Source organism: Carassius gibelio, chromosome A25 (genome assembly GCF_023724105.1).
Source record: "Carassius gibelio isolate Cgi1373 ecotype wild population from Czech Republic chromosome A25, carGib1.2-hapl.c, whole genome shotgun sequence".
Classification (NCBI taxonomy): Eukaryota; Metazoa; Chordata; class Actinopteri; order Cypriniformes; family Cyprinidae; genus Carassius; species Carassius gibelio.
The window spans coordinates 3,951,226-4,023,314 of NC_068395.1; the positions used below are offsets into that span (position 1 = coordinate 3,951,226).

General features: G+C 36.3%; 5 protein-coding genes across 6 annotated transcripts in view; 1 reads left to right on the plus strand and 4 right to left on the minus strand.

The window, feature by feature from the left end:
• The window catches only part of LOC127946974 (muscarinic acetylcholine receptor M4-like), a 3,558-nt gene extending 2,142 nt beyond the window's left edge, over positions 1-1,416 (minus strand). Inside the window, exon 1 of the mRNA XM_052543835.1 lies at positions 1-1,416. This exon is cut by the window's left edge and continues 133 nt beyond it. The gene's annotated coding sequence lies outside the window, so the exon portion shown is untranslated.
• A 294-nt stretch (positions 1,417-1,710) lies between these two features.
• LOC127946973 (activating molecule in BECN1-regulated autophagy protein 1B) lies at positions 1,711-16,355 on the minus strand. The gene is made up of 19 exons (XM_052543834.1): positions 16,038-16,355; positions 15,000-15,216; positions 14,089-14,147; positions 13,810-13,993; positions 13,414-13,586; positions 13,234-13,300; positions 11,662-13,127; positions 11,448-11,534; positions 11,168-11,350; positions 10,942-11,022; positions 10,176-10,276; positions 9,892-10,002; positions 9,550-9,738; positions 9,264-9,418; positions 8,921-9,060; positions 7,259-7,357; positions 6,978-7,177; positions 6,008-6,142; positions 1,711-4,991 (listed from the first exon to the last, which is right to left on the minus strand). The coding sequence occupies exons 2-19, from the start codon at positions 15,129-15,131 to the stop codon at positions 4,465-4,467; spliced, it is 4,089 nt and encodes a 1,362-aa protein (XP_052399794.1). The 5' UTR covers positions 15,132-15,216; positions 16,038-16,355; the 3' UTR covers positions 1,711-4,464.
• Positions 16,356-19,865: 3,510 nt separating this feature from the next.
• On the minus strand, positions 19,866-28,064 carry LOC127947432 (NADPH oxidase 5-like). The gene is made up of 16 exons (XM_052544545.1): positions 27,945-28,064; positions 27,712-27,862; positions 26,691-26,901; positions 25,477-25,714; positions 25,257-25,410; positions 24,426-24,601; positions 23,977-24,159; positions 23,732-23,864; positions 22,734-22,876; positions 21,847-22,017; positions 21,713-21,757; positions 21,467-21,591; positions 21,292-21,376; positions 20,885-20,984; positions 20,640-20,806; positions 19,866-20,541 (listed from the first exon to the last, which is right to left on the minus strand). Exons 1-16 carry the CDS (start codon positions 28,062-28,064, stop codon positions 20,410-20,412), a joined length of 2,334 nt encoding a protein of 777 aa, XP_052400505.1. The 3' UTR covers positions 19,866-20,409.
• Positions 28,065-36,533: 8,469 nt separating this feature from the next.
• On the plus strand, positions 36,534-40,019 carry LOC127946693 (unique cartilage matrix-associated protein-like). The gene is made up of 5 exons (XM_052543408.1): positions 36,534-36,681; positions 36,814-36,870; positions 36,951-37,046; positions 38,102-38,200; positions 39,537-40,019. Exons 1-5 carry the CDS (start codon positions 36,624-36,626, stop codon positions 39,632-39,634), a joined length of 408 nt encoding a protein of 135 aa, XP_052399368.1. The 5' UTR covers positions 36,534-36,623; the 3' UTR covers positions 39,635-40,019.
• LOC127946692 (calcium/calmodulin-dependent protein kinase type 1D) lies at positions 40,004-56,406 on the minus strand. Of its 2 annotated transcripts, none has more exons than XM_052543407.1 (11): positions 55,327-56,406; positions 46,520-46,651; positions 45,793-45,867; positions 44,768-44,906; positions 44,454-44,583; positions 43,580-43,655; positions 43,346-43,458; positions 42,700-42,778; positions 41,644-41,731; positions 41,405-41,555; positions 40,004-41,304 (listed from the first exon to the last, which is right to left on the minus strand). In XM_052543407.1, the coding sequence occupies exons 1-11, from the start codon at positions 55,419-55,421 to the stop codon at positions 41,276-41,278; spliced, it is 1,107 nt and encodes a 368-aa protein (XP_052399367.1). In that variant the 5' UTR covers positions 55,422-56,406; the 3' UTR covers positions 40,004-41,275. The 2 variants fall into 2 exon arrangements, with proteins under 2 accessions (XP_052399367.1, XP_052399366.1); XM_052543406.1 differs by having other exon boundaries at positions 40,004-41,275; positions 55,327-56,405.
• Between the last annotated feature and the right edge of the window lie 15,683 nt (positions 56,407-72,089).

The following is a 72,089-nucleotide window of genomic DNA, read 5'->3' on the forward strand; positions in this document are numbered from 1 at the left end:
CCGAATACAGGTCATCCTTCCTCTTAGGGCTGCATCAATACACTAAATTTACTGGAAGATGATCCAAGTAGTGTGGAACGATCATATTACTGCTGAATTCCTCCTAGATCTGTGCTGCTTTTTTAAGCATGTATGCTTAATGCAGTTCCTGTCATCTAAAGAGGAAGGCAGCAGTTACATAACGGATGGAATCTAATTACCTGACCTGTAATGAAGCTCCACAGCTTTTTCACATCTTTTTCATTTTATTCCGAGTCTATTTTAACATTTTAAATATCACACATACTACAATCACAGATATTTACACAGGTAGAAGTCGTAATGAGGACGCAGGGACCTGAGTAAGCTTCATGAAAACACTGCAATATATGACAATGAGAAGAAACTTCATTATGAATGAAGACAAAAACTTTGACAAATAAGCACATTTTCCTCAAATTTTTATGACCAGATTTTGTTACAGAAGTTTTATTTATTTATTTTAAATTGCGACCATTTTCAGGAGAATTTGGGAAAAGTGTGATTAAAGGGTTAATTCACCCAAAAATGAAAATGAGCTTGTGTTTTACTCACCCTAGAGGCATCCTAGGTGTATAGTAGGTGTATACTGCGTGACTTTATTTTAGACAAATCCAGTCAGTTATATTAAAAATTGTCCTGGCTATTCCAAGCTCTATCATTTTAGTCAGCGGGGGTTGCAGTTGAACAGTCCACAAGTCGTAAAATAAAGTGCGTGCATTCATAATAAAAAAAGTACCTCACACGGCTCCGGGGGATGAATAAATGCCTCTTGTAGAGAATTAATTTGTTTTTGCATGAAAAATATCCATATTTTCTCTCACTACCGGTATCTGTCATATGCGGAAGCCATTCCGGCGGATGACATAGGATGTTGGTGTTGCGTGATTAGTGACGAATGTGGAGAGAGAACAAAACAAAACGCAGGTCACGAATTAGAAGTACTAACTGAGGATTTGTAAAGACAAATGTTGGGAGGATTTCGATATGAACCAAGATGAGACTGGTTTTCCTTTGCTAGGGTAAGGAAACTGCTTCCTTTGCTCCTATAAACAAACTCGCGAGACTAGCACATCTCAGAAGCTCGCGCTGCATATACGTGCTGCGTCATCCACCGGAACGTCTACACCATATGACAGATACCAAAAGTAAGAGAAAAGTGTTTATTACATTTGAAATATGGATATTTTTCTTACAAAAACCCATGGATTCACTACAGGAGGACTTTATTCACCCACTGGATCCATGTGAGGCAGGTTTTATTATGAATGCACGCTATTTATTTGACGACTTGTGGACTGTTCAACTGCAACACCCGCTGACTACTATAATAGAGCTATATGACGAGTCATATACACATAGGTTCTTCATGTATTTCACTAGTAAAACAGTCTAATTTTCATTTTTGGGTGAACTAACCCTTTAACAGTCATAAAAAATTATGACAAAACATTTTTTTTTTTACAATTTTGATTATTTTATCTTTTTCAAAATATTCAAAATAATAATACAAATTTGTGGAAAATGTATCCGGTATTAGTCCACCTAATTTTTTTTTTTTTTTAAATGTCCACGTTTTTAATCTTTCTTTTTTTTGTAATTCCTATTATTCTAAATCATGTTTGTCAGCATATCTTTAAAGGAATAAAATACTTAAATGATTACAAATAAATAATATAAAAAACAACCGAATTTATTTCCATATTCCCATTTTATTAAAACTCTCATAATCGTCATTACCACAGGATCTTTGGTGTCCCACAAAATTCTTTAACACCACCTGATCCTAATTATCACTAAATAAAGATCCAACTGCACATTTATGGTAAGTCTTAACACACACCCCTTGTCTGGTCAGGAGAGAAAGTAGAATTCTGGTCTTTTCCACCATCATGACTTCAGCTACGGTACTGATCCAGCAGTGAGAGCATATACATAACCACACATCCAACGAGAACACAATTACAGTTTTAAAATGTCACACTTTCTGTCACTGTCAGCTATTCCCATCTGAGAAGCCTAAAAATCTAAAATAAACCCTGCATGAAATGACTTCATAAAAATAAGGTGTGCATATGGTCAGAAACTAATAAAATCAGGAAAAGATGAGTCATTGATGGAGTATAACATAAAAAGGTCCTTCTCTCTTATCATAGAAGAATTTTTTTTAAATCAGGATTGCATTTGTCATTCACACAAAGGGTAAAATAAATAATCGAAATAACAGCCAACACAACCTGACTTCAGTGTTACCAATATTTCTACCAATAACTAAAACACTCAACGGTCAAAAGGCTTATTGTAGAAGCTATTCTGGTTTTGTCGCACCTCAGAACGGCTTTTGTGGTTCAGTAAGGAGGGGATTCCCCAAGGCACTGAACTCATGGAAAAATGCCAAAGGGTATGTGGTTTCTGAGAGGTTCCTCAGCTGCCATTGTTTGTGATGAGAACACAATCCATCAGAATCTTACATCCAAAACCTTCAAAACACAAACCATTGTTTGTTTGTCAAAACCTATTGGGGACTGCTTTTCTTTTTTCATTTTCTTTTTTTTTTTCAAAAAGATACTAATTCAAGCCAAGCAGCTAAAATAAAATCTTTTACACAAATAAAAGCTGAGGGAGATAATTACATAAATGCTTGTTAACGAAAGGCCTGTGCATATGCAAATGCATTGACAACTCAAATCGTTAGAGTTGACCAATCATACACGAGAATCTAATCAAGCAAAATAGCGCACACAAGGCAAGTATGTCATAAAAGAACAAACCCCACCCTGAAATATGGATTTAAGTGTTTTTTTTCCCTCGATTTATTATCTCTACATTTACAATGCTACATTTATTTATGATTAAACACTCTAGGTTTAGTGGCACACGCTCACAGACATACACATCCACACATAAACACATTCAGACAGTGTCCGTCTTTAGTGACTCTCAGCAGTGTGCGTGCATATAGGGGCGTTTTTCTCCCAAGTGTCCAGTGTCTAAAAAATACTCTATTATGGGATATTCAAGTGTGATTCTCAACCATAATCCAGATTTATGATAGAGATACCTCTAGTTTTATTGTCTGTAACGCTGATGTCGGGGCAGTTTGGAAAGACAAAAGGGTTCTTAAGTGCAATCAGTTTTTGCCAGTTGTTGCTTTCGCGTCATAAAAGGCTTGTTGTGATTGACAGAATGGAACAGTCGGCCAATCAGATGATTTGAGGTGAATTAATGTCGAATTGGCTAAATTGAGCAAAAAGTGTTGAGTCTGAAGCACGAAAATGATCTGGCACAATAATTTTAATGGTTTAAGGTATTTTTGGGGAAATCGCATCAGTAGGATTAGTAAAAATGCATTGTGTTTAATCGCAACAATGAACGTGAATCGACTCATACCCACAAGTTAACAGTCACAAATGTATAAAAGCCCAATAGAAACTGCTCAGCGTACCAAAATTTCACTTGATATGCATGTGCGTTCTAAAGCCTACATGCTAATTTGCTTAAGCTCCGCCTTCTGCATTCGGCCCGCCTCCTTGTTTAAAAGCTCTGGAATTGGACACACGTGCAGCGATGAGAGATCTGAACCAACTTGAGGCTTCCTGAACTGCTTTTTTTTATCCGACAGACAATTACAGACGACATGCTTTCAGAACTGTATTTTTCCAAACGACGGATAAATAAATTCAAATTAAAAACCATCATAAAATTCGCCATCTGGAAGTTTAGTGGGACTTTCCAGTCTGAGAACTTCCTAGCAGACGTTGTTCTAGATACTGCTCAACCGAAAGACTTGACCACTGAAAGTCCATTTATCGCAAACCAAAAACAATCACGTCAAGCATAATCTCTGAATTTGAACGCAAAAACCGTTAGAGGATGTTGTTAGAGTTAGTGTTAAGCCGTGAAGAGTCTGTACTGTTTTACAATTCCTCAACCGAAATGTCCTGCAGACAACGGACCCCATGGGATCCAAAGGAATTCCAGCCTCATCTGGCACCCTCGATTGGCTGATCATTTTTTCTGGAGCTTGAAACGGTGGTTAACTACAACCATTTAATTCCGTACTGCAGTAGCGGAAGGATTCAAGTATGTTGCCCTTTCTCGCATGGAATGATGAAAAGTCTGAGACTCAACCTTGAAAGGAAGAAAAATTATAACTTAAGTGCAAAGCGCAAGTGCAATAATGATACTTCCCCAAAGCGAGAATCTGTCGTTTTGAAAGAAAGGGTGAGGATGACGTCTCCCTGTTAGGGAGATGCCATGAAAAACTTGGCACTCTTTCAATCCTAAATAAGGCCAGAGTGGGAGGAGTCAGAACTGAGGCGGGAAGTTCAGTGGCTCCGCCCTAAATGCTATGTCATGTATGTAACAAAGGTTCCACCATGAAATGTTCCAGCACCATGCAGACCAGTTTTGAGATGTCCATCTCTGTGAAAACCAGACTTAGGACTATCTGCCGTACAGGTCATCAGGGTAATCTCGGCTCCGACTGTCACTGTAGCTATGGTCATTGTTATTGTTGTTGCTATGGTTGGACATATTCAAACCGCTCGGGGATGGGTGGTGCTGCACATCATCAACTTGACGATCGCCATACAAGTCCATCTCAACAATAGGAGATGCCCTCGGAAACTCAGAACGAGATGTATACCGTGATGGAAGTGGGACACCACGCGACCCTGAAGGCCCAGGAGCTTCTATTGAGTCTACCAAGGGTTCAGTGTGAAAAAGAGTGGAAATACCGAGTCCAGCAGGCATTTCGGAGGTTGGGTTTCCCACCGGAGTCGTCCTGACCGAGGTCTGTGAGCCACGGTGAATCCGATGACTGACCACGATGTTGTTTCCAAAGCCACCCATGGAGGCCATAGTAGTGCTGCGTTCCCGCTGGACCACGGCCGTCATTCCTCCTTCTGCCATTAGGCGGCGAATCCGAGAGAGCGCATCTTCTCCCAAGCCGGGCTCGGATGCTGACTCCACTAGAAAAAAACAGACAGAACAATGAGATGCTCATATCAGATAACAGTAAAACAAACATTTTCAAGATTCAGATTGCGTAAAAAAAATCCTTCCTAGCACAAACCGACTAGCTAGCAACGGCAATGTTATGGGATCGATTTACAGGGAGAGCGATTTGTATAAAATAGTCTGCCAAATGTATGCATGCACTTAGATGAAAATTTTTTGTTTTGTTTTACGAAAATTAGAAATGTTGCTAAACGATCCCATTTCACTGGCTGCTATAACTTTTTGAAACAAATGTTGCTATATTGCTGCAAAAATTTGCACAAACATTAGCAGGCAGGATTGCTTTACATTATTTATATATATATATATTTTATTTATTTTGTTGTTGCTTGCTGACAAACCCTGGAACAATGCAAAAGCAGAATTACGACAAGGAAGAACTTATTTACTGAGTTTTCAACTCAGATGCTTTAAGTAATGTGAAGCTATAATATTATTATTTTATAAATAATATTTTTTGGGGGTCGCATCCATCAAGTTAAAAAAAGAAGAAGAAAAATAATCACTTGAGATGAAGCACCTTTTGTTTTTTTTCTGTATTAAATTCACTAGATTATCCAAAAACACCCAGGTTATTTAAAACTAAAATATATACAATAATATTTAAATTAAAAATATCATTGCATTGAATTATCAGCAAAATTAATTGTGTTTCGATCATGATATGAAATTAAATATACAGTGAAATAAGTATTTTTTGTTAATGATAAAAAAAACAACAACATCGTGTAAGAGAGTTATCTATTAACTCTCCATGTGTGCACACTGGGTCCAATTAAATCAAGGGCGCAGATTTAATTAGATCAGCTAACAGCAGGTAATAAAGCACTTGAAACAGTAATAACAGTGTAAAGCCCTCAGCAGGACACAACACAGACCTCAGAGAGATCAATCTATTTCACAACATTAGCTATGTCCGACGAGAGAGGAAAAGACAGGATGAGAAAGAGTGAGTCAAAGAACTTACCTTGATATGTGGTGGGCAAGCTGGTCCGGTTCAGCGGTCCCTCTGAAACCGATGCCTGAACCGGTGTGTGTGACTGTGTGCGTGTCATCTCGGAGTGTGCGTGTCTCTCAGTGCTGGTGCTGGCTGTCTGAACCGCTGCAAGAGTAACACATTTTGCAACTGAGTGAACATAATCAATATTACTTAACATGGTTTCAGAGAAATGAACTGGAGAGTTATAGATATCCGTTAGAATCCCTGTGGCCTTGAGCAAGACACTACACTGTTTTTTTTTTTTTTTTTAGCATTAGTGTCATTAAATCTGGGCCATATATTTATTGAATATTCAATATGAATTCAATATATTAAAATCTTAATATATTGATCATGTGGCTATTATGTATCCTAAAACTGTTAATTAGTTCAATTTATTACATTAAAACAGTTAAAACGGTTCAGAAAAACTGTGAAAATCAAACATTTCCTTGTACAATTTAAAATAATTTTATTTCAGTAAAATATATAGAAGATCTGGAGTTTAAGATCACATTTCATATGGTAAATACAAGAAAAAAAAATTGTCAGGGTTTTAAAAATAAAACTAAAACAAAAATGAATTGGTACATATGTCAAGAAAGCAAAAAGGGGTCCAACAAAATAAGACATGTCAGTGTTTAGTTCATTTCTCACTAAAATTTTAATTCTAAAAGTATCATTTTGTTTTAAATATATTTTATAATAATATGATGTGTAGCAAAAAAATAGTTTTTTGGACGCTGCTGAATATGTAGGGAAATACTGCTTTTTAGCTTGTATGCATGTTATATTGGTGCATATAAATGAAAATTATTTCATATTCTGATTTTATTAGTTTATAATCTAGTTTATATACGATTATTTTTACCTAGGTTTTTTTTTTTTTTTTTTACTGTATATTCTTGTTTTTAAATAAGTGGATTTTATGCAAATTACATTTATACAAATGTCTTACTGTGTCTGGATGTGTGTGTGCTCTGGAAGGGGCTGGCTGAAGGAAGTTCTCTCTCTGTCTGCGTCTCGGCATTCTGCAGTCGCACTACTGGTGTCTGCGTCCCCTGCGAGGTCACAGAAGGGGCGGCCTGACGCGGCTGCAGGCCAATAGCGTTCATAAGGCCCATGTCTCGGTCAACTCGCCAGCTGGACCTGCTGGTGCTGGAAGAAATAAAAACAGATGAGCATTTCTGGATCTATGACTATGACAAGCTGTGACTTCAGATTCAGCTCATTTCTGACCCTGGGCGCTCCAAACCGCGGGTTCGGCTGCTGCTGCTCACGGTAAACAAAGAATCCGAGTTCAGATCCGACGGACTGTCTCCATCACTGCGGAAATCACTGACAACAAAACAGATATTTTAGATTTTATTCATCATCTTGTTTACACACCTATGCAAACGTATGCTTCATGTCAGGGATTCATTTGACGATGGCTGATTATACATTATCCCACTTATTACACGGCAAACATATAAATAAACTAATGGACGTTAAATATCATAGTTTATCTCGTGAGAAGTAGGAAACTGATGTTGCAATCCATCAATCTCTCAGCCCAATGTAGGGCATTCGTTGAATCAGATCACGGTCGATTGTACAGTTTAGCATCATCAAACAAAAACAGTTGATTGTAGAATGGCCAATCAGAATCAAGTATTCCGAAGTACCATGCAGCTCTCGGAATGAGCGTTTAAGACTAAGAATACACCCAGACTTGACCAAATTACAAAACTGAACAACTGAATTGCAAAGAAGAAATGGAATTATTGTGACATCCTCCATCTGTCTGCGTGGGGCGTGATCTGATTATAAAGCCATCAGATTGGAGGAGAATTCCTTGAAAGCGATGAGCTGCAAAATTCATGGGGCGCAGGGGTAATGTGGCCTATAACCTTGTTAAAAAAAAACAATAATTGCTTCTTTCCAGTCGAACACCAGAGTTTCCTGCCACTAATGAAGAAGGTAATCTAATGAAAGGCGGCTTCAGGTAACACGGTGGTTTATCAAAAGTCCTCGTATCTGAAAACCGACACTGATCTGGGATCAGGAACTCGCTTGACTATTCAATTGTTGAAAATGAACTGCTGACAGACAGATAATAAATCAACTCTGAGTCTTTGGCATGTTTAACTCAGCAAGTCTATATTGACACAGGCTCTGGAACACGTCTAGGGAAATTACTGGTCGTAAAAATGCGTTTGTTTTTTTTCATTGCGCTGATAAACTGTGTTTGGTTTATCTGTAATTTCCATAGCTACTGTGCTTCACGGTGGCACTTGTTTTGTTCGTCTTGCTGGGTGGTGTGGCGTACTGGTAAAACATCTGGGCTGGAAGCCATAAAGTTACTGGTACCATCCAATAATATCAACAAACTATCATTATCACTTCCTCTGTAGAAAAAAAACTAGAAGCTAGCTAGAGAAAATATGTTAAGGCATAATAGTCATGTTAAATATGAGAGAAATGGTGAATATTTAATGTTAATTAATCAAAAATAAATGACAAACCACTGTTTAAAAGTACGGGGACAGTACTGTGATTTGGAAAGCAATTACTGCTTTTATTCAGAGGGATGCATTAACTGGATCAAAAGTATTCAAGTAGTTTATAATGTTACAAAATACTTCTATTTCAAAGACATGCTGTTCATTTGAACTTTAGATTTATGGGAAAAATCCAGAGTTTGAGTGCCAGTTCGCAGACATTTCCCGATCCCACTCCCCTCTTTCTCACCCACTTCACTTCCTTTTGACCTACTGTCCTATCTAAATTAAAAAAGGCATAAAACCCCTAAAATAAATCTAAAAAAACAATTACGATTTGATAAAGACATTCAAATTTGCGATGGATTAAAGATGCATGTGGATCAGATGTTCTGCTTGGTGACTGTTGTTTACTTACACTGGCCTGCAGATGACCAGGTCACCTTTATTGGTTCCGTAGGCTAATCCCATGCCTGGCTCTGGAAGCCACCGGGCTGAGTTAATACTGACGTGTCTCCTCTGATCTGGAGCCATTGGGTATACTACATTAAACATCATCTGCAGGAGGCCAAGAGAAAGCAGACAATCAAACACACAGAAAAACTAAGTTTTAGTCACAATACAGTCTCATTTTTTACGGCTTATTAGCTTTGGTGAGTCTAGGGGGAAACAAAAACTCACCTTTAAATATCAGTTTATGATATAAAATAAATACATTTTTACATGACTGCAGACATCTTTAGTTTATCAAAAACTCTTACTCTAATGGAGGTCTCTCCTCCGTGTGGCTGCTGTAGACGAAACACTTGTGCCACCATGTGGTCGGTGGAGGGATGGAGCAGGATCCGTCTGGAGGCCAGTCCCACCATCACATAGCAGCCCATGGGTGAAAGACTCACAGAGATTGCGTTTGGACCTGAAATGCAGGTTACAAACAAATCTCAAAGAGGAAATTTCTTGCTAAAAAGTAAAAAAAATAAAATAACATCAATGGTCAGAGTGTTACTGCTAAAATGAGCTGCTGAGGTACTGTTCGACAACACTGACCAAATCTCTTGGTGTACAGCATTTCTCCCAGGTTATGGGGAGCGAGGGAGTAGACGGCTAGGATGCCCTCATCTGCAAAACCCCGCTGGCTGCTGGGAATGAACACGGCCAGCAGCTGGCCGTCTGCTGAAATATCACAGCTGGCATCGTTGTAGATCTTACAGTGAGGAACGAGCACATTCACAGTGGCTAAGATGAAAACAAGAAAAAAAAATGTTTGTAGCTTCTGAAGAAGTGAAACAAGCTACCTATATTCTGATAATGTCATGCCGATTATATGTGCAAAAACACGAGGAAGGAAAACAAACAAAAAAAGCAATAGTACTCAGAAGAATGTAGTACCATTACTGATCTCTGGAAGGTCAAACTTGGTGAAATCCCACCACTGCAGCCTGTAGGTGGTATTGGCAATGTTACTGGCCACAGCTGACTGCCCATCACCTATAGATGCACCTGCAACAGAGCATTATGGGTAGATCTATTTAATTATCTTCACTTAGTTCAAATTCACTATTCCAGTGTTTCTGACATTATGGGATTAAAATGATTGAAAGTGATTTGTAAATTAAACAAAATGAGAAAGATGGGAAACAAATGGCAAGAAATAGAAAAACTGCTTGTTGTACCTGCTAATACTCTGTTAATGGAGGAGTGAGTGGCCAGGCCTGACTGACCCCTCTCATGGAAGAGTCCAGCGTAGGGCAAGTACTCTGGCAACAGGAACCTCCTTCACACAAAAATAACAAGAACGTATACATTAATAAGACATAACAGATACATTATTAGCATAAACATATTAACTCGTATATCTGAATTAATTTATAAATTTATCTAAAGAAAAAAACCACCAAAAATATCATCACAGAATGATATTTCATATACCACTAATATTCAAATTTTAAAAGTCAGTAATTATTATTAGTTTTTTTAAGATATTAATACTTTTCTTTAGCAGGAATGCATTAAGTTGATTAGAAGTAACAGTAAAGACATTTATAATGTTACAACAGATTTCTATGTCAAATAAATGCTGCTCTTTTGAACTTTTTATTCATCAAAGATGAATGTTTTACAGTTTCCAACTGTTTTCAACATTGATGATAATAAGAACATGTTTCTTCAGCACCAAAACGGCATATTAGAATGATTTCTGGAGGATCATGTGACACTGAAGACTGAAGTACTGATGCTGGAAATTCAGCTTTGCATCCCAGGAATAAAATACATTTTAGAATATATTCAAATAGAAAACAGTTATTTTAAATAGTAATAATATTTCACATATTTGATCAAATAAATGGAGCCTTGATGAGCCTAAGACTTCTCACAAAATACATTTTAAACAATAAACCTTTGCATAGTAGTTGACAGGCTATGTTAAACGTCACTAACCGTGGGACAAAGCGCCCAAGAGAGGGGGCTGACATTCGGGCGTTGCGAGGCATACGATGTCTTGTCCTGTCTCCAGGCTCCCTGTGACCGAAAGCGAAACTAAATATTGAATACTTACTCAAAATCCGGGATCAACACAGGATTTCTTAAACTGTAATTGCAATTGTACAGTAATACAGAGGAAAGCATGCATGAGTGAGGACTCAATGAGTTTGATCAGACTCACTCGATGTCCTCATAGTCTCCATCACTGGCCTCTGGTGGCATGGAGGAGGGGTTGTTTGACTGGCTGTCGGCTTGAGAGTTTGACAGCGTCCGTAGGCGATTCTGAAGGGAACGCTGGCGTATGCTTTCTCTCCGAGACAGATACTGGATCATTCTCTGAGCATAGTACGCAGCTGGGGACAGCCTGAGGAAATGTGGAAGAGGAACAGAAAGGTCAAACTCTGAATTTAAAGTCCAATAATCAGCTTTGATTTTGTACATTTAGGCTTTCAAACAGGTACCTGGCAGGATCTGGGTATATGGGATGATCTCTGGAGCCAGACATATCATATCGAGAGAATGGAAACAGTGACGATTCCAACAACCTCCTGAAGAGGAAACAATTAAGTAACATGAAAGGCAAATGTAAACGTGCAGTACAGTGAAATATTTTACTGAAATTTTGCTAATGTGACCACTCCTTAAAAACCAAATTTAGTTTTTGTTCTTTCCCACCTCCTGAGTGAGTCCTCATCCGGATTATCAACAGGCACCTCTGGGTTTAAGGCGTCTTGTGTTGCCTCAGAAGCAGCGCTTGCTGTTGGTTGCCGGTACACGCTTTCCCACTGCCCCGTCTCCTGATTGTACACCAGACCCATAGGCTGCTGGCCCTGTAGACCAGAGGAGGCCTCGCCCAACTCCATGGGCCTCATCTCAGGGGCCTGGGCCTCCACTCGTGCACCCTGACCAGGGTCCTCAAACGGAGGCATTGAAAGCGGCCATGATGGTACATCTTGTGAGGAAGAGGAAGACGAGGTCTGACCGGAACGTTCCCAGCGTTGGGTGTCGTGGTTGAAGGTGAGGAGGTTGTGGCACGAACGGCAACGATTAGGGTGGTTTTGGGAGGGGCCGGCGACCGTGCCTCCGTTTCCAGTGTGGGAAGAGCCGCTGTGCGAAGGCCCAGGACGTTCTGTGTCCATACCACGGTTGAGGAGTTCCTGCATGGGTCCCGGTCCACCCGTCACCTCTCGGCCACCGCCGGGTCGCTCCAATTCCTGCATTCGCTCGTATTCCATAAAGTAACGGCTCAGGTTGCATTGCAAGACGTTGCGTATGGAGGCGGGGTTGTTGCGCTGGGTGTTGTCATAGAATGGGTGATGGCCACTACTGGTGCCGTCATTGCCTCGTCCCCGGTTGGGCTCCGTCCCAGGCAGCACCAGGCCTCGCCCTTCTGTAGCAGACGTGTATATGGGTGATGAAGAGGAACCATCGGGGAACCTGTGCAGGGAGAGGAGATCCATAGAAGAGGAGCTCGTCCTAGGAGGGGGCACAACACCCCTTCCGGTGATGCTTTCCACCCCAATCGCACCTAACCCATGTTCATGTCCCGTGCTCAGCAGACTGCCAGACCAATCAGCCCCAGGGAGACGCCCAGGGGCCTCAAGAGGACGGGGTGTTTGTGACCCTAAGGGATCTATAGTCCTAAGAGGCAAGAGTCCCGGATGCGCAGAGTTCCCTGCAGCCCCGCTGAACACGCTGCTAAAAGCAGAAGGTCGGTCCGTGGAGGTGCGGGTCTGGCTAGGGGTGGGCAAGAAGGCAGAGGGGCCCGACTGAGTTTGCGGTTGAGGCAAATCCGAAGGCTGGAGGCCTGTCGGATTCTGTGTGAATAAGTTCCGCGATGCAGCGCAGCGACTGCACAGACAGCCCAGACCCAAATGCTGCGTGCAGCCCTGTGAGGCAGAGCGGTCACCTGGTTCCGTCCGCACCGGGTACTGGAACCGAGGTATGCTGGGAGGCTCTCTGGGCTCTGGAGCGGGGCGGGACTGATCACCAGCTTGTGATCCAGAAGAGCGAGAGGACAAGATGTGCAGGAAATTGTGCAGGATTGGTGTCCGACGTACAGGTGGAGAGCGTAAGAGAGAACGTTGGCGGAACAAAGCCATCTCCATGCTGTCCATGGGGACCTCGGAGTCATCATCATTCTACAGAAACACAGTAAAACACTCAGAAAATGACGTTTGTAAAAGGGAAATGCACGCAGGAAAAAACAGAATAGCTATTTTGGCAGGAAAAAAGGTTGTTTCTAACCTGCTGGTTGGATGGGTTCACAATAGCTGTTAAAAGATTATGACCCAGAGGATCAAATCTCACCAACCTGGTCAAAAAAAGACAAATTTAGGATTAAGTGTTTTAAAGATTACTAGAAGTATAATGGGTACATTTTTATTTCTCAATGGCCACTATAAAATAACAGGATTGGTTCCACACCGGACACGTTCGGTCTCGCTGGCAGTCTTGACCACAGCAAAAGGTTCTGGCCGGCTCCAGTCCCAGAAGTGAAGTTCGTTGTTGCTGGCGATGAGCAGGAGCTGAGCTGTGGGGTGGAACGCTAGAGAAGCGATGGCAACATTACTCTCTGTGAACCAGCTCTCACTTCCACCCTGGGGAAAGGTGAAAAACATCCACAACATTCATTTAAACAGCAAACGTTTGGGTTTCTAATGCTTAGTATATAATGCAATATAATCAGACCAGAAAAATAGACTTGAGCTGCTACTGAACGGTATGGAAATCAAACACAAAGTAACTAGCACACAAGATAACAATGTTTGCAAAAGGGGAAGCTCCGCACATATTAAAACATTAAACTAAACTGACACTTACATGCAGGTCCCAAATTCGGACTTCTCCATCAAGGCACCCAGAGGCAACTAGGCCTGGGATGGTGGGGTGAAAGGTCACACACCAAGGTGTGCGTCGATGGCCCACTAAAGAGTGCAGGCACTTTCCTGTTTTCACATCTGTGATGTAGATGTTATGGTTGACGTGGGTTGAGGCCACAAGGTTCCTAGAAAAGGAAGAAATGTAAATACAATCTCTGGAAGCAAGGGAAACAGAAGTTTTTTTTAATTATTTTTTTCTCTCTTAAAATATAAATGTTACCTATCTGGACTGAAGGCCAGCAGGAAGGTTGATCGTGGATTTTCCGGCAACTCTACTTTCTGTAGAAATAATTGACAAAAAGAATATAATTTGCAGGCTTAGTGAAGTTTCAGGGTCAATCAAAGACTAAATAAACTAAAATTATCTAACAATCTAACAATTAAGTTATATTAATTACATTAATATTAACTGTTATTTTAAAATAAATTAATCTAACCATAAAAATTCTAAATCTGCTAAAACTGCATTCAATCTGTATAAATCATAATCTTGATGTGACAATTGTTTTATTGTACTGTGCTACACATTTTGAATTCAGCCTCTCAATAACTGTCAAAGAATCTAATTTGTATATTTTATAACGCACACAATGACCAAATTATTGCATTATTATTCTACATTAAAACAAGAACATTAATATTAATATAACTGTTATAAGATACACCACCATCCCTGAAAACTAAATTAATTAATTGTAAAATATTCCATAACAAAAAAAAAAAAAAAAAAAGGCTGCCCACTGCTCCTGGTGTGTGTTCACGGAGCGTGTGTGTGTGTGTTCACTGCTGTGTGTGTGCACTCAGGATAGGATAACCGCAGAGCACTAATTCCGAGGGTGGGTCACCATACTTGGCTACACATGTCACGTCACTTTCATGCACATTAAATACAAAACACTCTTAAGAATAATAACGATTGATTAATTAATAAATTTATAAGAAAACATCTAATAACAAGACAATTTCAGCTGATGGCCTGTATGGGTGTGAAAGCCTTTGAATATTCTTTGCTGCACAATGTTGAATTAATACATAATTTGACTTTGATATCTTGAAAATTGGTCTATATAGAAACATCTGCTGACTGTAGGCCAGACGGAACCATTAGAATCATTAAGATTTATACCCTACCTGGCTTTGCCATTTCATCCAGCGCGTTCGGTCCTCCACCAGCTGCTGCAGGAGTTGCTGGGAGCCCAGCATGCGAGCTCCTCGCTCTCGACCCGACAGGATCAGCACAGAGTTTCTGTTCTGCCCTGCCATTTTTCCTCTCTAGTGCTCCACGGCCCGGCCGGCCTTCCTTGCACACAGGCCGGACACTAACTCAGCAGCACTTCAGCCATGCAGACTAGTGGACAAACACAAAGAAATGAGCTTAAATCAACAAACAATAATCTACAGGTCTGTAAGAAACATCACTTATCAGCAATTCATTTAAAAGACACATACTTATGAGAGTTCATTCACTGATTAAATACAAATTATCAAGTTCATTTGCTCATTCAATGCAGACTTGCAAAATGATGACAGCTCATCTCCAGACAGATGTCTGTACAAAACCAACCGATCATGCAACAGAATCCTTGATTCAAAGTTTTAACAGTTTTAAATGTATCTTCACTAAAAACACAGTAATCTGTTTATTCTGTTAAAGTGCCCAGCTATCAAGTCCACGAAGCATCACTCTACCATCCTTTAGACAACAGATTTGCACAAGTAAACCCTGTGGGTGTTTTGCCATGATATTAAACCAAAACTTGACTTTGTTTTAGTCATTTAATATGAAAATTTGATGTTGCTGAGGACAATTAAAGTCCTAATAGATGTTCTGAACAATGTAAACAATCAAGTCATTTAAATCCACACCATGCCACTGAAATCTTCATTCACATTTAAACAACAGCAAACCACGGACCACAAAACATGGACATTAACAGCATTAATAAAGGCATTTATTAAAGTTTTTTGGTCGTGCAACTATCAATAACTCATTGCCGTGTCTGCCCAAATATGGAAACTGAACTAAGCCACTGTGTTAGCTATCATGTATTCGCTCTAAACGTTTATTTATTTACACATTTCTTAGTTCTAACAAACATATAACCACACATACACTAAGATTGTGTTGGAAGGCAGATAAAACAGCCAATGTATCGATATTTTACAGACCTGTCCTGTTGTGTTTGTCACAGAAATGTCATCGAAGACGCTGTTAGCTTCTTAGCCTGTTAGCCGAGGTGGGTCGTTATTAGGCGACCTGGATTGACAACCCACCGATCCGAAGCACCAAGCGGATTACATGCATGTCATTTAGGAGTATCTCAATCAAACCGTCTGGATTATCGGGACATTGAGAGATTGTATTGTGGTGGCTATAGGAGAAATTATGCTAGCTAACTGGTTTGTGGGTAGCTCTGCGTAGGTAGGCATACTAATCGAGAGCTGACTGCATTGAACTACTTAAGGTCCGTTAATCGAATGCAGAATGAAACGACAGGTAGATTGTGTTATTATTTTATATTTTACAGGTTATTGGAATTCATTTCTTTAATATATATGTATTCATAACTTAGAAAGAATAGTATTTCTAAGGTTTTAAGGCATTTAAATTGTGTTGAAGGAAATCAAAGTCAAAAGAAAGTCAAAGTCCTTGTGGCAGAACTAAGTTACAGTGATTGTATCAGAGCATAACACCATGGTATTTTGATATCACAACGATTAATGTTTACCATATTCACCTGCCAGGGTTTTAGATGGGACTCTGGGGTACTTCAAATAATGAGCAATGATTGTTCACACAGTTTTAAAGCGCTCAAATAGCACATTTATTTAAGCTTTAAATAATTAGGCTACATACTGTAAATAAACTATTCAAATTGTACAAACTGTATCAAATCACAAAGACCTATGATAGGATTGTGCTTTAAAATACAAAGGTAAAATATTTCTAATAAAAAGCACTAATTATTATGCAACAAAAATTACATGTTTACAATATAACCTATTCATAGATTTGTTAATACACAATCACAATTAGTGTGGCTACTCACATTTACTAATTGTATGCATCAAAATTGAGTTTTGCAAGTTTACGTGCATTTTATTTGAGAACATATCTGCTGTGCTTTTTTCAAAAACTGTGTAAATAACATTGCTTCTCACATTCAAATATACCATAATATTTTGGAAATATTTTAGATGACTCCATTTTCAAAGTCTGTACAACAACTCAAGCTCTTCAGCAAGACAATTTAAAGTAATCAAGATGGATACAACATCAAATGCTTATTTAGAGAAAAAATGCTTATTTAAAAATGAATGCTCAGTTAACTTCATTCTCAAACAATAATTCAAAATTGCCATCTAAGAAAGTCTAGTTGTGCTTGGCTCGGCTTCCTTTCAGGTAAGTTTTCCAGCGTTTCACATAGTCCCTGAAAATGGGGGTACTGTCAATTGATGCAAGCAGCTGTAACTGGTTGATGTGCGTGGTGGGGTAGTCCTAGCATGCTAAATTAGGGGCTACACCCAGGGTAAAGTGTCTCAAGTCATAAACCGTTCCAGAACCTGTGTCAAACAATGGCAACATGGCCTTGAGCGACTCCAGTTCTTGACTGAAGAGTACATCTGTTCACACCCTCCTTATGGGCTTTTATGATGACGTCCTCATTGATAAGACAGTCGATCTGCTCATAAGTGACTTCTTTGGATCCAGGCGGTGCTTCATGCAATTGCCCGTTCTCTTCGTCCTTCTCTGGGGTGGGTGCAAACTCTAGCTGAGGTCTGATCTCTGTGGGTAGGACTTTGTCACTGGAGCATTTGTTCCACAGCAGTATAGTGATGAGAGCAAACACAGCACAGATGACAGTCAGAGTCTTGTGATTGATGCGAGCCACCAGACATTGTCACATCACAGCCATGCGGTGATAGTGGAACATCTCAGGAAACCTTTACGGTCCTGTTAGAGCGATTCAGGTGCAGCATCTGCAGACAGAGGTAAATATGGGTCCCGCCATTTTGTCATATAATAACCACAATATAAATACCCCATAAATATAAAATCTTACCATCAAGATCACTGGTATCCTGAAATCGTATGGTTGAGGCTTACACTCAAAATAAATGTAAAATTCAACTTGTTCACATGTTTGAATACAAGGGGTAATTAAAAAGAGTACAAATAAAAAAAAAAAGATTGTCTGTGCAGAATCTTATTGAAAATTGGAATGATAAATAAAGTCCATAGAGTGCTGCTTGTGTTGCGTTGTTGAACATAATAGCAAGATGTCTCTGTAAACCAAGTGAATCCATGTCTGAGTTTGTTTATTTGAAAAATCAGGAACAGGGACCAAGCGACAGGTATGTGCAACAAGTTTCTATCTATTACAATATCTAACTATTGCAAACATTTTAAGACTGAGAAACGGTATCGTTTTTGTCTTTTAAGGTAGATATCAAAGAAGAGTTAAAACACTTACACACAGATGTAAACAGTACAATTAGTACAAGTAATGAAAAATATCAATATTGTGTATAGGTTGTGGTCAAAATTTTACATGCACTTTGCAGTATCTGCAAAATGAGAGGGATCATACAAAATGCAAGTTATATATTTTTTTTATTTAGTACTGACCTGAATAAGATAAATATATAAAAATAATCGTCGAATTTATAAAAATGACCCCGTTCAAAAGTTTGCATACTCTTGATTCTTAATACTGTGTTGTTAACTGGATGATCCACACTTGTTTTCAGGAGTCTTCAGATGGTTTTCAAGCATCTTTTCCATATTTGAACCCCTTTCAACACTGACTCTATGATTTTGAGATCCATCTTTTCACATTAAGGGCAACTGAGGGACTTAACATGTAACTATTACAAAGAAGTTCAAACTGTAGCCCTTCTGTAGCTTCTGAATGGCAGTACTAAATTAAAAACTAAAAATATATTTAGGCAAAATAAGAAAAATGTACACATTCTGTTCAATACAGAACACCGGTGAGCCACAGGGCTGTGTACTGAGCCCTCCCCTGTACTCCCTCTTCACCCATGACTGTGTTCCTGTTATGGTTCCAACACCATAATCAAATTTGCAGATGACACCACGGTGGTAGGTCTGATCAAGGATGACGATGAGTCAGCCTTAACACCTCCACTCTGGTCAAAAAGGCAAAGCAGCGCCTTTAGTTTTTTTTTTTTATACGTATATTTGCACTACTCATATTTTGCACAGACTGCACACTTTTCTAGCTATTACTGTACATTGTCTAAAGTTGTTACTGTAAAAAGCACAGTAAACTATTTCTATAAAAATATCATTGCACTACTGTTATTTTGCGTATAATACATTGTTTAACAATAATTTTGCACACTCATCCAACTGTATTTATTACCACTGTTTTCACGTAGCTGCTGTTCATAATGTGTATATATAATCCTACATTGCTCTGTTCATAATGTACATACAATCCCTACATTTGCATTCCTATTTATATTCTGTATATACTCTGCTCAATACTGTTTATAGCATTGTACATTCATATCATAGCTTCACTTACTCTGCACTGTAGATAAAACACTATATTCTTGCACTTCTGGTTAGATGCTAACTGCATTTCATTAGCTCTGTACTTGTACTCTGCATAATGACAATAAAGTTGAATCTAATCTAAAAGTTTACACCCCTGGCTCTTAATGCATTGATTTTCCTTCTGGAGCATCAGTGAACGTTTGAACCTTTTGTAATAGTTGCATACAATCTCTCAGTTGTCCCCAGTGTGGAAAGATGGATCATACAGTCATTGTTGGAATCATACAGTCATTGTTGGAAAGGGTTCAAATATCCAAAAGATGCTGGAAATCTCTTTTATGAAGAACAGCGTGCATTTAAACTGTTCAGGACGAACAAGGGTCTCATGAACAACTATATTACTATACAATTTTTTTGGATCACACAGTATTAAGAATCAAGCATATGTAAACATTTGAACAGGGTTAATTTTTATAAAATAATGAACATTTTGCAGATGTAAAATTTTGACCACTGCTCCATTTGGCAATATAGTATGTAATATGTATAGTTATTTTTATATTATCATGCCGTGGCAATGTTAACTGTTTATGTCAAAGTTTATTATCAAAGCAGTTAAATATTTTCCTTTCTCAAGTAACCATTTTTCATTATTTGTATTAACGTCTTAGCAACTAATATTTCTTACTGTACATTCTGGAGTAAATAACTTTATACTGTTATTTACATGACACAAACATACTGGAGAAAAGAAAAACTTTTACATGATGCATAATAATCAGAAAGGGCATTTCTAAAATAATAGTAATAATAAAAAAATAATAATGAACAAATATAAGTTCATTAAAAGTGTTAAAAGGTTACTTACAAAGACACTGCAATAAATGAAAGCATAATATGAGCTTTGCAAAGTGTACAATATCAGACACACCGACAACATCAGATTAGATACAGAATATCAGATTATTTCTTATTATTGGTTAGATTTTAAGCAAATGAAATGTTGTCAATTCTTCAGAAATTTTCTTTGTAGAAGTTGAAGCCGAAATGCTCACACTGGGCCTTGATGGCTTTGGCCAGAGCAGGAGAACCGCAGTAAAACACACGAACCTTTCCTTTCTTTTCCTCAGACACCTTCTGGAAAACCTGAAAATGCATTTAAACACTGATAATGAAAGATATTAGGGAGAATAGAACAGAATAGAACAGAATAGAACAGAATAGAACAGAATATCGTTTCATACTTTGGCCCAGTCGGGTCTGCCTGGCTGTGTACGTGTGCGAAGCCCGGTGATGGAATCTCTCTTCTCTTTCTTGGCCAGCAGATCCAGAGCCATCTGCAGACCAATGGCCTTCATATCATTCTTACCGAGGGCTGATGTCATGTACATGTGCATCTCCAAAAACCGGCCTGAAAACATAAAAAAACAAGCATGATTGACCACTTCAGTGCCAACCCTATCGCCCTCTTTCTTCGGTTCTCTCTTACCCTCTGGCTCTTCATCTGCCTGCTCCATCTCCAGCTTGGTCAAGAGACTCACAAACCACTCAAAGGATTTCTGATCTCGGTTGATCCAAATGAAGTCCACCTGGAGGAAGTTAGAAGATATTTACAAACTTCATAAGATTGAAGTTGTTCATTAGCTTTGATGCTATCTATGTAATGTGTAGATGTATGTTTAATTGAGCCAATTTCAACTATGAGAATCAACAAGTCAAGATAAAAAAAAATTAGTTGAACTGACTTGTACAGCCAGATTGATTACTTAATCATTTAAGACAGCATCTGAACTTATAGGAATAGGAATAGTTGTCCCAAAAAAATGACAATTTGCTGAAATATTTTTTTTTTCTGCTTTTTATTCTAGTTTCCATTTGACTGATCACCACTCTCACCTTCCTCAGTTTCATTTCGTTGTCTTTTATGGTTTCACACCTGGAATAATTGAACTTGGGGCAGTTTTGCTTTCTCATGTGATAACTGAAAAAAAATTTAAAAAAATAAATGTTACATACAATTAAAATTTTTTTGCATGTGGGGTTTTTTATGCAAAGAAAACTTTAGTCCTACCGGCACATAATACTCTGCAAAATGGATGCAAAGGGAGTAATGCCGATTCCAGCACCAATAAGCACTGCATGTTCAGATGTAAAGATCTGTCGGGTCGGGGTGCCAAAAGGTCCATCCACATAGCACTAACAAACAAACAAATAAAAAAACACATTCCTAAAGGTTTACAGTTCCTTGTAAGACAATTACTTTGAATAAATAAGTGGTGAGGAATCAAGTACCATGACATTAAAATGAATTACGTACCTTAATGTTACAATATCTGTGATTTTCACCTAATTTAGCTGGAAGCTGGAAGACAACAGAAAATAAGTCAGGCTAATGTATATCTTACATGTAATGGAACATATATGTTCTGCTTTGTTCAGACAGAAACTCACTTCTCTTGTAGCCGGAGAGGCATCTCCCAGGTCTGTCTGGGCTACTGGGTCACTGATGGGCGTCTGGGAGTTTGTTTGTGTTCCACTTGTCCGGTACATGGTCAGTTCAACATCATCATCCTTATTAGACGCCTCAGTTTTGTTGCAGCATGTGGACTTAAAAATGTCATTCTGCATGGAGAAGAGTTTATATTGTTTACTAAAACTTAAATCATAAAACAATTTTCATTACTTGAGTATATATATATATATATATATATATATATATATATATATATATATATATATATATATATATATATATATGAAAACTGTAAACATAAAAATTGAAACTAATTTAAAATAAACTATAAAAGTACCTTAATGATACAAAATAACACTGACATGAATAATATTAATAATGTTCATCATCTGGCTGACTACGACTTGTATAAATTGTTCTACAAATCCTGTCATATATGCACAAACTGACAGTCACCACTTAAGCACATAAGCTATTACTAAATATTGTAAAAACATAATTTTCTGTAAAGTTGCTTTGTAACGATTTGTATTGTAAAAAGCGCTATACAAATAAACTTGAATTGAATTGAATTGAATGAAGAAGATGACATGTAAATGTCTATTTTATAAAACTTGTTTGAAGTTCTTACTTTGCAATTTGAACTTGTCTTTCCATAAGATTAAATGGCAATACCCCCCCCCCCCCCCCAAAAAAAAAATACTGGAGAGAACCCACTGATATAATAAAAGAAAGAGAGTCTTGGTACTATATTATCAATGATGTGCTTACGAATTGACCCCACCTATAAAGAACTAATGAACTTCTGTCACTATTGACAGAATGTCACACACAGCTTCTGTGGATGATGTAGAAAAGCCAAGACCTGCGTTCTGCTCTCGTGGTGCTTGTTCCTCAGGCTAGCGGTGAGCCTCTTGCTGCTAATGGTCTGACATTCTGGCTGTCTGAAATACTCATACAGACGGTTTGTCCACTGGCCCATAGAACGAATATGGAGCCACAGCATATCTGTTTGTTTGAGGGAATATGATTCAGCTTGGAAACCTTTAATCACAGCAGGCAGTTACATGCAGTTTGTTTATTTCAAATGTATTGTTTTAGTAAGAAAAAGAAACTTAAAAAAGAAATCTTAGATTTGTTGAAATCAAATGTCATTGTTTTAAGCAATTATTATTATTTTTTTGCTTGTTGTTTTAAGACATTTTATTCTCAGATTTGCTTGAAAATTCTTATTTTGTTAAACATTTGTTTTGTTGTGTAAATTTGTTTTGTATAAAACTATTGTTCTGTTTTGTCTCAGATTTGTTTAAAAAACACAAATCTTATTGTTTTAAACATTTGATTTTTATGTGCAGTTTTTTTTTTTGCTTTGATGTTTTAAGACAGATTATATTCTCAGATTTGGTAAAAAAAACTTATTTTGTTAAAATTTTGCTTTTTTGTATAAATTTTGTTTTGTGTAAAATTCTTTTTCTGTTTATAAAAAATTTTTTTGCAAGAAAACTTAAGACAGAATGTCTGAAAACAAGTCTCAGACAAATCTAAGTGTTAAACATTAGCCTTGTGAAATGTTTGTGTAAATCTATTTTATTTTTCTTTTGTTTTGTTAAAAAAATGTTTTGTTTTGGAAAGAAAAATAAGCACGTCAAGAAAGACTGTCTGAAAACAAGTCTCGGATTCGGCAGTTTATAGATTATTTTACTGCAAATAAAGAAAGAAAGAAAAAGCATTGGCTAAAAAGATTTTTCTGCAATGCATTTTAATTGCATTTAAATGCACATACAACTAAAATATAAGCAAATCTCTGCAATCTAATAGAAGGGTACAAGAATAACATAACTATATGCTTTGTAGTGGTTTTACCTTGCTGCTCAGGAGCGCTGCTGATGGTGAACGGATGCCACTCATACTTGGCGATAACAGGAATGTTTATATACACATAATCCCCAGGTTTGAAGTGAAAGAATGGAGGCCTCTTGATTACCAAATGTGTTACCTTCAAAACACAAATAAATGGCAGAAGAGGTGAAGCTTTCAGCATGGATGACTTACTAAATGTTCCAGTAAACAAAATACACCAAAATATGTACATTGGCTCAGATTTGTACCTTTGAGGGCAATAAGTTGACTTCAACTATGTATAGCCCACCCATGCGGGATACAGCTATTCCAACAACTTTCTCAATGAGGAACAGCACTCCTGGCACGACAAACCATTTCCAAAAGTTTGCACAGTGGACAATCAACAGGGCCCAAACCCAGATGTAAGAAAGATGGGACCAGTAGAACACCTACACAAAAACAATTTTTTTCATTGAACATATGCTTTGACAAAGCACATTTGAATGGTATTTGTTTGTTGGTATATATGGCTGAAATGATGTGCTGCAATTTGCAAACAGGACTGTAAAATAAAGTGCAACCGGATTCTTTGCTAACTTGATTTTAATGGTCTTGAAATAATCTTCTTTTTCACATTTTCCAAACCAACAGATGTTCACAGAAGCAACCATGTGCACATTCTTGCTTCTCATAAATGCAATCAGCAAGTCATCACCTCAAAATGACCGCTGCGTCTGACGAATGTGCTGGAACACACCACCATTAAACAGATGAGAACCTGCAGAATGACGCCTGTGATGGAGGCCGTGCCATTGACCCACCCAATCCCAGGACGGATGGTGAGAAGATACTCCCACAGCTGATACATACCATCAGTCTGAGACATTCGGGCTAAAAACAGAGAGAAAGGGATACTGAGAAATATTTTCTATTATTATTTTGCTTTTATTACAGTCTGTTAAAAAGTTATAGACTTTACACACTCAATTTAACCCTATAAATCCTACATGATATGCAATCTTTGATTTCAGGACGAAAATTGGACTAAAGCAACTTAGGCTTACTTAATTATCCATGCATAATTTTTTATGTATTAAATATGATTGTATTTAAATATCAACTTATTAAGAAATGAATTATAATATTGGGAAATAAACAGTGACAACTGATATTTATATGCATTTTATGTAAGTAGTCTGATATACTGTTATTAAGACCTCATTGTTTTGCAATACAGACTACCAGAATTTTATCTTAATTTTTGGCCATATATATATATCAGCAACTGTAACAAATTACACATTTTTCCATATTTAATTCCGGACTGAATGCTTTTTCTTTCTTGAGTTTGAGATCTATATTTATTATTGTCATTTATAACAATTGAATAAGTTGTATTACAGGTAATTAAAATTCATGTTTACTTTTTTGTCCATAGAATGGACATCAATGGAGTCCAATGTTGTTCAGGCCCCATAAACTTTCAAAATACCCCTAAAAAACTATTCCTTTAACTGAATTTGTTAATAAGTTTATTACAGTTTACCAAAGTTCATGACGTGAGCACCAGTATGTACAATGCTGAAGATCAAGATGGCGTAGCCCACGATCTGATGCAGTAGAATGTTCTGGTCCAGAGGTAAGACCTTCACCACCCAAGTGGCACGTAGCCATGTCAGACAACGCCTCAACATCAGCACCTGCAGGACAAAACCCTTTCACTACAGGAAAATGAAGCATTAGATGAATTCATGAGTTCAACTCACCATAACAAAAGTGCAGTTGAGGTTGAGACACTGGCCGCAGCCCCTGGCCACCATGAACCAGGGTCCTCCATGCACATTCTTTAGCATCGCGATGATGAAGAGGAGCACATTCAGGACGGCATACAGGCAGAGGAAGAGCAGCTTGCGGCTGTTGTTGTGCCAGTACGCCCGCGTCAGGTAACGAGGAGTCTTGCATTTCTTCTGCTCCAGATCGGGAGGTTTCAGCCAGTTGGCGGCACTGAGTGAAAACAGAGAATGCAGAATTTATTTATTTTTTGGTAATTTTGCTAACAAATTTTGGAGCATTACTTTTGAGTACATAGGGATAAGTTGGTAAAGAGTTACTATCTACGAGGAGAATCATAACATTGCAAACTTTGATTCAAACCAAAACAAGATTTGAAAATTGGACAAAAGATTTTATGTAGCAGCTTTAATGAGAGAAATAACTATACAATCCATAAATCACTGCAAATTAAAAATGACAGATACATGTTAAATTACTGATTTAATGATAATGTGTATACATAAACAACATATTTAGTTTATTGCAAATATGTTTATAGATACAGATGCGAGTATAATATAGACTAACTAAATCATATTATTCACAGTGCTTTATGGGAGTGGATGGGCACTATTTTGGCACAATTTGCAAAACTGACTGGTGGAGATTTCTTTGCGGAATCATGGGTAATGTATTATTTAATCAGGAATATCACTGTTAAACTTGTTTTTAACAAGTTAACATTGAAAGTCAATAAGTTATTGACTGTGGCACCTATACATCTCTATGCCAGTGGGGGATGTCTTAATGAGAGAGTCTTTGAATCAAGTTGTCTTTATGAGTGAATCATTGATTCATCCACTCAAATGATTCAAAAATGCTGATTCATTCAGGATCCAAACATGTTTTTATGAGTGAGTCAATTAATCATTCTGTCAACTGATTCATTCGAAACACTCAATCATTCATTAATGGAACACCGCTATTGTGTTGCTCAGACATGTACAATAATTGACTTTATTTGATACCATTTTGTTGCCAAAAAAAAAAAAAAAACACTGGCAAACCTGTTTTTGAAAATATAATAGTAGTATTAGTAATAGTATTAACTTCTTTCTCGCTGAACTGTAATATAAAAAATATATTCGCAGTTGTGCTATTGATCAGAAAACCAGTGATCTTGTGATATTGCGTAATCATGTCTCACCTGATGGTGAGGTTCTCCATAACCTCAGGAAAGTTCTCCAGCTCTGCCTTCAGCTCTTCAAACGTGATAGAGCCGCTGTTATCTTTATCGGCAGATTCAAACAGCGCCAGCGTCAGGTCATCCAGCTTTTCCTCGGGAAGTGAGATTGCACTTTCACTCAGACAGGATTTCAGAACTGTACGTAACTCATCTGGGTCTATGGAACCACTGCCTACATGACAAGTCAACACAATAATTGAATTAATGGTTTACCGCAGAGTGTTTAACAAAGTGTAGGATGTGAGGATAACATGTTTCTGGATCAACATTGTTGTTTATGGCACAAAATTTCTGTCAGCCAATCAAGAGGAATATTGTGCCCAGGAACGCAGCAAGATATAGGCCAATACGTGAATAAATCTTTCTCTCTTAACCCTTAAGTACATTCAATTTGAAGTACTTTATTTGCTTGATTTTGTTAACATACAATATAGCCAAATTAAGCAATAAACCACTTTGCACAAAACATTTTAGCCCAGTAAAACTTTCCATTTTTTTTTTCCTTTTTGAATAAGAATTGAAATGCTCAAAACGTACGTGGACCAGGAATTTTTTTTTACTTGTGTAAATCACTTTTTGAAAACACAATAAGTAAGACAAAAATGCATAATGGGAGCACTTCTCAAACTCAGTTGTAACTCTATTGTCAATATTCTGAGATTTTTAATCATTTATTAAAAAAAAACAATTGTCTTGTGCTAAGAGCTGTTAATACATTAATCGTGATTATTCTCCCAAGATATTTTTTGGTGTCACATGTTAATGCATTTATGTTTTTTTAAAGAAACAAAATATATAAATATGTAACAAAGATTTAATTTCCTCATGCAGAATCTATTTTTAGCAGTTAAACATTTGAAATCATATTACATTGTTTAATTCTTTAAGTCGTTATTTAAACTTGTTTTCAATTATTCTAGTTATAATTTGAATGTAATACAATCTACCACTGAATTCTAAAATGATGTGCTGTCCACCTTACCATCCACATCATAGACCCGGAAGAGGAAGTGTAGTTTGTCAGTCTCACTGCCATGGATCAGAAGCTCTAAAGCCTCGAGAAGTTCATCCAGACTGATAGAGCTGCTCCCATCAGAGTCAAACAAGGCAAAAAACCTCTCCGCAAAAAATGACTACAACAACAAAAACAGGAGAGAAGAGATGATCAAATTGAGATCTTTGAATAAGATAATAACTTTGGATCGGTAAGCTCACCTCTTTTACTTTCAGAGCTGTTTTAAACTCATCCAGGTCGATTTCTTTGTCATCTCCTGCAATGCTCTCAAACTGCTTAGTGACCCACTCCAGCCAGCGTGTGTCTTCTTCTAGACTCATGTCTCTGCTCCACACAGTCCACACACACTGTATTAACAGTATCAATTCATAAGACAAATGCATTCCCACTGTCCTCTCAGAATCATATTTAATCCATAACTACATGCATGTAAACAATCCTTTGCGGGAAACATATATTTTTCAGACAACTGTAACATACAGCATCAGAAAAGTGGTTGAAAAGAAAGTCTGATAAGTGTAATATGTTACGAGTCCACTAATATTTGTTCTCATGGTTACATTTTAAAAACCTGTAAGTAAATAGACGAAAGCAATATGTATCTAAAAAGGAATCGTTTAGTATTAGCATAACTGTACGTGTAAATAATGGTTTAAATTAGAATAACTGATATATGTATGTATGTATGCATATAATGGTTTAAAAATACACATTATACTCACATTATTGTTAAATAATAATTTTAAAGCATATATTGGAATATATGTAGTGTTATGTATTTATAGACCAGTATATATTTATCTGTGTATATATTTATATACATACGTATATACACAAACATAGAACACATACAGACAGACAAATGTTAGATAGAGCAAATGCAGCAATAATCTGGGTGTACACAGTGTCCCATTTCATCAAGAGAAATCATTACCTTTAGATGTAAATCTTCTCAGTCTTTGTCTTTTGTAAGTATTTCCCTTTTGTTTTTCATTAAAATGCACTCACAGACAAAAATGTAAAAGATAAGGAGAGATTTTAAAGCAGAAACAAGTTGTTGCCGTTGCAGTGAGTCCAGTTAATTATCTTTCCAAGGAAAAAGGAGAAATAGAGGCAGATATACAGAGGGAGGCTGGGCAGTATTGTTACATACGTTCAGTATCTCGTACACACAGCAGCAGCTGCCCCTGACATCCCTGCGCCTGCTGGGCGGCCCTCAGTATCAATACTACACTTTTCATCACTAGATCGCAGCTAAACACTAATAATAAGCTCCTTTCTGTCTACCATGTATTAAGACAAAAACTGACAAAATATTTGTCCATGTGACATTTATCCACTACTTTACACGTGCATTTCAATAAATTATAATGTCATGGAAAAGTTCATTTATTTCAGTAATTCAACTCAAACTGTGAAACTTGTGTATTAAATAAATTCGATGCACACACACTGAAGTAGTTTAAGTCTTTGGTTCTTTTAATTGTGATGATTTTGGCTCACATTTAACAAGAACCCACCAATTCACAAAACAAATTAGAATATGGTGACATGCCAATCAGCTAATCATCTGAAAACACCTTCAAAGGTTTCCTGAGCATTCAAAATGTTCTCTCAGTTTGGTTCACTAGGCTACACAATCATGATGAAGATTGCTGATCTGACAGTTGTCCAGAAGACAATCATTGACACCCTTTTGACACCCTTCACAAGTAGCCAAAGAAGCTGGCTGTTCACAGAGTGCTGTATCCAAGCATGTTAACAAAGTTGAGAGGAATGAAAAAGTGTTGTAGAAAAAGATGCACAACCAACCGAGAGAACCATAGACTTATGAGGAATGTCAAGCAAAATCAATTCAAGAATTTGATTGAACTTCACAAGGAATGGACTGAGGCTGGGGTCAAGGCATACAGACGTGTCAAGGAATTTGGGTACAGTTGTCACATTCCTCTCGTTAAGTTACTCCTGAACCACAGACAAAATCAGAGGAATCTTACCTGGGCTTAGGAGAAGAAGAACTGGACTGTTGCCCAGTTGTCCAAAGTCCTCTTTTCAGATGAGAGCAAGTTTAGTATTTCATTTGGACACCAAGGTCCTAGAGTCTGGAGGAAGGGTGGAGAAGCTCATAGCCCAAGCTGCTTTAAGTCCAGTGTTAAGTTTCCACAGTGATGATACTGTGATGATTTGGGGTCAATGTCATCTGCTGGTGTTGGTCCATTGTGATTTTTGAAAACCAAAGTCACTGCACTAGTTAACCAAGAAATTCTGGAGCACTTCATGCTTCCTTCTGCTGACCAGCTTTCTGAAGATGCTGATTTAATTTTCCGGCAGGATTTGGCACCTGCCCACACTGCCAAAAGCACCAAAAGTTGGTTAAATAACCATGGCATTGGTATGCTTGACTGGCCAGCAAACTCACCAGACCTGAACCCCAGAAAATCTATGGGTTATTGTCAAGAAGAAGATGAGAAACAAGAGACCAAACAATGCAGATGAGATGAAGGCCACTGTCAAAGAAACCTGGGCTTCCAGATCACCTCAGCAGTGCCACAAACTGATCGCTTCCATGCCACGCTGAATTGAGGCAGTAATCAAAGCAAAAGGAGCCCCTACCAAGTATTGAGTACATGTACAGTAAATGATCATACTTTCCAGAAGGCCAACAATAAAAAATAAATAAATAAATAAATTCATTATTGGTCTTTTGAAGTATTCTAATTTGTTGAGATAGTGAATTGATAGGTTTTTGTTAAATATTAGCCAAAATCATAATAATAATAATAAAAAAAACAAGACTTAAACTACTTCAGTCTGTGTGCATTGAATCTATATAATACACGAGTTTCACAATTTGAGTTGAATTACTGAAATAAATGAACGTTTCCATATCATTCTAATTTATTGAGATTCACCTGTATATTCCAAGTCTGAAGCCAAACTGTATAATAAATTAACATTTATATTGACTGAAAACTCATCTTAAAACACTCATAACAAAGAAATGTGTTTGTAATAATAAAACCTTCGTAATCATCAGGAAGAAGGAGGCGCGAACCGGCGAAACCGTCAAAATGAAACTTTAATTACAAAAATAAACACAAAACAGCGCAACAGCCCCTCGCGGATGACTGTTGTGCACAAATAAAAAGCAAACACAAAATAAAGCCTGGGCCTGGTCCTCTCTCGTCCGTCACTGTCGTCGTTCCAGTTTTATATCCTTCCATCTCTTCCGTGGGACTCGAGACCAGTGGGTCGAGCAGGTGTCGCTCATCTCCAATCACTCCACCGGCCTCGCCCATTCCCACGACTCTCAGCCCCGCCCCACTCGTCACATACCCCCATCGTATGGCATTATTTTTTAGTCAAAAGTTATGAGTGTGTAGGACATGCTCACGAGCCCATTATGTTATTTCACATGAGCAAAAATGAACCTTCAGCTGGCATGATAAAAGTACTCGCGCACAAATTCAACAACCGAGAGGTATACATGTAGCTGCGAGCGAGCGCCTGGCATACTCTCATAGGTTAACTCTGCTTGTGCAGTGGAATCCTGTTCGCGCGCAGCGGGCTTCTGCTCGCGGAGTGCTGTTTTGCTCGCGCAGTGGATTTCTACTCGCCCAGCTGATTTCTGCTCCCTCGAGTCTACATGACTTTTGACCTTATGATTGGTCACTTTCACACAGAGTCATCCTTGTACCTTGATTGACAGCTCTCATTACAGGAAGCACAGAGTTGGGCTAAGTTACCACCGAAGAAGAGTGGGAATGAATTAGAATGAGTTTTCTAATATACATAAAATGTCTCTGCACGTATAAAATGCTGCGCAGATCATAGTTAAATCAATTACCATCGATGAATATATTAGCGAACGATGAGCCTACGTTTTGTTAAGTTAACATTAACGTTACATATTTTCTAACTGAATCATAACATAATTATTTTCATATGTACTTTTACTTTTCCAATGGACTTGCAAGACAAATTTCATCTAAAATAGATATGTTGAGTAAAATGCCAAAAAGGAACTGATGAGGAGTCACAAAAACAATGTGAGGAAAGACAAACATATACTGTTACTGTATTTCACATGGCGGCGAACCAAGAAACAAAGAACAACGTCGTTCCATCTATCAAAATGTCCTTTAAGGTTAGATCGATGCAAGTGTTTGGTTTCAAAATCTGAATGACTCAGACTCTGTTCTGCTGTCAGCGGGGGTGAAATTGGAAAAGAAACACAAAACTGATAAAAGAAGACCTTCATTCATTTCACTCAGAAAAGGAAAAACTGCATAAGGATCAACAGATGGAAAAATGCAACCAAGTCTTACAGCAGAAGTGGAATATTTGAACTTCATTCAAGGAGCAATAAATTGTGAGAACCATGCTGAAATGTACAGACAGTTTTAATGGTATATATAAATTCATCACAATGCATTGAATGTGAGACTATAGGATAGTATCAGAAAGATGCCATCCTCTGTCACTCCAGCCTGACCTGTTTGCGTGGTGATGGGGGCAGTTCCAGAGCAAAGACTGTTGGGGAAGAGGGGCGGGACTCTGCGATACTGTTTTTCTCAATGTATGGCCCAGCAACGCTCCACACTTGAAAGAAAAAGGAAAGAAGCAATATGGGGTGAGAATACTAATTGTCTTGAATAATAAATATACTGTATATATATCTACATATTTATATATAACATACATACAGTATACAAAAATGTGGGGGTCATTACGAGTTTTATTTAGAGAGATTAATACTTTTATTCAGCAAAAACGCATTCAAGTGATTAAAAGTGACATTAAATACATTAATAGTGTTAGAATTTTTTTTTCAAACAAACGCAGTTATTTTGAACTTTCTATTTATCAAAGAAAAAAAATGCATCAAAGTTAAGCAGCAACAGTTTTCAAAACAAAAATGATACGTTTCTTGAGCTCCTAATCAGCATGTTGTAATGATTTCTCAAGCATCATGTGACACAATTTTTTTTAACTGTAGTGTAAAAAATTCTAGTATATAACATAATTTAAGGAGCACTTGGTTTATAAGCAGTATTTACAAAAATTATTATGTACACTGTAATCTAATTTAAATAATCAAAGCTTTTTACAATCATGTTTTAAAAATAATATATTAGAAGCAAAATGCTTAAAAAATATATAATGTTAATTTGAAAATTGCCAGTGAGATAATCCTAGGCTTCAGCTTTAGTTGCTGGTCCCCACTGACTTCCATAGAAATAAATAAATAAAATATAAATAAAAGTCAATGGGACCAGCAAATGAAGGTGAACTATGCCTGAACTATAACTGACAATGGGGATAAACAGTATCCAAAAACATATGAATAAGATCATACAAATTCATACAAATTAACCACAAAATGATTGTTCATTAAAAAAAATGTATTCAGTTAAAATAAGCAAGCAAGCAGGTCCACCCTTAAACCCAATCACACAGTGGGAGTAAGTAGTATGAAAATGTATGAATGAGATTATGAAATTTGCCACCAATTCACTTTATTATAAACCAGTTATGACTTGCCATGATGAGATTCTGATGGAAAATATTAAATACTAGTAAACTTTGTGCTCTCGTGCCTTGGTAATCCAATAGGGGCACCATTATAGTAACAATTTGAGCTAAATGGTAGGCTGATATCAGGTTTTGGACCTTGCTTGAAGTGCTCAAGGGCTTTAGTGTGGCCTAGCTTCCCATGGACACGTGGTCCTCCGTGGCTGCACTAGTGGACAGGGAGTGAATAGAGGAGGCATGGCAAAGCACTTTGTTCTCTGAAACTGCAGAAAGAAACCTATCTGTTTTAGTTCATGGTTAACATGACTTTAGTACCGATGTCAAAATCAAACCTTCTAGTATTTGGTTAAGGAAATTTATTCTCTCTTCAACTTTGTAATGCTAACCAAGAGCCATGGAGTAGATGCGTATCATACTGTACATGCCAAAAGTAAATTTTTGCGTATCAATACTATGAGTTTTCGTTTTTATCTGACGTATTATTTATATGCATTTATATGAGACTGGGCTCGCATAACCCAAAACTCTCAGAGAACAGATGCAGGCCTTCATTTCTGACAAGGGACTGTGACTTAATATGTGTGACAGTGTTACACAAATACGTTTTGTCTGACAAGTCTGAAAGCTTACTGCAGTGTTTACAGTTTCTGTCTGGAGAACTGAGAACAGCGTCTAAATATGTTGCTCACATCCAAAACATCAATCACTTGTTTACACGAGTGCACAACTATCAAAGGCTTTGGTGGTCTCCTTAAGGACTTCCAGGGTCAAGGCAGCGATGATGTCAGCCTGCCGGGCGATGGCCTCGGCTCTCTCCACAGCCTCTGCTCCCAAAGAAGTGATCATCTGAGTCCCATTGATCAGAGCCAGCCCCTGCAGACAGAGATAAACATAACCAACCCTTTATCTTTTACCACAGAACATTACTACCGAACCACTGATCTGGTCTGCCAATCAATCTATTTATTAATCTATTTGCTCTCAACCTGCAGGCAATACAAAGGTCAAATGTGACTTTAAAGGCTAAATGAGGAGTAAATACGTTTATGCATTGCTTTCATTATTATTAGGACAAAGTTTTGCAACCGAAGCACCCAATGAATATGTGCTCATGTATTTGGCATCCACCAAGCTGCTCTTGGGCTACCACATTTTGCTTTCTCCCATGAAGCAGAGGGCGAGGTGAGAAAGAAGTGCGAGATCTCCGCTCGCACCTACCATACCCTTCTCTGGGACATACGATAAACCAGAGGCTGGTAAGAGAAATTAAAGAAAACGGTAAAATATCAGCTTTGGTAAAACTCTTTTGAGGGAGAATTTCAAAGAAACCTTTTGCTAAAATTATTTCAAAGACAAGCCAACTAACATAAAAGTAATCTTTTGAAATGGCACACCATGTTTCATATGCCTTGCCAAAGGAACCAAAAACCCCAACAGTACTCTCTTCCGTTAAAATAATGAGGGATGCATTGATGTACCATTGAAGGCCTGGATCATGCTGTGCAGCGTCTGTGAAGCCCTGCTGAGCCCTTTGACCAAAACACTGATCCTCAGTGCAAGCAGCTTTCGAGTTCTTTCAGGATATAAAGGGCTTCCCAGACCTAAAGTGACATAAAATAATAATATAGCAGACCGAATCAAAATTGGTCCAGTAATTTCAGTCAATTCATCGCAGGAATATTTATTAATACTAAATATATTCAATATTAATGCAAACTATAATTGGTATCTCACTGTAAATAAAATAATCCTCCTTCACAAACACATCCTCGTATTTGATAAAAAGTTCAAAATTCTTGCATTTTTCAATTATTTAGTAATTAATGCTGTTTCAATTCTGTTTGGGATTCTGTTAATTCTAGACAGTTAGCGCTCCCTCCAGGACAGACAGTGAAAGAGCGTGGCTGCTGGCAATATAAGCCCTAAACTAATGTTATTTGCATTTTTTTATAATTTAATTTAGTGATCAAAATATACTGAGAACAAATATTCAATAACCATTTATTGTCTATATTACCTTCATTGAGCTTCCAGAAAGTCTACAATGCATCAGTAACTTCAAAGATTACCCAGTGCAACAGCCTTGAGTCTGAGGAACAGAAAAAGGTGGAAATTTTGGCATGTGTGACAGTGAGGAACATTTTAAGCAGGCATGTGCAACATAATCTTGCAGCATCTTCAAAACTTTTCTCTCTGTCATCCATTTAACCACATACACACAGATTATGTCTTTCTAAAAGTCTCTCCGTTACATATTCTCACATCTCAGTTTTCTCCAGGCCCCAGGCGCTCTGAAACAGGCCATCACGATTTCGTCCGGAGGTTGGCTAGACTCCAGCTAAAAAACCCCTAAGTTAACACAGAACCGCAGACGTTTGCTCCAGCCTGGGGCACGAGGCATGAGAGGAGCCCCTTGTGTTAGAGCTCAACACACTCTACATATTTTGGAGTTTTGGAGTCAGAAACAGGTCTTAAATTCATTTGCTGAAAAGTTTATATTCTTATAAGGGGGAAATGTTATTTAGGGTTTGAATATTATTGGGGTTGCAAATAATGGGAAACGTAAAGTGTAAAATAAGGTAGTTGGGTACAAATAAGACTTTGGTATCAGAAAGCAAATTAAGATAACTATCCTATCTATAATTAACTATAATTATCACAAAAATTATTATATATACAGTATATTTAAAAAAAAAAACAATGTATTCTTAAAAACAAATAAATAAATATTCGAATCATGCCACAGAATAACTTTACAATAAGGTTAATTAGTTAACATGAATTAACACATTAATAGTATTTACAGTATTTATTAATCCTGGTAAACAAAAACCCATGTTAGATTAAGTCCATTAATTAATATTAACAAATAAAACTGTGAGTTTTAATATAGTATTAATAAATGTTTTGCAATTAATATGAACTGAGATTAATAAAGGAGTTACAAGTATTATATAGTTAGTTTATGTATGTAGTTAACTAACAAATGGAACCTTATTTTTACCCATATTCCTTAAAAAAAAATGTTATTAATACATTTCCTATGCAGTAATGTCTTGCCAAAAAAAACGTCATTAGGCCAAAAAAAACAACAACAAAAAAAAAACCCTGCCCCTTCCCATGTCCTTTCTTGGTTTCAAATGAGATCCTGCAAAGCTTGATCCCAGCCACCTTTCTTTCTGGTGCCACGCCCACCTCAAAAACAACAAGTTCCCAAGACTCCACCCCTTCTTCACCCTCCTGGTCAAATTCCATTCACCACAAGCCCAATCCCCAATCTCAGGCAGGACGTCCCTGAGAACATCAGCAGCTTTCTCTTTGCTCTTTCTCGGCTAAATCTAAAAATGTCCTGGACGCGACCTCTTCTTCTCACCTGTCTCGTTGCTTTGTCCATCATCACCTGTGAGTAACCAGACTGTGGTTTACTGTTCTCGCCAAGGGAAGTGTTGATTTACCAATGTGGGGAACCATATAGTCCTTTGAAAGGGTGGGATATCTTTTGGACTTACCTCAGCCGTGTTTCCTCTGTTACAGTGCTCCATGGAGCCGACAGCACCGCTGTGTCAGATAAGAAGGCAGCCAGTCCTCAAGGTGAACAAAAACCTTCACAATGTTGCTGTAGATCTTTCTCAAGAGTTTCTACTCCTCATCAATGTTCTTCTTCACCAAAGGTGCCCTGAGGAAGATCTTCATGCCAGAGGCAGATGCCTCCAGCTTCATCAAACGACGAGGCAGGAGGGCTGTAAAAACTCAAGATGAGATAAACGGTGAGAATTTTTGTACTTATGTGAAAACTCCTTATGTGAATTCCAGCACAACCACCAGAGCAACTGTCACCTACAATGGACAGTCCAGAATGTTTGATGTAGAGAGACTAACTGTGTGCAAATGGGGATTTTATATTTATAATAATACAAAATAAAAATGAATATATATAAATATTCAAATGACAGATTTTGAAATAAATCACTTATTTTATTCAGCAAGGATGCATCCAAAGTGACAGTAAATACATTTATAATGTTACCAAAAAATCTAATAAAATCAGCTTTAGTGACCAAAAGAGAATTCATTCAAAAACTTTACATAAATCTTAACGACCACAAACTACTTAACCACAATTTGAAGTCCTGCAAAATAAATTGTCATCAATCATGTCACTTCTGTGGCTTCTAGGGATGTTTGGTCAGGTTTTCTGCTGTAAAACGGTAATAAAGAGCCCTTTTAGTCGTGACTAGCACTGGCCACACAGGTGCTGCGTTTTGAGCCAGCTGAGGAATGTAAAGACGGCGAACCGCAGCACATAGCAGGAACCACAGGACAGGCTGGAGAAAACCAGCCTTCAGTCTTCAACTCCTGCCAGTGCTGGAGGAGGAGCTCTGCTGTTTCTCAAGCCTTTCATTTGGCTTAGATCTGGTCTGACATTGTTAGTTTATGGTTATGGGCTCACCAAAAATTATGTTTGACTCACCTGTGGGAATTCAAGTCTGTGTATTCAAATGGTGAGGAAAGGATCAGGACAAGAGGATTTTAATCATAAATAGCTTTTTTGGACTTACAATAAAATAAAATTAATTAGTATGCAGTTCGGGATTTTATAATTCACTGCTGCTGTCACTCCAAATCAGGTGATCCTGTTATGTAATACAAACACCGATGTAATCACAAACAGCCTTTCGTTATGAATAGTGAAAATGAACCGTGTATTTCACATAAACCATATTTAGTTCAAATAAGATACAACAACGACAAAAAAGTTCTTCTGAACATTATAACTCACTTATTTCTTTTATTATCCTCTCACATTTTGTTGTCTTATTAGCTGAGCAGAGACAGAGGCTGGCCGCAGATGAGAGAAGGAGGGAGTATCATGAGGAGCAGAGGAATGAGTTTGAGAGTCACGCTGAAGAGGAGCACGACGGTGAGTGTGCAGCGAGCCAACTCAAATCACTCACCTGGCGGCCATATTGGATCAAGCAGCATTAGTAGTAGCGCTCTGAGATCAGTTACCCAGGATTACGCATGAACTTAGCTGAACCTTGTAGGATTTTACAAAACAGGTTTACCAAATCTAATTAAGAACAAAACAATGATTATATTAATAAAACAAACTTATTATAAATAAATAATAAATAATAAAAATATAATCAATTATGCATTTTTAGCCATAGCCAAAAACAAAAACAAAAGTCAAATATTATCATTTTATCATTGAGTCAAAATTATAATTTTTCCTTTTATGCCAAAAATCATTACGATATTAAGTAATCATTTTCCATAAAGATATTTTGTAAATTTCCTACTGTAAATATATCAAAACGTAGTTTTTGATTGGTAATATGCATTGCTAATAATTCATTTGAACAACTTTAAAGGCGATTTTCTCAGTATTTTAATATTTTTTGCACCCTCAGATTCCAGATCGTCAAATAGTTTTATCTCGACCAAATATTGTCCGATCCTAATAAACCATACATCAATGGAAAGCTTATATATTCAGCTTTCAGACGATATATAAATCACAATTTCGAAAAATTGACACTTAAGACTGGTTTTGTGGTCCACATATATTTCACGCCCAACTTATTTATTTGTACTGGCTTTTCTTTAGGCATGATTACAACCTTTTATTATAAATTCAGTTATTGTGTGTTAGATTGATTTCTTTTTTCAAATTGTTTGCTTTCTTTTTATTTCAAGGTGCATTTAATTTTCGTATTTCATGAGGTTTTTCATTTCAAGGCACATTTAATTTTAGGTGATATCTTTAATAAATACATTTATTTATTGACTTATGCCTTTATTTTAATTTTCATTTATTTATTGTAACATGTCGTATTTAATAATTTCAAGTTTTTTTAATTTATTTTTTTGTAAAAAATACTTTTTAGTTTAATTTAATAAAATTCATCCACCATTTACTCTATTGTAGTTTTAATATCATGCCTACACTTTTAAATATAATGGGGGTATAGACAGCAAAGGCTGATCTATATACAGGTTATATAATAGAATATTTTCGTACTCAGTTATCATATGTAACATAATACACCAATAACAGCATGCAATAAAGCTTTATTTAAATACTTCTGCCTTTAATGTTTATACAGTACACATGCTAATCGCTTACATGGTCATGTTAGTGCAGTATAGCATCCAATATTTACACATATTATATCTGGTACTCTGTAGGCCTATGTGTAAATATCTGAATACAGAGTTAAAATCTAAATTCCTTCATTTTTCCTCTCCTCCAGAGCAAGACGAGCGCACCAGAGAGAAGACGGAGCAGTGGAGAGAGTTTCACTACGACGGCCTGGACCCATCTTATGAGTACAACCGACACACGGTCTAAAACAGAGGATAACGGGTAGAGAGCTAGTCTTATTTGTGTATTCATGCATGCAGAACACATGTAATCCATGTATAATAGTTCTCGAAAAAGATGTACATTTATTCATATTCATACTCGCCAGTTATTATTTTTATGGCTAGTTTAAAATGTATCGTAGCCGTCACACACTTTAATGACACAAGTCATTGCACTTTTTTTTTTTAAGAAATATTATTTTTCACATCATTTCTTTTCATTTTATTCGTTTTTGATTTTGGGAGAATGTAAAGTGTTACATATTTAATACAAATAATATTTGCAGTCTAAGCAGGCATGTATATCTTTGTAACAGTTCTTTCAGTTTTGAATGAGTCTGAACAACAATAAAACTACTGGTATCTTTGTCTTTAATGAAAATTTGATTCCATACACTCAACCAAAAACACTCACCACAGAACAAATCTACTAAAGAGAAAACACAGCTTACATCATTTCTGCGACCTGAATGAAAGAACCAGCACTCGGCTGCTAAATTCAGAGAGCTGGTATGAAGACCAGGATGACATGCAAGATCTAGAACAGTTTGAAACTCTCACGGTCGTATAATATATCAGTGGACACATCATATAAAAAAAACGGCTTCAGTTCAACTGGAAAACTGCGATGTTTGCATTCGTTTTTCACTTCACTGAAACACAAAATCAGCAAATACAGATCACCGTCACTGAAGCTGGTACTTTTCATATTGATCTGTGATAAAAACAAACACGTTACTGCTCGAGCGTTCATCAGTCTTCTCAATTAAAAGAACACAATTATGATAACATTTTACATTACAATGTCTATATTACATATATTTAATAATAATGTACTATGAATAGTAATTTGAGTGGCAATAGCAATAAATACTTGAATTTGCACAATGCAACATAATCACTGCAATGTAAAGTGTGACCAAGAGTAATAAAAAAAAGCAAAGCTTACAAAATAAATGCAAAACATACACAAAATAGTGCGTTTTCGCCAACCTTTTATACCTCCAGAAACATCTGAAACACAAATCACTTCATTATTATTATTAACAAAATGCTGATAAAAACATTCAACTGCACATTTCCAGGTGATTATGCAATATTCACAGCCTTCGTTCTCACATTAATAAATGCCAGACGCATCCGAATTTCAAGTTTATATGTATTGGATGACAGTAAACCTGGCTATTGGTTTAAAGCCTGTATTCACTACATCAGCTTCTGTAAATCACATCCTTTATCATTTGGTTGTTCAAAACAGCAGCAGGTTGAAATAAAGCAGCAACAACTTTTGAATGAATTAGACTCTTTTATATACACCTTCGAAGACTCAAAGTAGATGTTTGTAAACCCCACTCATCAGCCACATAAGCGTCCAAATCAAATCTCTGAAATTCACACAGGCCGCTATTTTCTGAATCAGTCTTGTTTTATAGCACACCGCTGGCTTTCCAGAAAGGAAAACTGGTTCGACTGTGAAGAATGGAAGTTACTGTTAAATAGAAGAAAACATGTCTTTCCACAAAGTGCAACAGTCAAGTGAGCAGGAAGTGATGTCATTTGGAGCCAGTGATGATGGTAGTGACCGTGGATGGCCCCGAGGAAGAGTTTGCCGCTTGCATGGGTGAACCTAGACAAAGATAACACCCTCTTCAAGGGCTGTTCGACAATACGACATAATACAACACACAGCACATCACTGGTGATGAGTCAAAAAAGCCGGTTTCATGAAATATACAGTATTAAGGCAAAAGCTTACAGTCGTTGTGGTGGACTGAGGAAACGTCGACCGACTGACTCTTCCCTTGCATGGATGTTAGATTCTGCTTCCTGTGTTGAGAGGAATCCATACTGCTGCCGAGCTGAAGACGCCTCATGTGTCTGATCACTGCGGTAGCGTTGAACGCTTGCTGTGAGGAGAGAAGAAAGAAGAGAATACAGAATTGAGAATATCTTACATCAAACTTCTCTGAAGGAGGAAAGGAAGTGGTCACTTACTCGCCATTTAGCTTTGGCAAAGTTCTTCTTCATCTGTCGGCTGACTGATTCGTGGATGTTCTTACAGAGCGCAGTATCGCCAGCTATCCTGCAATCAGAAGAAAGTCAGCGGTTGGACTTCCTGCAATATCATCAGGCATCCATGAGGAGGCAGAGTCTTATGATATGTGACCATATGAGTAAACACTGAGATGCTATTGTGTCATTAATATTTTGATTGCATTTTTATATTAAGTGGCCTTAACTACTATACTGTACTTACATTTAAATTAATGATTTGGTACAACACACGTATTGTGTGCATACATGTTTTTACATTACATCTGTAATGTTTTAGTTTAGTTTTAGTTAATCATAATAATGCTGTTGTACTCAATTACAGTTTGAAGTGAGTAATTACGGTTATTGAATTTTTTTATATAATATTGCAAACTAATAAATAATATATAAAATATGTAATTATATATATATGTAAAATATACATGTAAAATAACCTTTTTTGTTTTATGCATTTTAAAATGTCATTTATTCCTGTGATGCAAAGCTAAAAACTATATAAAACTCTTAATATCAAAAAAAAAAAAACTTCTAAATCTCCCCAAACATTTGAACTGCAGTGTGCATATGAATTTTTACATAGTATAAGTTTTATTTAGCAAAAAACGCCTAATTTATACTATTATTTTTTTTTCATTTTATTATTTAGCAGTGTAACAATTTCATGTCAAAAAAGTAGATTTTTTCCCCTGGTCTCAACACTGTAATGCATGTAAATAATTATGATTTTATAGCATAATCTAATACAGTAAGGATAATTCAGGATGATTTAATTAATATTATTTACATTTATATAATATTTAAAAGTATCCGTGCATCATGGTGTGGACATGTTTAATTTGTATTGGAAATAATGAATTTCAAACTTAAAAGGAAAACATTTGAACTCAATAATGAGCATTATGTAAGCAGAGAAATATGCTTAATGTTACCGAGAACAACTAAAACCTTAAACCTGGTGATACAACACCAGGGTTTTTCACGAGAAAGGCCGCTCACCATGGATGCCGAAGAGCCTCTTCACAAGTCAACCTCTTTTCTGGATCTTTCTGCATCAGGTTATTAATGAAGTCTTTAGCTATGAAACAACACAAATGTGAAAATAAAGAAACCGAATCTGTTACACAAGGGCGCAGTTCTAATTGTGAAAAAAACGACACCCTCCTACACTTCCCCAGACAGCAGCGAACAGCTTGTGGTGTGGGTGTCGAGCTGTTATTTTCTAACGATGCCGAGTCGCCTAGTGCTAGATCAACGGCTGATTTATATCTGGCTGCAATACATCAGTGTTACTTTTGATAAACCCTTATTAAAGTGTTGCTCATGGGAGAAAACAAAGTCGTGACTGTCAGTGACAAGTAACCCAAGTCATACTTAATGATGGGAGAAGAGACAAGAAGAGGTGAAGAAGGGTGTCATTTTATCCAGCTTGAAGCTGATATGAATAAATGTAAGAATTTATGTAACTAAAATGAAAAATGAAAATTCTCTGAAACTAAACAGTTTCAGGTCCCATTAGATTCCTTAGTATGGACAAATATATTTTGGAAGTCGATGGGAGCCAATGAGTCACTTTTATTTTTTAGAATATCTTCTTTTTGTGACACGAGGGTGAGTAAACTATAACATAATTTTCCATACACACCTGAATCTGAAATATCGTCCCAGTACGGGGAATCGAACTCGTATTCTGCCCTCAGTATTTGCTCAAACAGTTTGGAGTCGTTCTCGTCATAAAACGGAGGGTATCCACACAACCTGAGGAGGTCGAGGTATGCTCAGTATTTTAACCTAAAGACTTCTTTTCTAAATTAATGTAAAAATCGTTTGGGATAAAAACAACAAATGTGTTTCATAAAAAATAAATAAAAATTCTCACAAGATGTAAGCAATAACTCCGATAGACCAGCAGTCCACAGCTTTGCTGTAAGGTTTCTGGGCTAATACTTCTGGAGCTAAAGGAATAAAAAAGACAGAAATTGAATGAAATTACATTTAATAAATTGTTAAAAGGTAATTAAAAGATAAATGACCCCAAAACAATTTTGATCATCTCATGTCTGTAGAAGCTTGTTTCCATCACAGATCAAAAATATCAGACAGTTTAGACCTTTTCTCACAATTCTCAGAAAATGTCAGGATTGCGAAGTATAAACTTGCAATTTTGAGGAAAATTCAACAATTGCAAGATGTTGACTCATAATTGTGAGAAAAAAGTCTGAATTGTGTGATAAAAACTCCTTTATTTATGTGTTCATTGATTTTTTTATTTTCATCCTGTGGCTGAACCAAGCCTTCATGAATGTCATTTCAAAACAATATGTTTCCTAATTGGCATTTTCTAACCACTTTTATTCTGCATTTGTGGACTTGACAGACATCTTTTATCATAAGATGTACTTTAGCATAAAACCCTAATGAACATAACTGATAAGAAAAACGTAGAAAACAGTCTAGTTAATTCATTAGTCAATTCATTAAAAAAACCATCAAATGTGAGCTCTCACAAAAATATTTTTTCCAGTATAAAGTATTTCATTTACACTTACATAAAACTTTACATTTAACTGCATTATACTGTAAAATTATAGATCTATTACAGTTTTTCACAGTACAGAGTAAAGGAGTTTAACCAATCAAAAGGCTTTTACTATAGCTTTTTGACAGTTTTACCATTAAAACTATGATCATTTTATTAAATATTCAGATCCAGTGTAGATTCACACTGATATTAAGTGGATGGACAGCCCTACCCACGTATCCCGGCGTCCCACAGGCTGTGGACATGATGTCACTAGCTGCGCCCTCCATCTTGGACAGCCCAAAATCACTTATCATAATCTTGGATTCTTCATGTGGGTTAAAATAGAGCAGATTCTCTGGCTGTCAGGGGATGAGAGAGAAGGTGATAAGGTTAAGGAGTCACAGGGACTTATTCACACCGTACGTCTTGTTTCCACTGGAAGTGGAAGTGAGTGTTTCATTTCTCATGTTCCAACTTCCTATACACTGTATAATGAAACTGTACTTCTCTGTACATCGATTTGTTTTAAAGGGAAATCATCACCTTCAGGTCTCTGTGGACTATCCCCAGTGAATGCAGGTAGTTAACCGCATCCAGAACCTGTTTGATTAACGCACTGGCATCCTGCTCCGTGTAGAAACCTCTCTCTACGATACGATCAAACAGCTCCCCGCCAGACACACTAAAAAAAGAAATCTGTTTTTAACAATCTATGTTTTTTTTAAATATGGTTATTACAGTAATATATAATATGCAGTCAAAATTATATAAACGTATATATAATACTGTTTACTGTCACTAAAATGTAATGCAATCTTGATGACTTAAAGTATTCATTCCTTGCAGAAAAAAAAGAAAAAACTTTTAAAGGATCCTGTATGTTTTTGACTTCATTATAGTTTTTTATATGTCATTATAATTATATTATATAAAATAAAATAAAATAAAATAAAGGTTAATTTATAGGTATTTGTTTACTAGGCCAAGTCTAAACATAGCAAAAAAATTATTGTTTAGAAAAGTAATAGCATACATCGAGTCAACAAGCAGCATGAAAAACAAAAAGCAAAAATACAAATAAAAACAATTATGTAAATATAAAAATAAATAAACAAAGAGAAACCAAACCAAAATAAAGGGGAAAAAACATACAGAAAACAAAACAAAGCAGAAACAAACAACAACAAGAAAAAATAAAAACCACACACTTTTTTCAGGTGATTCAATTTACCAACCATCATATAATAAAATAAATAAAAAGATAAACACTTAATACTCCAATCTTCTCAAACAACAGCAGCAGCCTTGGACATAAATGAGTAAAAGAACTGGCTTTCTCTCAAGTCATGGGTTGGACACCCCACAGGACGTCGAACTGGAATGTGAATTGGAACGACAGGAAGAATTTCCTGGATTCAAATTCAAATAAATTCAGCATGACACAAAATGACACAACAAGAACAAATTACTTTATGTTTTCCATCTTGCAAACCAGCTTCACATAGTTTGGCTCCGTTTCAAAGACTTAAATAAAGCATTAATTGAAGCAGCAAACAGACTCTACTCACAGTTGCATAATGAGATATAAATGAGTGGGGCTCTCATAAATGTCTTCCAGTGCCACAATGTTCTCATGCTTGATCCTGAAAAGAACACATGAAATATTTGATCAATTACAACGAAGCAGAGTTGCACTTGAGTGGATTTTGAAGGCTTTGTTTCGGATGGCTGACGTTGGTTCTGATTGCACATTCCCATACACCTTTGCATAAATTCTGAGCTGATATGTTGAGCTATTTTATTCATGCAGATGATGAAAACATAAGGAATTCCTATGTAAGTTGCTAAACAACCATTACAGTCTTTACTATGATTCTGACCACTGCATCTACGATCCAGATGCAAGCAGCAGCGTTTTTACCCGCCAACGTATTGCCTCGCATCCTTGCCTGAACGCCTTTTTACCATGACAACCATGGACCTGCGCTCGGCCTCAACGTGCGGTGAATAGCGAGGTCTGTGGCGGAGGCCACATGAATCATTTGTACGGCCTTTAAAATGCTTCCGACGTTTTTGACAGGGACAGGTAGGAGTCAGTAAAGGTAGGAGGCTGAGAGGGGTGTGTTATAAAGGCTGAGTCATCTTTCCCTTTGAGAAGAAAAGCATAAACTCCCACTAACAGCTGCCTTTGAACTTTAGGGTTTCTGTCTATAGCTAGAGGAACTTGTGTAAAGCATGTAATGGGTGTTGGGTTTGTTATTTTAAGCCTTTTCCAGGAGCTTTTAGAATACTTACTTCCTCAGCACTGCAATCTCGTTTTCTATTCCGCTCTCTTTTCCTCTTAATGCTTTTTTTGGGATGCATTTCACAGCGTACATCTCTCCTGTGGCCTTCTCTTGGGTCAGGACCACCTCAGAAAATGCCCCACTGGAAAAAAACATGAAAAGAAAAGCTAAATTGGGGGTTCGAGATTTTTTTGAACATAAAAAGAGGACATAGACAAAATAAGGTGCTTGAAAGGTAAGCAGAATATAGTGGGGTTTAATAGTCTAAAACAACACTGAAAATACAGTCATAAAATGAAAATGAAAATAAAGATAAAATAGTGCTTTAGATAGCCAGAATAAAATACAACAAAATAAAATGAAAAAAATATAAAATAAAATAAAAGAGTCAACAACAGGAAAATAGAATATAAAATAAAATAAAGTAAAAGTTGTGGTTTAGATGGCCAACAAAGGGACAGAAGCATAAAATAAAGTAAAATATATAAAATAAAATTGTAAAAAAAAAAAAAAACTGTAGTTAAGCATTCCAAGCCCGAAGTAAAAAATAAAATAAAATAAAATAATAGTGCTTTAACAGCCTACAAAGGGACATAAGGAAAATCTAATCAAATCAATGAAATAATAAAATAAAATAAAATAATAATAATAAAAAATAGTGCTGCTTCAGATATGTTACAAAGGTGCAAGGGCATAAAATTAAATAAAATGTAAAAATAACTAGTGCATTAGACAGCATAACAAGGGGCAGAAACGGGAAAATACAAAATAAAAATAATACTGCCTTAGTCTACAAAGGTACAGAAGCATGAAATAAAATAAAATAAAAAAAGTACTTCAAAATAATTTGACTTGACTAATTTATGAGCATTTAAAATACTAAGGACCCACTTCAAATGTCTGTACTTCTTCAAATATTTGTTTAAACCAATGCCAAACCTGTACGCACACATTCACGTCTGCTGTGATTCTGTGTAGGGATGTTGTATCACATGCACTGTGTGTAATCAGTTGGCCACTGTGGCTTGCAGCTAAGCCTTTATTGGTCACTGAAAATCTGCTCTAATCTCTCGGCACACACGCACAGTCATTTACAGACACTAACATGAGCACTCGACACAATTCAGAAAGCTTGGAACAAAAGCCAGTTTTTTAGTCAAAAGGTTTTCTGAACCATTTCATCAAACATAGGGCTTGGTGCTTTGCCAAAAAGAAGCATTTGTCATCAGTTTCTTAAACTGTAAAATTCATTTCTCATCTCGATTGAAACATAAGCCCTTCGGGAGGCTTGAAATGTAGTGACTCATTGGCCAGGCACCCAGCAGGTTGAGTACTTTGTAAGCTATGTGTTCATATAAGCGTGTGAGGTTGCAGTGGGTGCGGCGTTCATCTCTGCAAAGAATTAAACAAAAAGAAAAACAACAGTCTGTGGAGTGCATTAAATACCAGATTTAACACATATGTAATTCAGACACCTTTCACAGGAAAACATGAATGGTGTTTTTTTTTGGTGCAAACGGTGCTAAAATGTTATGGATGGTTGCCAGGAAGTTGCTAGACAGTTGTTCAGATGTTCAGAGTGGTATGAAGTGCATTGCTATGTGGTTTTTAGGGAGTTATAGTTTGACAGGTGACTGTTTACTGGGCCAAGTCAGAAAATAGCAAATATGATTGTTTAGAAACCTCGAATGAACAAGCAAAGCAAGAAAGAAAACCAAAAAAACAGAACAGAACAAAACAAAACATAGCAAATTTGATTGTTTAAAAAGTTATAGCACACCAACAAGCAGCGTGCAAAACAAAAAAATAAACAAAATAATATAGAACAAAACCAAACATATGTTTGATTTATTTAGAAAGTAATGTCACATCTCAAGTGAACAAGCAACACACAAGTTTTACAAAAAACATAGCAAATTAGATTTTTTAGAAAGTAATAACACACTACAAATCACAAGCAGCATAAAAACAATTCAATAAAAAAGCATGAAAAACAATTAAATTTAGCAATAAGCAGATAAACTAAACTAAAATAATAAAAAGTGATATTGCATTGGGTGCTAGGGAGTTATGGTCAGCACACATCAAGTCAACAGCGCAAATAAGTAAATAAATAAATATAAATACAAAGAACAAAAAAAAAAAAACATAGCAAATGTGATTGTTTCGAAAGTAAACAACAACAAACAAATCTAAACCAAAACTAAAGAAAGCAAACCAAAATACAAAACAAAACAAACCCCGAAATTCAAAGAAAATATACTACTACTACTACTACTACTAATGATAACATAAAATGAAGAGTGGTATTAAGAACATTGTTATGTTTATGTATGCTAGGGAGTTATGGGTGGTTACTATGTGACTGCTTACTGGGCCAAATCAGAACACAGCAAATTTGATTGTTAAGAAAATAATAGCACGCCTTGAGTCAACAAGCAGCATGAAAAACAAAACAAAAAGAAAAAGCACAAAACCTCAAAAACCATAATACAAGTGATTCAGGTCAACAAAAAGCAAATAATAAAATCAAATAACCTAATTCTAACTAATATACAGTGGAGTGTAATAAAGTAGCTAGTTCAATTTTTGCCATCAGTCTGGAACCTAACGGCAAAGGAAATCATCAAAGCACAGGAAGTTTACACTCAGTAACTCAGTGCCGTGTGTGTCACACCTTCAGGTATAAGGCTATGAAAGCATGACCGTTAACCCACATCCACTGACCTTTATGCGCTTTGCGTTCCTTGTCGTGCACCTGACTGTAAAGTATAGTTTGAAACAAAGCTGTTCTCTGGAAAGCTTGCATATGTTTGCCTGTTACACTCTTAATTAGCATGAGGTCAGCAAGGAACTAGCGTTCATTTATCATGACTGGTCCATGACCTCAATGCTTTGCAGCAATGCTGAATTTCTCAAGCAAATGTCAGTTTGATAAGTCTATATATAAGCAAATGAGATGTGGGTGTAGCCACATATTATGGGATGTGAAGGAATGTCATTTCATAACAGATCTACTAAAATAGATTTAAAGGAATAATTCCACCAAAAAAGTATTTTTGTTTTTTGCAAAAAACTTTTTAGCAATGACATACTGAATGTACGTGACCGCAGCCTCAGATGAATTCAGGAAAACTGGCACCTCCACATCGGAAGGCAACAGGATTAAACTGGGATTAATCTAAAACTCATGGATTAACACTAGACTGATGATATTTTCTCATTTAGAAATGCCTAAAGCGGTATAATGAGTTTGAACAATAGAGAGTGGGTGGAGATTGTGTGTAGGTTTTTGTTGAGTCATTGTGTGTAGGAAAGTCTGAGCTATTTCTGACAAGAAATATAATATGCGGCCAAAGTCATAAAACCAAAACAACAGGTGTTACTGTCTTTGAACAAATTGAAAACATGCTTGCATGCAGATTCCATCCAATACTGTATGGAACATATAATAGAGCAACAGTGTTTTGGAGAGTCAAAAATATCATATCACAATTTTTCATTTGTCAGGAAAATCCCAATTCATGATTTTATAACGATTATGTGTTATGCTTGTTTTACTATTTTCCAAGTTGTCTGAGCAGTACAGCCAAACTAATTTCCCTATTAAAAACAACTTACAAACACACACAAAATATTTAGAATATTTAGAAAAAAGCGGGAGAAGATAATAATCTTTGTCATCATTTTATCTTTGTAATTAATAAAATAAAAACAAAAATACACATTACAAATACACATACTATACAAATAGAACAAAGTGCTTTATTTTTCAGGTACAGTATAGGTTTATTAAGCATAAAAATGTGTATAAAAATAAAACATTATACAGACTTCACTGTATGAATTATATATTGATTCTTGTTAAAGCAACTGTATTAAAGTTATTCAGTCAAGAACAGCGAGTAATTTTTCTCTTTGTGTTGTACTGTATTATTAACATAACAATTAATATTGTTTTAAACCTGAATGAGTTTCTTTCTTCTGTTGAATGTTAAAGTTATTTTGAAAAATGTGGATGACCAAACAGTTACTTTTCCCCAGTGACTTCTAGTATTTCTTTCCTACTATCAAAGTCAATGGGGACCTGAATTTCTTTGGTTAACCAACATTCTTCAGAATATATTATTTTGTGTTCAGCAGAAGAAAGAAATTAATTCAGGTACAACATGAGAGCAAGTAAATAATGACAGAATTCAAATAAATTGGGGTTAACTATCCCTGTAATGACAAGCGGCAGCATTTTTAGTCTATTAGTCTGCTGTCACTTTAAGACCAGCATCTTATATACAGGCACGCATCTGTTTTTCTCTCAACTGTGTTTAAATGTAAACCTTGTGGGTTTTTGACAGATATCTTTGTCAAGTAATCAGGCGCTGTTTGACAGGCGTTTTAGTGTGAGGCACGCTCAGAAAAGACACATGTTAGAACAGCCCACGGATGAAATGTTTAACCAGCAAGGCTTTAAAGCACATCCAAATAATGTACTTTTGTAACTGTGAATAAGTGCAGTGTCCTGTGAGTGTAACTCTCAGCACTGAGCCAACATTTAATATGAATGTATGTCGTGTTGTACAGTATATTGAGACAGAGGCGCTAGAACTGCATCTGAAATACTGTCCGCTGTAGCAGATAGTGGAGATATTTTAATTGTTCATGATCAAAAATCATGATATTGCACACCCGTTTAAACATCCTTAACTGCGATAAACTTATTGTAAAGCGTAACTTTGAATAGCCTGGTATTCTAAAACACACAGATGAATAATAAACAGGCACAAATTAATTTAATATGAATAATAAAGGTGCATCTCAAATTAGAATGTTGTGGAAAAGTTCATTTCATTAATTCTACTCAAATTGTGAAACTTGTGTATTAAATAGCGAGAGACCCGGGTTCGAATCTACTGTGAGACACCAATGTGTCCCTGAGCAAGAAACTTAACCCCTAGTTGCCCCAGAGGTGATCAGTTTATGGCACTGTTGAGGTGGTCTGGAAGCCCAGGTTTCTTTGATAGTGGCCTTCATCTCATCTGCATTGTTTGGTCTCTCGTTTCTCATTTTCCTCTTGACAATAGCCCATAGATTTTCTGGGGTTCAGGTCCGGTGAGTTTGCTGGCCAGTCAAGCATACCAATGCCATGGTCATTTAACCAACTTTTGTTGCTTTTGGCAGTGTGGGCAGGTGCCAAATCCTGCTGGAAAATGAAATCAGCATCTTCAGAAAGCTGGTCAGCAGAAGGAAGCATGAAGTGCCTCAAAACTTCTAAACGGGTGCAGTGACTTTGGTTTTCAAAAAACACAATGGACCAACAGAAGCAGATGACATTGCACCCCAAATCATCACAGACTGTGGAAACACTGGACTTTAAATAACTTGGGCTATGTGCTTCTTCACCTTTCCTCCAGACTCTAGGATCTTGGTTTCCAAATGAAATACAAAACTTGCTCTCATCTGAAAAGAGGACTTTGGACGACTGGGTAACAGTACAGTTCTTCTTCTCATTAGCCCAGATAAGACGCCTCAGGAGTGGCTTAACAAGAGGAATATGACAACTGTATCCAAATTCCTTGACACGTCTGTGTGTGGTGGCTCTTGATGCCTTGATCCCAGCCTCAGTCCATTCCCTGTGAAGTTCAATAAAATTCTTGAATCGATTTTACTTGACAATCCTCATAAGGCTGCAGTTCTTTAGGTTGGTTGTGCATCTTTTTCTTCCAGTTTTTCATTCCACTCAACTTTCTGTTAACATGCATGGATACAGCACTCTGTGAACAGCCAGCTTCTTTGGCAATGAATGTTTGTGGCTTACCCTCCTTTGTGTCAATGATTGTCTTCTGGACAACTGTCAGATCAGCAGTCTTCCCCATGATTGTGAAGTCTACTGAACCAAACTGAGAGAACATTTTTAAGGCTCAGAAAACCTTTTCAGGTGTTTTGGGTTGATTAGCTGATTGGCATGTCACCATATTCTAATTTGTTGATATAGTGAACTGGTGGGTTTTTGTTAAATGTGAGCAAAATGTGTGTGGTGTTTTCTGTTTAGTGCCTCAGAAGACTGCATCTGTAAAATCTTGTGTAAAGCGTATTAGAGAATCTGTTATGTCATCTTCAGGAAGGGAAATCCTAGAAAGATAATCCAAGTAAAATATTACTGCAAAACAACTGCTTCAAGTCTTGCAGTTTCCACTAATGACCTGATGAGTTCAATCAGGTGTGATGACTGAGGGAGACATACAAAATGTCCAGGGCATGGGGTACTCCAGGACCACTGATATGGAACATACTTTTTAGTCATAAATTGAAATGTAGTACCTACTTATACAATAGGTGATTTTAAACCCACTCCAACACACCTGCTACAGATTTTCAAGTAATCCAGAAGACTTTAATTAACTTGTTCAGGTGTGTTTGATAAGGTTTAAGCTAAGCTCTGCAGGAAGAAGTTCTACAGGAGCAAATATGAAGAACACTGGTGTAATTCATGCTGTTTATGCTGAATGATGATTGCATCATTATCATCATAATCATCTTTAAAATGAGAAGAAAGCATATGACTGGAACAAAGCGGGGGGGGGGGGGCAATGTAATAGTGTGTGCACAACACACACACAATACATACATAATAACAGAGTGTGAGAGAGATAGAAACATAGTTTTTCACCTCATATAATCCACAATCAACACGAGTACAAACATGACTGTAATTCCTGTTGTTGGACCACTGACATGTAATCCAGTATCAGGGCCTGGCTGGGACAAGGTGGTTCAAAATTTAGAGAATTCTCTATGAGGTTTAAAACTATTGGAACTAATGGAGCTTCTACAGAAATGAAACATTTACAGATCAGGATTGGTCTGTATCCACTAAAGCTGCTAGTAAATCCTTTTTTATGAGACTTGGTGTGCTATTGTATAAACGTTATATAACACAAATCTCCATCAAGTTATAATGTCTGTTTGTGACCTAAGCAACCTCATCTGACACAATATCTTCAAATGTTTGGAAAATAAAAAAAATAAATAAAATACACTTTATCTTCAGATGTTGGGATGTGACACCAAATTACAAAAATCTTATTAATAGAAGTAAAAATATAAAAACACATTATAAAAATAAATACATATTCATTAGTTATTTATATCTGACCTGACCAACCTCACATGCCATATACACACATTATCTTAAGATATTTGGAATAGACACTGCATTAAAAATTAAATAATCGATTAAACAATCAAACATCAAAAACATAAATCTATGTTTATATAAAAATATTTATTTCAATCAAATAATGAATAAAATGTGATGTATCATTTACACCTGACCTGTCAATAATCATTAGATTAGGTTTAACTTTATTGTCATTGTGCACGTGGAGTGAATTGAAAAATTAAATAACATTAATGTAAAATATAATATTAATTTAAATAATAATAATAATAATAAAAAGATCAAAAGACTATGATACAGCACAGATGCACTGCAATTGAATCTTTATTAATGGTTTTGAAAATCAAGTGTAGTTTATTTTACAGTGGTGCTAAATGTGTCAGCTAAGGGACTATCACAGTTTACAAGACAAGTAAATAAATAAATAAAACCCTTTCAAATGGTGAAATGAAAAATGTTTTCTCTCTAAGGGACATAAAAAATACCTGTCCTGTTTTTGGTCCCTGCACACCATATAAATAGACATCTCTTGGTCTATTTCAGGAAAATACTAGGGAAAACCCAGTGAACCAGTACTTCAATGCTGCTACAACAGAAGAGGAACAGTTGTTCATGACAACATAAGGCCATGCTGTAGGATGTGGGATATTAACAGTGACAGAAGAAGGCCTGCATTAAAACCCGCTATGCCAAGTAGGTTAAGTATGGATTTAAAATGCATACATACAATGCAATAATACAGACCACGTTGAAGGAATGTTGAGATACACTTTCACCTTAGTAACAGGGTTGACAGTTTAACAGTTCACTTAGCCATTTAGACTTGCGCTCAGGGTTATGAGACTAATAGTGTTTATAAGAAGATGAATGTTGATATTTCTACAAACATCCAGTTGTCTATAATCATTGTTTACTGTATAAATCATTGTAACAGGGCTGACTGACAAACCCTATAAAATGTAAGACACTGATTAAAGAAACTGATCACCCCCCCCCAAAAAAAGTGATTACATGACCGTTTTTTTAAATGTACTGAATTACATTTCATTTTAATAATTACTTATGAGGTCTAAAAACATCTTAATGAATAATAACATCAAACCAGTTCTCATTTGTTTACTGTAGCCTACAAAACGGGGTTGACTGACAAACCCTACAAAATGCAAGATAGTGCTAAAAATAAGTGATTGTTTTTGTATTATGATTTCATAATATATATAAATATAAACACACATATACACATAATATTTCCATTTAAATTTAGTAATTACTTATGATGGTATACAGGGTTAACCGATCACCTGGGGGTGCAAATTTAAGTTATTTATTTATTTATTTTTTATTCTAACGGTCTATTAAATTCTGAATAAATAATATAAGTATACATAAGCAGAGTAAATACAATATACTAGCTTTTATTTTCATATATAAATATACATCACGAAAAAAAAAAGAAAAACTTTTGGTGAGGCAATAAGCCATTTATAACCCAGCAAATGTGTCTGCTGTGATGATTTTACTCGTCTGTAACATCGGAATATTCTCATTGGTCAAACTTTGAGAACCCAAAACTGGAGGACATTGACTCTTGATATGCAAAAGCAGTCAGTCATTCACAATGTCAAAGCATCATTCATACTCACGTCCCGAGGATTTCCTTAAACTCAAATATCTTCCTGATGTCATCCACTTGCTTTTTCCACGACCCATTCACAGATTCCTCGCTTCCCCTGGCCATGGTGCTTCCAGGGTGAGCGCTGCCTCCGAATAACCTTCTTAACGCGTCAATCTTTCCAACCTTACAGGAAACACAAAACACAAACGGATAAAGCCGCGAACGCGAGTGTCGGTCTCTGTGACTGTATGGCCGGCTTTAAACGTTGCCCGCATTCCGTTTCATGCCGCCCGGTTACGGTACCGCCAACAGAGCGAGGACTGACCGACGCACAGCGACTAATCCAATCGCGCGCACTCACCGCGGATCCCGCCTCACTGACTCACCGCGACGAGGAGACGCGCTCGAGCTGAACCAACAACGTGTAACGCGCACGCAAATGCGTGATTCCGTGTTCTTGAGGTATTATAAAAGTGGGGCTGCTGTACCGCACCGGCTGACAAAATGATGCAGCTGTTGTCCGGTAAATAACCGGTGAGCTCGTGTGAGGGTTGACGGCAGAACAGACTGCGTCAGGAGCGGTACACCTGCTGCATCAAGAGCGATAGACTGCATTCATCATCAGCCATACAAGCTCAGTGGAGTGAGGGAGACACTGGGATAAACGTTCTGTTTAAATACATATTTTAGTCTAATTGCTATAAAAAATCTACAAATTTTAGAGGGGAAAAATTACTTTAAAAGACACAAATCGATAAAGTATAACAAGATTAACACATACAGTAAATTGATATTTTGGATGTTTTTGTCTTACTTCAGAATGATGACATGTTAAGGAAGTAAAATAGCTCCAAATCTCATAAGTGACCAGTGAATGAAAAATAAGCAATGGTTTCTCCTGTGGGGTCTTGCCTTAATATTAATAGCTTAATTTCAAAACCAAAACACAGCAATGCAGTTAAAATACGAAATCACCTACCATTGCTTTTTAATGAATGAAGTTTTCCAGGTTATCATTTCTTCATGAACGTCTAAAGGAAACTTTGACATTTTTCAGAAGACACTGTAATTTGAGTTGACTGATTAGGAATGAATATAGTAAAGTACAAACAGGTTTAATTAGGGCCCGAGCACCGAGGTGCGAGGACCCTCTTGTATCTGCTTTGTTTTTTATTAGGGCTCAAGCCCAAAGGGCGAGAGGCCTATTGTTTTCCTTAGGATTATTTTTAGGGCTCAAGCCCAAAGGGCGAGAGGCCTATTGTTTTCCTTAGGATTATTTTTTATTATTAGGGCTCAAGCCCAAAGGGCGAGAGGCCTATTGTTTTCCTTAGGATTATTTTTTATTATTATTATTATTATTATTATTAGGGCTCAAGCCCAAAGGGCGAGAGGCCTATTGTTTTCCTTAGGATTATTTTTTATTATTATTATTATTATTATTATTATTATTATTTTCCAACGTCTCGGGGGCTTTTGGGGCCCTTAACGTGCTTAAAAAGTCTTGAAAATTGGCACACAGATTGGAACCTGCGGCCATTAGGGCCGGGCAGAGACTGATACACGGGCGTGGCACAGGGGCTCTACAGCGCCCCCTGGAATATGGAGGGCCATATATCATACATTCTTGCTCGTAGACGTATGAAACTCGGTACACATATAAATCTCATCAATCCAAACAACTTTTGTATTGCATATCATAGGCTCCGCCCAACAGGAAGTTGGCTATTTAGGGTATAGTATTCAAATTTTTCGTCAAAGTTGTGGGGGCTTTTAGGGTCCTTAACATACTCAAAAACTCTTGAAAATTTGCGCACACTTTGGAATTGGTGGCCTTTAGGAGCCTGCAGAGGCTGGGACCCGGGCGTGGCACAGGGGCTCTACGGCGCCCCCTGGAACACAGTCAGAAATGTTGATGTATAGCTCACACATACTTGCACATATTCATATGAAACTCAGTACACATATAGATCTCATCGTGCCGAACAACTTTCGTATTGCATGTCATAGGCTCCACCCAACAGGAAGTCAGCTATTTAGAGTTATGTAAAAAGCGCATGCTCTGGAATTTGAAATACTTGTCATAGGTTTTTTTCTCGATTGCCGCCAAACTCGGTCAACATGATCTCAAGACACTGGGGATGAAAAATTGCCAGGGGATTTTTGATATCTCAAACGGTTTGCTCGTGGCGAGGCGTTGAAATTATGGCGAGAAATGAGAAACAGGAAGTGTCTAATACCATCCACATACATTTCCTGATTTTAATCAAACTTCATCAGATTATTCGTTGTATGATGTCGATCGCATATATGTGACTATTAGGAGTCAAAGTTATAGCGCCACCAACTGGCAGAAGGAAGTGTGTCATTTTCAAAATGATTTGAATTTAGCATCTTATTATTACTCGATTTGCTTCAAACTTCATCAGAATAATGGTAAAACACAGCCGATATAAATCTGCAAGGGGGATATTGATATCTAAAAAATTGTTGGCGTGGCAACATGTCAAACTGGAATACTTCTCAGGTGATTTTGAGGCAAATAACATACTTAGAATTTCACAAAACTCTGAACACACATCAGTATTTCTGATAGGAACTTAAATTGTGAATGAATTTTGGATAGCTTGAATGATTTTGCCGTGGTGATTTTTTTAAATGACCTTACAAAGGGAATCATTATTGTATTTTTAAATTGCAGCTTCCAAACACGTCAAAGAATTTTTTCATACAAATGAAAAAGTCATTCTGAGGAAATATGCATAGTTTCACGACTTTACAACACTGTATGGATAACAGAAAATTAAAAAACTGTCAGACATCTCATCTCACTTTGTCCCTCTGTTTGAGTATATGTGCTTCAGACTTCCATTGTCTGAGAGAAATTGCGCCCCTACAGGTGCAATTACCGGACTTTTACTTTCACTTTTAAATCGGTTAAAAATACAAATAAATACTTAGATTTAATTCACACTGACAAGCTAAACCAACATATCTGATTATTACCGGTTCAGGGCTCATGGATAAATTATTTCTGGCCAGAGATACGTGAGAAATAGGAGAGATGAATCACCGCTGTGATCACGAGCGTCTGGAGTAAAGAGCTCAGAAAAAAACGAATTTATTCCTGTTTTAAAGCTTTTAAAAATAAATTATTACAGCGATATCACACAATCAACCAATTAGAACACACCAAGAGCTAAATTAAGATGTTTTTGAACTGTTTGTGTGAAAATGAAATATTCGCGGCTGCATCTGAAATCACCGCCTCCGATCAGCGCGTACAGTGTCGAGCTCAAAACAAACGAATTTATTCTTGTTTAAGAGCTTTTTTAAATAAAATATTACCACAAATGCACACAATAAACCCATTGTAACACTACAAGAGGTAAATGCAGGTGTTTGTGACCTGTTTAAGTGTACAAGACTATTTGAAAACGCGACTGGCAGAATAACATATCTCTCGAGCTGCAGGATTCTGCCGTTCGTCGTACGAACGAACACATAACGGACAAGATTATTTCAAAATACATAATAGCATGGCGAATATAAACGAAAACAGCCACGTGAACATAAACTGTTGAGAAATAAATCTGAAGTGGATCTACTGGATTTGAATATTAAAGTGACCACATTTACCACTTGCTTCTGTCTTCAATTGTAATCTATATAAAAAAGGATACAGAACTCAGAAATTTTATTGTGGATTTATGATAAAATCAGCCTGTAAATTAATTCATACTCCTCCTCATACTACTCCATACTCCTTTTTCAACATGATGCCAATATACTGAGATGTTAAATTGTGAATGGGTTTAGGATAGCTTAAATGGTGTTGCCATAGAGATTTATTAAAGTAACATAAAAAAATACAATCGTTATTTTACTATATCTTTACAAATTTTCATTCTAACTCTTCATAATTTTTTATATAAGTAGAAGTCATCATTTGAAGGAAGCACAGTAAGTTTCATAGCTTGATCATTTTCAAGAGCCAGCATAAAATTAAAACTATCATAACTTATAAATCAAGCTTGCAATTCTTAGTACCAATAATGGCCACCAGAGGGAGCTATATGATTACTTTTAAATAATTATTGTAGAAACTAGTATGATTTAAATCATTTATAGAAATCTTTCAAATAAAATAATATGTATTTTAGGAATTTTATTGATAAAATGACCCTCACTTAATTAGAATAACAAGCTGAAGTATTGTGAACTGTATATTAAGAATAATTCTTTATAGGCTTTATGGACAGATAAGTTTTGAGTGACTCTTGAAGGTTCAGCATCACATCCTCTTTTACCACTGTTTAAAGAATGTAGCTTACAGAACAGGTGTGAATGAATTTTGGATAGCTTGAATGGTTTTGTCGTGGTGATTTTTTGAAATAATAGTAAAAAAGGAACCAGTAAATGTCTTTTTATTTTTTTAAAGTGCAGCTTCTAAACACTTCAAAAAAAAAAATGTACACATAGAAGACAATTCATTCTGAGGCATATTTCCTCAGAATGACTGGTCTCATGACAATAGTTTCATGACTATAAAACACTATATGGATGATAGAAAATTAAAAAAACTGATCTGATGTCACTCAGTCCCACTGTCACTGTGGGTAGTGTGTGTGTGTGTGTGTGTGTGTGTGTGTTAAGTGAATTAGGTGTGAAACTATCAGAGAGCATTTAGTCTCCAGCGCCAACATTTTACAGAACTGACACTTTCCTGGAGTCTCCAGAATTACTCGGTGTCAGGCTCTGAGAGACTTAAGATTCCAAAAAATGATTTAATTAGAATACCATGAAGTATTGTGAAATACTATATATTAAGACTTTATATATAGGCTTTATGAACAGATTAGCATGACTCGTGAAGGACCAGCACCACCTCCTCTTGTTCGATGGTTTGAGGAGTATATCTTCCAGAATCTGGGATTAAGATTTAGGAGCTCATTTTTATTCCACCTCCTTTCCTGAAAGTCTGTCTTGCAGAATTGACTAAAAATTAATCTTCACATTATTTCCTAATTATTTTGCAATTCTTTTTGTCAGTTCTTCTTGACCTGTTTTTCTCTTCCAGCTTTCCTGGACTATTGTATAGCACTCATAAATGATTAAATAAAAAATAATGGTAGTTATTAAGATTGATATGGTTTGGAATTGGTAAAATGTGCTTGGAAAAAAATCACAATAAAACAATGTTTTAATGTTTAAGTTTGGAATATTAACTGACATGAATGAATGCTATAAAAATATTATTCATGTTAACATAATGTTTATAAATGAAATCTTATTGTAAAGTGTTACTAAAGTTATATATATATATATATATATATATATATATATATATATATATATATATATATATATATATATATATATATATATATATATATATATATATATTGTTCTGTGAATGTGATTTTAAAGTCTAGATGATTCGGATTAACCCTTTAACTGCCATATCCTTTAAAACCTCACTGCCAGAGGGATATTGTGAATGCATGTGCCCGCTGGGCACAGTTTACCTGATGCCACCGGGGTGGCGATGGCACTGGTGGCTTGAGCCCGCCATCGCTGCTTGCAGCTATATTTATTATTATTATTATTATTTTTTTCCAACGTCTCGGGGGCTTTTGGGGCCCTTAACGTGCTTAAAAAGTCTTGAAAATTGGCACACAGATTGGAACCTGCGGCCATTAGGGCCGGGCAGAGACTGATACACGGGCGTGGCACAGGGGCTCTACAGCGCCCCCTGGAATATGGAGGGCCATATATCATACATTCTTGCTCGTAGACGTATGAAACTCGGTACACATATAAATCTCATCAATCCAAACAACTTTTGTATTGCATATCATAGGCTCCGCCCAACAGGAAGTTGGCTATTTAGGGTTTAGTATTCAAATTTTTCGTCAAAGTTGTGGGGGCTTTTGGGGTCCTTAACATACTCAAAAACTCTTGAAAATTTGCGCACACTTTGGAATCTGTGGCCTTTAGGAGCCTGCAGAGGCTGGGACACGGGCGTGGCACAGGGGCTCTACGGCGCCCCCTGGAACACAGTCAGAAATGTTGATGTATAGCTCACACATACTTGCACATATTCATATGAAACTCAGTACACATATAGATCTCATCGTGCCGAACAACTTTCGTATTGCATGTCATAGGCTCCGCCCATCAGGAAGTCAGCTATTTAGAGTTATGTAAAAAGCGCATGCTCTGGAATTTGAAATACTTGTCATAGGTTTTTTTCTCGATTGCCGCCAAACTCGGTCAACGTGATCTCAAGACACTGGGGATGAAAAATTGCCAGGGGATTTTTGATATCTCGAACGGTTTGCTCGTGGCGAGGCATTGAAATTATGGCGAGAAATGAGAAACAGGAAGTGTCTAATACCGTCCACATACATTTCCTGATTTTAATCAAACTTCATCAGATTATTCGTTGTATGATGTCGATCGCATATATGTGACTATTAGGAGTCAAAGTTATAGCGCCACCAACTGGCAGAAGGAAGTGTGTCATTTTCAAAATGATTTGAATTCAGCATCTTATTATTACTCGATTTGCTTCAAACTTCATCAGAATAATGTTAAAACACAGCCGATATAAATCTGCAAGGGGGATATTGATATCTAAAAAATTGTTGCCGTGGCAACATGTCAAACTGGAATACTTCTCAGGTGATTTTGAGGCAAATAACATACTTAGAATTTCACAAAACTCTGAACACACATCAGTATTTCTGATAGGAACTTAAATTGTGAATGGATTTTAGATAGCTTGAATGGTTTTGCCGTGGTGATTTTTTTAAATGACCTTACAAAGGGAATCATTATTGTATTTTTAAATTGCAGCTTCCAAACACGTCAAAGAATTTTTTCATACAGATGAAAAAGTCATTCTGAGGAAATATGCATAGTTTAACGACTTTACAACACTGTATGGATAACAGAAAATTAAAAAACTGTCAGACATCTCATCTCACTCTGTCCCTCTGTTTGAGTATATGTGCTTCAGACTTCCATTGTCTGAGAGAAATAGCGCCCCTACAGGTTCAATTCCCGGACTTTTACTTTCACTTTTAAATCGGTTAAAAATACAAACAAATACTTAGATTTAATTCACACTGACAAGCTAAACCAACATATCTGATTATTACCGGTTCAGGGCTCATGGATAAATTATTTCTGGCCAGAGATACGTGAGAAATAGGAGAGATGAATCACCGCTGTGATCATGAGCGTCTGGAGTAAAGAGCTCAGAGAAAACGAATTTATTCCTGTTTTAAAGCTTTTAAAAATAAATTATTACAGCGATATCACACAATCAACCAATTAGAACACACCAAGAGCTAAATTAAGATGTTTTTGAACTGTTTGTGTGAAAATGAAATATTTGCAGCTGCCTATCTGAAATCACCGCCTCCGATCAGCGCTTACAGTGTCGAGCTCAAAACAAACGAATTTATTCTTGTTTAAGAGCTTTTTTAAATAAAATATTACCACAAATGCACACAATAAACCCATTGTAACACAACAAGAGCTAAATGCAGGTGTTTGTGACCTGTTTAAGTGTGCAAGACTATTTGAAAGCGCGACTGGCAGAATAACATATCTCTCGAGCTGCAGGATTCTGGCTTTCGTCGTACGAACGAACACATAACGGACAAGATTATTTCAAAACACATAATAGCTTGGCGAATATAAACGAAAACAGCCACGTGAACATAAACTGGATCTACTGGATTTGAATATTAAAGTAACCACATTTACCACTTGCTTCTGTCTTCAATTTTAATCTATATAAAAAAGGAAACTCATTCGACTTGGCTGCTTTTTTAATGTGTGCGTATTTATTTATTTATCTTTTTATACATTTTGTATAATTTCATAGTTTGTGTATTACAATTATAAAAACAAAAATAAAATTAGCCACTCACATAGAAATAGCTTAGGCCTTAACCTTTTTCTGACAGTTTTAGGGATTTTTAAAAATCCTAAAAAAACCTTATTTGTGCTGCAAATAATAATTTCAAACTCATTTGATACTGACCTATGACATCCTGTGACATTATATTTATTTTAATTTACATAATCTCATGGATGTAACAGTAAATCTGTTCAGCTCACAGATCAATACTAAGCTGTAATACAAGCAGAACTTTCACAAATGCTTATGAGTCATTTAAGGATTTGATAACACTGTAAAATAATGTCTAATTTGTTAACATTAGCAAATTCATTGATAACACTTTATAATAACTGCACTCATTATTAAATAGTCAGTTCATGCTTTATAAAGCCTTGTCCCAATATGAATAGTCAGTAAGCAGTTTATAAATACAGCTATAAATAGCTTGTCCTTGGTTTATAAGCACATTTATTAAAAATGAGAGTAAGTTATCTTCCTATGAAAAATAAAAGATAAAAATAAACAAACAACAACACAGATTGATACAGAACTCAGAAATTTTATTGTGGATTTATGATAAAGCCTGCAAATGAATTCATACTCCTACTCATACTACTCCATACTCCTTTTTCAACATGATGCCAATATACTGAGATGTTAAATTGTGAATGGGTTTAGGATAGCTTAAATGGTGTTGCCATAGAGATTTATTAAAGTAACATAAAAAAATACAATAGTTATTTTACTATATCTTTACAATTTTTCATTCTAAATCTTCATAATTTTTTATATAAGTAGAAGTCCTCATTTGAAGGAAGCACAGTAAGTTTCATAGCTTTATCACTTTCAAGAGCCAGCATAAAATTTAAACTATCATAACTTATAAATCAAGCTTGCAATTCTTAGTACCTATAATGGCCACCAGAGGGAGCTATAGGATTACTTTTAAATAATTATTGTAGAAACGAGTATGATTTAAATCATTTATAGAAATCTTTAAAAAAAAAATGAATTGTATATATTTTACTGATAAAATGACCCTCACTTAATTAGAATAACAAGCTGAAGTATTTTGAACTGTATATTAAGAATAATTCTTTATAGGCTTTATGGACAGATACGTTTTGAGTGACTCTTGAAGGATCAGCACCACATCCTTTTTTACCACTGTTTAAAGAATTAATCTTACAGAACAGGTGTGAATGAATTTTGGATAGCTTGAATGGTTTTGCCGTGATGTTTTTTGAAATAATAGTAAAAAAGGAACCAGTAAATGTCTTTTTATTTTTTTAAAGTGCAGCTTCTAAACACTTTAAAAAAAAAAAAATGTACACATAGAAGACCAGTCATTCTGAGGCATATTTCCTCAGAATGACTGGTCTCATGACCATAGTTTCATGACTATACAACACTATATGGATGATAGAAAATTAAAAAAAAACTATCATACATCTGATGTCACTCAGTCCCACTGTCACTGTGGGTAATGTGTGTGTGTGTGTGTGTTAAGTGAATTAGGTGTGAAACTATCAGGGTGCATTTAGTCTCCAGCGCCAACATTTTACAGAACTGCCACTTTCCTGGAGTCTCCAGAATTACTCGGTGTCGGACTCTGAGAGACTTAAGATTCCAAAAAATGATTTAATTAGAATACCATGAAGTATTGTGAAATACTATATATTAAGTCTTTATATATAGGCTTTATGCACAGATTAGAGTGACTCGTGAAGGACCAGCACCACCTCCTCTTGTCCGATGGTTTGAGGAATATATCTTCCAGAATCCAGGATTAAGATTTAGGAGCTCATTTTTATTCCACCTCCTTTCCTGAAAAGTCTGTCTTGCAGAATTGACTAAAAATTAATCTTCACATTAATTACTAATTATTTTGCAATTCTTTTTGTCAGTTCTTCTTTACCTGCTTTTTTCTTCTTCTTTTCTGACCTCATGACCCAGTCAGTATTTTTTGTACAATGGTCAAGTCTTAACTTATCCATTTCTGTATTGCATTTGTGTTTGATATTTCTCATGGGTATTTCATAATTTTCGACCTTACAGTTTGAGTTAAAAGTCTATTTTAGCGCATTTCATCTGTAAAAGAAAAAATGCCTAATAATTCTGCACACATGAATATAAGGAGTTTTTCTCTTCCAGCTTTCCTGGACTATTGTATAGCACTCATAAATGATTAAATAAAAAATAATGGTAGTTATTAAGATTTATATGGTTTGGAATTGGTAAAATGTACTTGGAAAAAAATCACAATAAAACATTGTTTTCATGTTTAAGTTTGGAATATTAACTGACATGAATGAATGCTATATAAATATTGTTCATGTTAACATAATGTTTATAAATGAAATCTTATTGTACAGTGTTACTAATATATATATATATATTGTTCTGTGAATGTGATTTTAAAGTCTAGATGATTCGGATTAACCCTTTAACTGCCGTATCCTTTAAAACCTCACTGCCAGAGGGATATTGTGAATGCATGTGCCCGCTGGGCACAGTTTACCTGATGCCACCGGGGTGGCGATGGCATTGGTGGCTTGAGCCCGCCATCGCTGCTTGCAGCTATATTTATTATTATTATTATTATTTTTTTCCAACGTCTCGGGGGCTTTTGGGGCCCTTAACATGCTTAAAAAGTCTTGAAAATTGGCACACAGATTGGAACCTGCGGCCATTAGGGCCGGGCAGAGACTGATACACGGGCGTGGCACAGGGGCTCTACAGCGCCCCCTGGAATACTGAGGGCCATATATCATACATACTTGCACGTAGACACACGAAACTCGGTACACATGTAGATCTCATCAAACCAAACAACTTTCGTACTGCATGTCATAGGCTCCGCCCAACAGGAAGTTGGCTATTTTGGGTTTAGTAGTCATATTTTTCGTCAAAGTTGTGGGGGCTTTTGGGGTCCTTAACATACTCAAAAACTCTTGAAAATTTGCACACACTTTGGAATCTGTGGCCTTTAGGAGCCTGCAGAAGCTGGGACCCGGGCGTGGCACAGGGGCTCTACGGCGCCCCCTGGATCACAGTCAGAAATGTTGATGTATAGCTCACACATACTTGCCAATATTCATATGAAACTCAGTACACATATAGATCTCATTGTGCCGAACAACTTTCGTATTGAATATCATAGGCTCCGCCCAACAGGAAGTCAGCTATTTAGAGTTATGTAAAAAGCGCATGCTCTGGAATTTGAAATACTTGTCATAGGTTTTTTACTCGATTGCCGCCAAACTCGGTCAACATTATCTCAAGACATTGGGGATGAAAAATTGCCAGGGGATTTTTGATATCTCGAACGGTTTGCTCGTGGCGAGGCTTTGAAATTATGGCGAGAAATGAGAAACAGGAAGTGTCTAATACCATCCACATACATTTCCTAATTTTAATAAAACTTCATCAGATTATTCATTGTACGATGTCGATCGCATATATGTGACTATTAGGAGTCAAAGTTATAGCGCCACCAAGTGGCAGCAGGAAGTGTGTAATTTTCAAAATGCTTTGAATTCAGCATCTTATTTTTACTCGATTTGCTTCAAACTTCATCAGAATAATGTTAAAACACAGCCGATATAAATCTGCTGGGGGGATATTGATATCTAAAAATATTGTTGCCGTGGCAACATGTCAAACTGGAATACTTCTCAGGTGATTTTGAGGCATATAACATACTTAGAATTTCATCAAACTCAGAACACATATCAGTATTAGTGACAGCTAGACACTGGCAAAATTTCATAAGAGGGCGTGGAAGAGGCACTCTATAGCGCCACCTTTTGTCAAAAGTGGGGGGGTTAGTTTTAGCTACAGACACCAAACTCAGTACAAAAATTGTTCTTATCAAGACGGACAACTTTCTAATTCACAGTCATCAGCTACGACCAACAGGAAGTCGGCTATTTTGATTTGAATGTGGATTGTTTTTTACATTTAGCTGTGAATTAATGCATACTGCTCAGAGGAGAGTAACACTATACACACCAAACTTGGTGTACATGTTGAAAAAACATTGAGGAACTTAAATTGTGAATGGGTTTTGGATAGCTTGAATGGTTTTGTCGTGGGGATTTTTTTAAATGACAATAAAGATGGAATTATTAATTTTCCTGCATTTTTAAATTCCAAACACTTCAAAACCTTTTTTCATACAGAAAAAAAGTTATTCTGAGTAAATATGCATAGTTTCATGACTTTACAACACTGTATGGATAACAGAAAATTAAAAAACTGTCAGACATCTCATATCACTCTGTCCCTCTGTTTGAGTGTGTGTGCTTAGACTTCCATTGTCTGAGAGAAATAGCGCCCCTACAGGTTCAGTTACCGGACTAAAAAAGGGAGGAGACTGTCTTTTTGTTTCACTTTTAAATCGGTTAAAATACAAATAAATACTTGGATTTAATTCACACTGACAAGCTAAACCAACATATATGATTATTATCAGGTCAGGGCTCATTAATAATTGATGTGTGGTCAGTGATACGTGAGAAACACGAGAGATGAATCACCGCTCTGAGCACCAGCATGTGGAATGATGAGCTCAGAAAAAAACGAGTTTATTCTTGTTTTATAGCTATTTAAAATAAAGTATTGCAGCGATATCACACAATTCACCAATTAGAGCACACCAAGAGCTAAATTAAAATGTTTTTGAACTGTTTGTGTGAAAATGAAATATTTGCAGCTGCCTATCTGAAATCACCGCTCCGATCAGCGCGCACAGTGTCACAAGTTCAAAACTAACGAATTTATTCTTGTTTAAGAGCTTTTCAAAATAAATTATTGCCATAAATGCACACAATACATCCATTATAACACAACACGAGCTAAATGCAGGTGTTTGTGACCCGTTTAAGTGTGCAAGACTATTTGAAAGCGCGACTGGCATAATAACATATATCTCTCGAGCTGCAGGATTCTGCCTTTCGTCGTAAGAACGAACACATCACGGACAAGATTATTTCAAAATACATAATAGCTTGGCGAATATAAACGAAAACAGCCACGTGAACATAAACTGTTGAGAAATAAATCTGAAGTGGATCTACTGGATTTTAATATTAAGTGACCGCATATACCAGCTGCTTCTGTCTTCACTTTTAATCTATATAAAAAATTAAACTCATTCATCTTGGCTGCTTTTTTAATGTGTGTACGTATTTATTTATTATTTTGCTCTAACAAGACTTAATCTATATTTTATTAAATCAATTACATTTGATTTTACATTTGATTTTTCCATTTCTGCATCTAAACGCCTAAAAACCTAAAACATGCTCTATTATACTATTGTTAGCAATTTCTTTATCGTCCAATTTATCTGGTGTACACGCTTTTATTTTCATAATAAACTCGTTTGTTAGATTATACACAGTTATAGTGGTCTATAATAAATATTGACAGGTTTTATTCAAGCTGTTTAGAATGATTGCCGTAGGCAAATTTTTAAAAATGTAAATCCCCCAAAAAAAAAAAAAAAATGTAAATAAATAAAAAACATTGGAAAATAATAACTTGTACTTTTTTATACATTTTGTATAGTTTCATAGTTTATGCATTATAGTTATAAAAACAAACAAATTTAGCCACTCACATAGAAATCTTAGGCCTTATCCTTTTCTGACAGTTTTAGGGATTTTTAAAAATCCTAAAAAACCTTATTTGTGCTGCAAATAATAATTTCAAACTAATTTGATACTGACCTCTGACATCCTGTGACATGATATTTATTTGAATTTACATAATCTCATGGATGTAACAGTAAATCTGTTCAGCTCACAGATCAAGACTAAGCTGTAATGCAAGCAGAACTTTCACAAATGCTTGTAGGTCAATAAAATCATTACAAAACACTTACAAATCATTTAAGGGATTTGATAACACTGTAAAATAATGTCTAATTTGTTAACATTAGCAAATGCATTGATAACACTTTATAATAACTGCACTCATTAGTAAATAGTCAGTTCATGCTTCATAAAGCCTTGTCCCAATATTAATAGTCAGTAGTAAGCAGTTTATAAATACAGCTATAAATAGCTCATTTATTAAAAAGGAGAGTGAAGGGTCAGTTATCTTCCTATGAAAAAAAAAAAAAAAAAAAAAATAAACAAACAACAACACTGATTGATACAGAACTCAGAAATGTTATTGTGGATTTATGATAAACTCAGCCTGTAAATGAATTCATTCTCCTCCAAGAAGACACAAGTAGTTCACACCAAACTTTTTTAACATGAAGCCATATACTGAAGATGTTAAATTGCGAATGGGTTTAGGATACCTTAAATGGTGTGGCCATAGAGATTTATTAAAGTAACATAAAAAAATACCATAGTTATTTTACTATATCTTTAAAATTTTTAATTCCAACTCTTCATAAATTTTTATATACCTAGAAGTCATCATTTGAAGGAAGCACAGTAAGTTTCATAGCTTTATCATTTTCAAGAGCCAGCATAAAATTAAAACTATCATAACATATAAATCAAGCTTGCAATTCTTAGTACCAATAATGGCCACCAGATGGAGCTATAGGATCACTTTTAAATAATTATTGTAGAAACAAGTATGATTTAAACCATTTATAGAAATCTTTCAAAGAAAAATAATATGAATTTTATGTATTTTACTGATAAAATGACCCTCACTTTATTAGAATAACAAGCTGAAGTATTGTGAACTGTATTTTAAGAATAATTCTTTATAGGCTTTATGGACAGATAAGTTTTGAGTGACTCTTGAAGGATCAGCACCACATCCTCTTTTACCACTGTTTAAAGAATGTATCTTACAGTACAGGTGCGGATGAATTTTGAATAGCTTGAATGGTTTTGTCGTGGTGACTTTTTGAAATAACAGTAAAAAAGTAACCAGTAAATGTCTTTTATTTTTTTAAGTGCAGCTTCTAAACACTTCAAAAAAATGTACACATAGAAGACCAGTCATTCTGAGGAAATATGCATAGTTTCATGACTATACAACACTATATGGATGATAGAAAATTAAAAAACTATCATACATCTGATGTCACTCTGTCCCTCTGTCACTGTGGGTAATGTGTGTGTGTGTGTGTGTGTGTGTGTTTGTGTGTGTGTGTGTGTGTGTGTGTGTGTGTGTGTGTGTGTGTGTGTGTGTGTTAAGTGAATTAGGTGTGAAACTATCAGGGAGCATTTAGTCTCCAGTGCCAACATTTTACAGAACTGCCACTTTCCTGGAGTCTCAGAATTACAATGTGTCAGGTTCTGAGAAATCAAAGATTCCAAAAAAATGATTTAATTAGAATACCATGAAGTATTGTGAAATACTATATATTAAGACTTTATATATATGCTTTATGAACAGATTCGAGTGACTCGTGAAGGACCAGCACCACCTCCTCTTGTTCGATGGTTTGAGGAATATATCTTCCAGAATCCGGGATTAAGATTTAGGAGCTCATTTTTATTCCACCTCCTTTCCTGAAAGTCTGTCTTGCAGAATTGACTAAAAATTAATCTTCACATTAATTCCTAATTATTTTGCAATTATTTTTGTCAGTTCTTCTTGACCTGTTTTTTTTTTCTTCTTCTTCTTTTCTGACCTCATGACCCAGTCAGCATTTTTGTACAATGGTCAAGTCTTAACTTATCCATTTCTGTATTGCATTTGTGTTTGATATTTCTCATGGGTATTTCATAATTTTCGACTTTGAGTTAAAACAGTTTGAGTTAAAACTCTTTTTTAGCGCATTTCATCTGTAAAAGAAAACATGCCTAATGATTCTGCACACATGAATATAAGGAGTTTTTCTCTTCCAGCTTTCCTGGACTATTGCATAGCACTTATAAATGATTAAATAAAAAATAATGGTAGTTATTAAGATTGATATGGTTTGGAATTGGTAAAATGTGCTTGGAAAAAAATCACAATAAAACAATGTTTTTAATGTTTAAGTTTGGAATATTAACTGACATAAATTAATGCTATATAAATATTGTTCATGTTAACATAATGTTTATAAATGAAATCTTATTGTAAAGTGTTACTAAATATATATACAGTATATGTTTGGGGAATATATATGTATATTGTTCTGTGAATGTGATTTTAAAGTCTAGATGATTCGGATTAACCCTTTAACCGCCATATTCTTTAAAACCTCACTGCCAGAGGGATATTGTGAATGCATGTGCCCGCTGGACACAGTTTACCTGATGCCACCGGGGTGGTGATGGCATTGGTGGCTTGAGCCCGCCATCGCTGCTTGCAGCTATATTTAGGGCTCAAGCCCAAAGGGCGAGAGGCCTATTGTTTTCCTTAGGATTATTTTTTATTATTATTATTATTATTATTATTATTATTATTATTATTATTATTTTTTTTTTCCAACGTCTCGGGGGCTTTTAGGGCCCTTAACGTGCTTAAAAAGTCTTGAAAATTGGCACACAGATTGGAACCTGCGGCCATTAGGGCCGGGCAGAGACTGATACACGGGCGTGGCACAGGGGCTCTACAGCGCCCCCTGGAATATGGAGGGCCATATATCATACATTCTTGCTCGTAGACGTATGAAACTCGGTACACATATAAATCTCATCAATCCAAACAACTTTTGTATTGCATATCATAGGCTCCGCCCAACAGGAAGTTGGCTATTTAGGGTTTAGTATTCAAATTTTTCGTCAAAGTTGTGGGGGCTTTTAGGGTCCTTAACATACTCAAAAACTCTTGAAAATTTGCGCACACTTTGGAATTGGTGGCCTTTAGGAGCCTGCAGAGGCTGGGACCCGGGCGTGGCACAGGGGCTCTACGGCGCCCCCTGGAACACAGTCAGAAATGTTGATGTATAGCTCACACATACT

What these genes read in the sequence shown, in the direction of transcription:
- LOC127946693 (XM_052543408.1), top strand. Translation starts at nt 36,624, where the DNA reads ATGTCCTGGACGCGACCTCTTCTTCTCACCTGTCTCGTTGCTTTGTCC. An exon ending in TGCTTTGTCCATCATCACCT is followed by an intron (nt 36,682 to 36,813) that starts GTGAGTAACCAG and finishes CCTCTGTTACAG; the next exon opens with TGCTCCATGGAGCCGACAGC. An exon ending in AACTCAAGATGAGATAAACG is followed by an intron (nt 37,047 to 38,101) that starts GTGAGAATTTTT and finishes TTGTCTTATTAG; the next exon opens with CTGAGCAGAGACAGAGGCTG.
- LOC127946692 (XM_052543406.1), bottom strand. Translation starts at nt 55,421, where the DNA reads ATGGCCAGGGGAAGCGAGGAATCTGTGAATGGGTCGTGGAAAAAGCAA. An exon ending in GGAGTTATTGCTTACATCTT is followed by an intron (nt 43,459 to 43,579) that starts GTGAGAATTTTT and finishes CGACCTCCTCAG; the next exon opens with GTTGTGTGGATACCCTCCGT. An exon ending in GAGGCTCTTCGGCATCCATG is followed by an intron (nt 41,732 to 42,699) that starts GTGAGCGGCCTT and finishes TTCTGATTGCAG; the next exon opens with GATAGCTGGCGATACTGCGC.
- LOC127947432 (XM_052544545.1), bottom strand. Translation starts at nt 28,064, where the DNA reads ATGAGTCTAGAAGAAGACACACGCTGGCTGGAGTGGGTCACTAAGCAG. An exon ending in CAGCGCTCCTGAGCAGCAAG is followed by an intron (nt 22,877 to 23,731) that starts GTAAAACCACTA and finishes TCAAACAAACAG; the next exon opens with ATATGCTGTGGCTCCATATT. An exon ending in ACCACGAGAGCAGAACGCAG is followed by an intron (nt 22,018 to 22,733) that starts GTCTTGGCTTTT and finishes TTCTCCATGCAG; the next exon opens with AATGACATTTTTAAGTCCAC.
- LOC127946973 (XM_052543834.1), bottom strand. Translation starts at nt 15,131, where the DNA reads ATGGCAGGGCAGAACAGAAACTCTGTGCTGATCCTGTCGGGTCGAGAG. An exon ending in TCCGAATTTGGGACCTGCAT is followed by an intron (nt 13,587 to 13,809) that starts GTAAGTGTCAGT and finishes ACCTTTCCCCAG; the next exon opens with GGTGGAAGTGAGAGCTGGTT. An exon ending in TGAACCCATCCAACCAGCAG is followed by an intron (nt 13,128 to 13,233) that starts GTTAGAAACAAC and finishes GTGTTTCTGTAG; the next exon opens with AATGATGATGACTCCGAGGT.